General features: G+C 40.6%; 2 protein-coding genes and 1 long non-coding RNA gene across 6 annotated transcripts; 2 read left to right on the top strand and 1 right to left on the bottom strand.

Moving 5' to 3' along the window:
• Positions 1-33,867: 33,867 nt before the first annotated feature.
• Positions 33,868-42,877, bottom strand: LOC311432450 (uncharacterized protein; the record flags this gene model as incomplete). Its single annotated transcript, XM_084510900.1, has 6 exons — positions 33,868-34,129; positions 38,009-38,151; positions 39,725-39,872; positions 39,970-39,992; positions 41,793-41,862; positions 42,754-42,877. The coding sequence occupies 4 exons, from the start codon at positions 42,875-42,877 to the stop codon at positions 39,730-39,732; spliced, it is 360 nt and encodes a 119-aa protein (XP_084367026.1). The 3' UTR covers positions 33,868-34,129; positions 38,009-38,151; positions 39,725-39,729.
• Positions 42,878-43,205: 328 nt separating this feature from the next.
• Positions 43,206-44,707, top strand: LOC311432923. 3 transcript variants are annotated; one of them, XR_014690428.1, is made up of 3 exons: positions 43,206-43,349; positions 43,496-43,705; positions 43,802-44,707. It is a non-coding gene; the product is annotated as an uncharacterized lncRNA (long non-coding RNA). The 3 variants fall into 3 exon arrangements; XR_014690429.1 differs by having other exon boundaries at positions 43,496-43,924; positions 44,066-44,707; XR_014690430.1 differs by having other exon boundaries at positions 43,496-44,707.
• Positions 44,708-52,761: 8,054 nt separating this feature from the next.
• ID4 (inhibitor of DNA binding 4) lies at positions 52,762-55,578 on the top strand. Of its 2 annotated transcripts, none has more exons than XM_084511480.1 (3): positions 52,762-53,273; positions 53,713-53,771; positions 54,162-55,578. In XM_084511480.1, the coding sequence occupies exons 1-2, from the start codon at positions 52,896-52,898 to the stop codon at positions 53,755-53,757; spliced, it is 423 nt and encodes a 140-aa protein (XP_084367606.1). In that variant the 5' UTR covers positions 52,762-52,895; the 3' UTR covers positions 53,758-53,771; positions 54,162-55,578. The 2 variants fall into 2 exon arrangements, with proteins under 2 accessions (XP_084367606.1, XP_084367607.1); XM_084511481.1 differs by having other exon boundaries at positions 52,762-53,280.
• Positions 55,579-72,089: the final 16,511 nt, after the last annotated feature.

Below are 72,089 nucleotides of genomic sequence, written 5' to 3'. Positions count from 1 at the left end.
CTAAGCTGAACAGAACAGCATATCCTGAGTTGGAAAGGATTCCACAAGGAATCAATTCAATTGCTCATCAATTGCTGGTTGCATGGCTTGATTTGATGCACATCTAAAATGAAAGCAGATCAGAAAACCTCATCCTGTCATTGGGTTCAATTCAGAAAGCACATCATCAAATTATGAATTATGTAAATCTTTTCTGATCTGTTCTACTGAGGACTTTGCAAGATGTATGGGAAGAAGTCTTTTTTCCCTTTGGGTACAACCTCCAACCCACATAGATCAGAGGACATGTGAAATTTCATGTCACCTGCTACCTGTGAACTTACTATGTGTGACTGACTCTTTGCTGGTCATAGTGCTCTATTGCTTACACACATGCTTGCTCCACCAAGCATCCTCCCACAGTTCAAGAAAGTGATTAAATGGAGGGGCAGAGGCCCAGGACACCTTGGCTCATCTCCTCTCCATCAAGACACCCCAAATTCCATAATGTTTGTAATGGATAAAGAAACTTGGTCAGTAATTCAACAATTACTCACTCTACAAGAGAATCCACTGATCCTCCCCCTTGCCACAACCCTCCCAAAATGCAGGTAATAAAATCTACTCATTTTGCTCCCAACAAAGATTATAATCACAGTTTGCAACAAAGACAGCTGAAATCATTAGCTCCCCCATAGTAAATTGAAGTAATTCTGCCTGTCGTGTCACAGCCAAATTTATTCAGTATAGATAAAGCATATTTTAGAGACCTATGAATTGAAAATATCCCTTACAATTGTACACACCCATGGTGCTGATCTAGCAGTACAAGTATAACTATACTGTATAACACTGGAGCAGAGGTTTAGTAGGGGAAACCCATTGGGCATGTGTCCATGGAGCCTGCATTCCTCAGCATTCAAGGATAGATTTGTAGGTTTTGGAATTTTTTCCAGTTCAGTATGCACCTACATGGACAGCTTTCCAAAATTATCACATATGTAGGAGCTCTCCTTAAAGTCACAACAACACATACTGAATTTCAGGCCACTGTTAAGGCAGGAAGTTCTCATACTAACTCAAATTTGACCATTTATGAGTCTTTTTTCTTTGATTTTAGGAGTTCAAAAAAGTACATCTTGGATCTCTTAAAAAATAAATATTTGATATATATATTAATAATCTCCAAAAAGTTTAAATGACTTTCCTTTATGGAGAGTTCCTGTTCTTTATTTATGTGTAGGTTCTTTTAATTAGCACATCTGTAATAGCACTTTTCCATTACATGGGAACATACCTAACACACAATTAGAAATATGGATTACTTTCAGCCAAGGAAAGTGAATCAGTTTGAATCTGAAAGCAGAGAACCTCTTTGTGTAAATGAGGAGACACTTCAGCAAGCTCCAGGGTGTCTGAGCACTTGATTCAGGAGACAAACCACCATTCCATTGCCAAGAGCTAAACTCTGATTAGGGCACAACACTATGCCACAGGACCAAGAAATGGCACACAGCCACTTCACAATATAACTGCTCACAGTTCAACTTCTTTTAGAAGTTCTGGACACTACCTGACACAACAGACAAAATGCAAAATAAGTTTTGCTGCAAACACACCAGCCCCAATCTACTCTTTGATTCAAGTAACTGACCTCAGATTACACACAGGTCCTTCCAAAAGAACACTTCATTATTGCTTCCAACATTAACTTTAAATAGAAAATAAATGGGAGAATGATATTATGCTTCAAGTTCACATTACCTGGGGTTAGGTTGTGTTTTTTGTTGTTGGTGGTGGTTGTTTATTTTTTTCTAATATAGCTTGCAAGATCAGATAGTCTAACCAGAACATATCAAAATACACTGTTCGGCTTGAACATATAAATCAAGCCATAAAAGCATTCAGCACCAAAATCCTTGGCAACAGAATGATCTGTTGCCTGCATACCACTCACATTAAGTACTTGTAAGCTCTCTAAGTTTTGGTGCATTTTTAACAGCATGTAAATGTCTCGTCTAGAAACACTAGCGATATCCAGCTCTCAGCAGTTCTTTTCAATTGAAACCAGTCTGTAGAAGAGGAGGAGGGAGAGAAATACTAAGTAACAGCAAAAATCAAATTCCTAAACCTCTAAACATAATGTAGGTGTTTGCAGTTTAACCTTTTCTCCAGAATCAGCTGAAAGACACAGATCATAAACTGTAGGAAAGATGGAACTAAAACCTTGGACATCCGGTGTTCAGGAATATTTTCACAGGTATTCTAGATATATCCATTTCAGAGTTAAGGACTGAACTGCTGACCCAGAATTCTTGCATAATTTTCTCTCTCACAAATATGGATGTGAAACTGGAAAAACAGTTCTTCATATCAGGCTACACTGCTAAGATTCAGTTAGGAAAACCTTAGTAAATTGTCCCTGTTTACCTGTTGACTAAAAAGCATGACCAATACTAAAAGGGCCTACAGGCAAGCTCTGAAAACTTAAGCACTGGCTTACTGTTCAAGAGGCGTAAAAAGTATAGAACAGGAATACATGCAAAGTGTAAAAAACTACAAATAATGAGGTTCTCCAAAACTCACCAGCAAATGCCAAACCATGCATATCAACATGAGAATAAGGGATAGGACTTTTGGGAGAAAGGAAGGCTTGGAGTTTTTGTTTTGTTTTGTTTTAATTCTAAAAGTATGCTTGCTCAGGCTACTGAAAAACCTGATACTTTAAAATTAGCTCCTGTTACCAGTGTCATATACTGTGTCACAGCTCTCAGAGAGCATCCCTGCAAAGCAGCTGGGGTTTTTGCACACCACTTGAACAAGTCCTTCAGCAAAGAAATAACTCCACTCCCAGGTAGACAGAGAGAAAAGGAAACCAAAAGCCAAATCAGAGCATGCTGCAACCTGCCACCACTTCAGTAGAGCAGCAGTAAGAACTCCAAGGTATTGTTTCCACCTCTCCAAGTCTGTCCTTACCAGATAGAAAACAACAAATTTTGTCTTACCTTCCCCAAAGAAGCAGCATCCCACAAGCAGCACATCTGAATGTGCTATCTGCTAAGCTACTTTCTTTCAAGGGAACTAAAGATGTAAATTTTGTTTTTATCTTGTGTCACTGTGCATATACACCATGGGGCTCTTACTTTCCAGTATCTTTGATATTGTCTCTCTGTGCATTTATTTTTGAAATTACCAATTCTTTAAAAAATAAATAAGGTTGAAACCTGCCCTCTTTAGTAAAATTTAAAATATATAAGCATCTTTCTCAAAGCAACTGCTTCAGGTAGGTGTAAGAGCCCTGTTAGAGCCAATGACTTGACTCAGAGTATAAATGATCAAAATGTAGTTGAAGTCTAAGCTGACTTCAGGAACTAGGGAAAAAAAGAAAATATACCACAGAAAGCATACACGTGCAAACCTTTCTACTCTAGAATTGCCATTGCTGGTACTGAAACATGTTAGAAACACAGAGAGCTGCAAAAATAGCTGTGCTACACTGGCAAAGTGCCCTGTGAGCTCAGTGCCTAAGTTTCTTTAAGGCATTATCTTTCATCCCCTCCAAGACAATACAAGTTTAGATTTAGTTAGTAATGTCTTCCATTGACTTGCATGAAATGGTGCCAAACAACTACTTATGACAGAAGGTATACTCTTACAGATTCATAGAGAATGTTTATATAGAGTCATAAAGTTTAAACCAAGGCTCTCATTGCATGAGCCTCTTGCAACTTTTGTCTGCTAAGTCTTGGAGAAATCATAGCCTCATTTAAATCAACAAATGGTTTAAGAGTAACTTCAGAGTCCAAAATTTCACACTAAAGTTATAGCTAGATTTTTAAAGAAAGCTGCAAAATCCAGTTCCCTAAGACTGAAGGGCATTTAAATTAGAGTTGCAGATGTATAACTAACAAGTCCTTGGAACAGAATCTGCCCATTGTCACACTAATTTTATGCCTCAAGCCCAATACAGGTGCAGTACAAAAGGTATAAACCATATTATTATGTGAGGATTAACCTAATAGCTTTGATATTAATAGGAGGTTGACCCTGCTGGAAAACAATGGGTTTGATGAAAATAGAATTCATCAGAGCTCTTCGGTAAAGTGTTGGTCATCTGCCAACAATACTTCAGAAGGAAGCAAGTCTCATCCAATTCTACTTCAAAGGTATGAACAGTTAAAATAAAGAAGGAAGAACTTGGCTGACTTCTTCCAATTGTCAGCACTTGTGCACCTTGTTTTCTATTTTAACAAGGACAGAATAATAATAATAATAATAACAACAACAACAACAACAGCAACAAAACCTGCAGGAAGGCATCTCCTTGCAAATGCCTGTTTCACACCGTCAGATCTTCAACCCAGTCTGTGTTGCACCTGCTTGCCAAGAACCCCATCAGAAGCTTTTCATGTGAACAAGGTTCAAAGTAAAGAAGCAAGAAATTTAGGTGTAAAACCCAGCAAAACACTTCTCAACAGAATTAGGAGGTACATGAAACTGAACTGCTGAAGCAACAGTCTGGTTCTCTCTAGGGTAAAATTTTCACAGCACAGATGATGATTCAAGAACCTGCAGTCTTTTGTTTTCTCTGTGGGGTACCCTTGAATTTTTAAGCACCTACTCTCTGTGTAGGAATATTAGGAGTCCTTCTGATTTCTAAATTCTGTGCAGCCTGCAGAAAAGACATGCCACATGCTTCGTCAGGTACACAAAATCCTCTACCTCTGCAATAAATTTTTCCAACTGAAAGTGTCAGATAGAAAAGGATTCTTTTATCTTCATTGGCCATATGAGTACCTTTTGCGCATCTGAATTCATCTAGTGTCAGCTGTTAGCTACTTGCTTATGTTTCACATCATACTTCCATAATCCATTTAATCTGTCATTGCTCAGTGCTGCTTATTAAAGAGCCAGTCCCATCTTCCTTCTCCATATTGTGTCCATTTATTCCCACTGCCTCCCTTGCATCAGTACTATAATTTGTGTGAAGAATCAAACCAGAAACCTGAGTAAGCTGAAAACCAAATTATTCTGGTTTCTGCAGGTTAGGAAATTCATTTGGCACCAAGCTACCTCAGTTTCACACAGAAAGCACAAATAATAGAGCTAGCACATGGGAGAGGCAAGAATAAGCAAAGCAACTAGATGACAGGGGGAATGTCCTTTTCAGCAGCCACATTAAATTATGCCATATAATACAGATCAAGGAGCTATGGCACTAATCTGCTAAATTAATCAGTGCAACACCTCACTCAGGGATATAGACAATTCTCTGTTAACAGAAGACTAAGTCTCCAAAACCATATGCCTAGCTTCTCTCAAAGATACTGACTCATTGAGGAAATATTGGAGTGAAACTCTATAGTTTCCTTTATACAGCAGCAATAGGATTCTATTGGTCTCTTCTGGCTTTAAATTATATACAAGTTGTGTGATAACAACCTTCCCCTTCTTTCAATACACTAGCATATTAGAAATTTATCAACCCCCTAACAAATGATTTACATTTCTTAGGAAAGAATTTGCACCTTTCATCCATTGTTCTAACCCCTGCCATGAATACCTTAAGGACAGTTAGCTCCAGTTAGTTCTTTGCATTTACTGACAGGCCATCAGCCTCTTCCTTTCACAGATCGAAAAGAAAAAATAAAAATAAAAAAAAGAGTATCTACAATCATAACGTCATTCTTACTGTTTCTTGGGCATACCATATCCTAACTGAAGACACCAGACCAGGCTTTTCCACCTCAGAACATGATGAACATTTAACAAAATCAAACGACTCCCTCAATACACAATGTATGGGGTCTACAGAAACATTGATAGGCCTTGCATACTTGTGCACCCAGTCTGATGGTGAAAATGGGTGTGTGGGCTACTTTATTCCAGAACCATAGAATATTTTCCGTCAAAAAAACATGCTGAAAAGGGTCGTTGGAAATGTAAGGGTTTTTGTAGTGAACTTCACCTTTCTTCCCATACCGAGTCTGACTAAAATTCCATAGCATGCTATTATGAAGAGATGATTAAAAAGACAAGATTTATTGACATCTTGCCCTTGAAAAGGTAGAAAAATAACCTAGAACAATGAATAGATCTACAGGTTTTCACTGCCTCCTGCTGGCCTCGAAGTTAATGTTTTTGCAGGCATATGGTGTCAGGGGATCTGCCATTGTTTTGCTCAGTTTGTCACCAAGAGAGATTCTCACAGATAAACCCATACAGAACAAGTCATACTGTGGGCTTCCAGCTCATTCTCTCAGAAGCAAGAAATATGCAACAACTTGCGTTGCTGTTGATCTCACCTCCCAGACATACAGCTGGATGATAAAACTGATCTTTGATCTAGCTTTTTTTGGCACACCAGGTTTGATAACAAGATAAAGGCAGCAGAGCCACTCCACAGCTCAACACCCATTATCCAGTAGTGTTTCAGGCTTCAAGAGCTTCTGTGAATTCTGATCTGGTACAGCCTTCCAGCTTGGCATCCCTTTGCAGCCATGGTCCTTCACTCAACAGGTGACTTGAAGTGTCACTGACTAAGGAACTGGAACAACGGTGATATTATGAAAAGCCAGTTCCTAGATGGGCTAATTAGCCTGAGCAGAACACGTCAGTAATGCCACTCTATTGCTTGCAATGCTCAAGCTCTCTTTTCTGAAGTTAGACCAGACCTCTCTGCACAACACTGCATTATCCTGGTGTGACACATAACAAAAATACAGGCAAAACAGATTTTCAGTTATCTCTTATACACAACTCTGTCATACACACACACACACACACACACACACACATACACACACACTCATTTCAGTGTGTGGCCTGTGGACACTGTTGCTGCACAAGAAGGTTCAGACTCCTTAATTCCAAAGAATTCACAGCTAGTGTTTTGCACAGGTCACCATAATGTTGGTCCTCATTCTTTCTTTGCAAAGTTCTTACATGTTAAATTCTGCTCAGAACCATCCCCTCTGGCAAACCCCAAATGTCAGTTGACTCCCCCAAAACATCTTGTTAGGTTGTGGGCAGAGCAGAAAGTTTTCTTCAAACCACAGAGTCTATATGAAAATTAAAATAAAAATCAATACAATAACATTAAATAAAATAACAATTAAAAAAAATGTTGATTGGCTTTGCCCCCTGTGCATAAATCATAAGGAGTTCAGCAGGAATCTCTTATAGTTCCCCATAAAACACATTCAGGATTGCACTTCCAGTTTAGACATTCATGACACCAGTGCCATTTGGAGGCTGCTTTTAAGTTACTCGCCTCTCTTAGATTTAGACCCTGCAACCATTACTTTGACTTTCAAGACACCTCTAAGAACCCCCAAGGAATCTGACAGGGAGAAGATATCTGTTGCTATATTAAGCATTCTAAGAAATGTGGTGTGGTCCCATGAGACATGAGCAAACCTGTAAAAACAACATAGAGATTCTTCTCCACTGTTCAACTTAACACCAGCACTCAGTCCTCCAGTCAACTATTTTCTCTTTTGTGCATACAAACACCTTCAATATGATCCAAGGAACAGAAGTTCAAACTGTGTGTTTCTGAAAAAGTCAGCAAGAGCAGAGAAGGCCTGGTACTTCTGTCTGGGATTCTGTAAGATAAAATAACTCAGAGCATTTCGATGTTTCTGATAAGTGGGACTCCTACCTTCCACAACCTCAGAGTTCCACCAGCCCTCTCCCTATGATGGCAAACCAGGATGTCAGTGAACACATCCCAGCTGTTTTCTGTAATGAAAATTATAACACAAGCCAATCTACTATGCCATTTTTCTTGTCTTAAACATCCTCTTGTTTTCCAAATCATGTTTTCTCACACTGCAATATCAAGCAAGCAATATCAAAAAAAAATAATAATTAAAAAAAAAATCCCTTAAAATGGAGAAACAAGCCCTAGAGAAATTCCAACAGGTATGGAAAATTGGAAAAATAAGTTTTTCTAAAGCAAAGCTGTTGCCATAACTGCATTTTGGAGTATATAGGCTTCATTCTTATTGCCACTCATGAATTAGCAGCCTACAAAACAAAACATTACATTCTCATTTCTCAGATTTCCTCATCTGAGGCTGGTGGGGGGAAAAAAAGCAAGGTATGCAAATATTTCATACATAAGCACACATATGCATGTATTTTGATATGTAAGTCTGTTCATTACATGTTTAGTTCTAGCGGTAAAAGTTGACTCCAGTTATTAAAGTGTAAAATGGATTAACAGGTCTCCCTATATATAGTACCCTCAATATGTCACAGTTGTGTATTACTACAAAACACTGAATGCAACACATTGCTTTGATTCAGAATGACTGAGTGGAGATACACAAACAGCAAACATACCAAAACATACTCAAGTCTTGGAGTGCTTGCACACTATTATGTATACAAAGAGAAGATGGTAGACTGGAATTTTTGTAGAGAACAAGGAGCTTCAAAAGCTGTGCTTGGCAAAAGCAACTGTGACTGTGTTTGCAGGGCTGCTCGTAGTTGTTGGTGTTTGATTCTTGAGCATTTAATTTTTAAGCTCTGATATTGTGATAGCTTGGATAATATGGATAATTTGTTCTCAAACCACTGAGCTGGGTTAAATTCTGCTCTAATTAAGGGTCTCCCCTCCCTCCCCCCCACTGAAGGAATCAATGCAGTCCTTTACATCTTTACATCTGGTCTTTTATCACATGAGATTTCTCATAAGGTAAATCCTACCATTTATAAAAGTTTAAGCAGAACTCAAACATACTTTTAAGTTCTGTAACAAGTGCTTGTTCTTTCCAAGAGTATCTTGGCCAACAGGGCTGATAGATAACAAGAACTCTTGCACTTCAGACAGGGCATGTATCCTCCCAATGCAAGCTACTTAAACTCAGTAAAGTTGATTTTAGAATTAGAAATTACGTACATTGTACCTATTTGTAGATTACAGTGCAGCTCTGCTTATACAAGGCAGGTCTCAGAGGTGTGTCTCTGCTGGTTCCAAGTGTATAGAGCCTTCTTGAAAATCGTAATACCTTGCACAATTTTAAAAAAATATGTAGAAAAAAAAAAAAAAAAAAAAAACACAACTCTCAGAACATTAGAAAAAATGTTGAGACTTTGCCACAAAAGACTAATTCAATCAAGCATGTTACACAGAAGACATCATTCAATTTTTTTGCAGCACCTCTATAACAATCTAGCTGCAAGCGTATGATCCTCTCTCAACATGAAGGCAAAGGTTTGGAATTAAAAATGGAAGCATGTTCTAGAAGAAAGTGTTATATACAGGATCTTTTCCACCTTGATTCAGGATCTTACCCAAAAGGGAAAGATCTTCCCTCACCTCTTATTTATCACAATCCTGTAGGAACAAGATCCCCTGTGGCATGTGGGCATACTCTCTCTAAAGACAATGAGGAAATAGCCCAGAGAATTTCATTCATCTTGATATCTTTTGCTGTCTAAAAGTCAGGCATCTAATCTAAACTAGACATCTAGGCTGCCTCAAAAGAGAGAGAAGCATCTCCAGACAGTGATTCATCTCACCCTAAAATTCATATTTTAAATAGGGGGAGGGGGACCTGCACAGGTACCTGGAGAGTATGATCACTTTCTGCTGACCAGGAAGAGGGCCATCCTGTTGAGTATTTACAGACTTTTAAACAACTGAAGACAGAAGAACTGCCACATCTACAGTGCTCTACATCACAGCTCAAGACACTTCCATCTAAGCGAGCTTAACATTAAGTAGCTGAGGGGCTGCCAACAACAGTCCTGCTGTAACAGAACACCACATACTGGCACTATAAAACCAGCCTTAAGAGCTCATATCAGTGGTCCACATTATGCTCTGGCAATATCAAGACTGCCTTTTTTTTTTCTTTTCTTTTCTTTTTTTTTTTTTTGATATAGTTTAGGATTGTCATCTTGGCCACCATTGTCACTGCCACATCTAACAGGCTTACCACAGACTAAAATTACAAACCTTGTTCACAGAGCTTTGTAAAGCAGCCGAGTTCTGTGGTTGTTCAGTCGTTTGGCCTTCCCTTTGCAGAAGAACATGAATACAATGGACCGCTTCTGTTTGATAAACAAGCCTCTCATCTGCAGGCTAGTCTTCAGAGGCATTGAGAATCTGTACCAACCATAGGAGTCCTCAGGTATCTTCTGACCATCCAGTTGCAAAGGGCCCTCCTGTTTAAGGTGCACTCTTCTTGTTTGTTCATTTTTCCACACCACATTCAATAGCATGGAGCCTGAGCTGATGGTTTTTCCTCCATTGAACTGATCTCATAGAAAATACAATTCTTGTTCTTTATATCATAGACAGTAGTTGTAGAACATTTTTGTCTCATACAAAGAAGTATTTGATATACCTACCCATTTAGCAAAAAAGAGATTATCTCCAAATAATCTTTCTTCCCATCCAGGAACTCTATTACTAAAACTTCTACCAAGGTCTGTGATTAGCAAATCCCTGTAATCTGCTGAGGGACTCGTTACACAAACTCACAAAAACAGATAGCAAACAAAGAGAGTGTTCTTAAGGACGTTTAAATAAATCCATCCGCATCATGTAAATTTGACCTCTCAGAAGAAGAGCAATAGAATATGAAGCTTTTCACTACAGGTCATGGTTCAAAACTGGCAGAGCTCAATAGCAATTGGTGTTGCCAAATTGAAGCTTTTAATTTCACCCATAGAAGCATACTGATTATACAGTCCTGAATTACTCTTTGACAAATATTATAGCTGCTTGATAGTCTGCCTCTTAAAAACAACATAAACACCAAGAATTTCCATCATCTAAGAAAACTTGATGTAACAAAGACTCTGACATTCCTCAATGAGGAGAACATTGAGTCTGAGACACGTCAGAAGTGATCAGCTTGTGCAGGTGATATTGTTGGAAAATTTGTCTTCCAGAACTATGAAGGTGACATTTTATGAGCACAACAGTCAGATTAAACAAAACACAGAAAAAGATGTAGGGGAAAAAAAAAAAAAAAAAAAAAAAAAAAAGAGGGAGAGAGAGAGAAGAAGGATTTTAAAACATGTAGATAATGTTTCTTAGGCATCCTTGAAGATTAAAGGCAGAAGTCAGCTGGACCAGTTGTACAGCACACTCAGTACAGGCTTCAAAGATCAGAAAGCCAGAAGTTGCACAACTGGAAGTTAAATTTGATTTATTCAGCAGCATAGGGCTGGGAGGGGCACAGCAGCTTCTCAGTATTTCACAATGGGGACTCTTCTTTATTCATCCTGCCTAATTATATTCTGGCACTGGGAAATTGCATTATGAGGGCAGTAACTTCTCTAAATAATTGTCACCCAAAGACATTCTGCAATGTTTTGTGATGTTTTCCAAAACAGGGTATTTGAAGATGGGAAGCAGAATTTCATGTCAGAACAATTGTTTCATATACAATTGGTTTTTTCAGCTTTGAATTATAAAAGCAACTGCAACACCTGTTGGCCTAACACATCTCAGGGATGTTTCAATTACGTTTTGGATCAGCCACTGGAAGCCTGGTCCTGACACTAACATGGAGATTACGAAAATTGGACAGTTAACAGTGTTTGTCTTTGATTTGGTTGGAATTAAGAGAATGTTTTCTTTGTGTAAGAAACTAGATAAAAGTTGCATTTTAGGTCTCAAACATTTGTGCCTTGTCTTGCAGCTTAAGCCTGGAGCAGAACTAACCAAGACTCATTACGTTCCTGAGAACATTAGGAATGAGCTTCAAGAGGTGATTACGTGATGTTCCTGATTCGCTGGTCAAATTGGAAAAGAGCAGGATGGTTTTTTTTAGGTGGGTTTGAGCATCTAGCAAAACACAGGATTGGGGAATGGCCACACGTAGCCACTGAGGTCCCAATGTCTATTAGCAATACAGCAATTAAATGAATTAACTAAGAAGTTTCAAGCTTTACAATATATAGACTCTAACTGAGTCAAATCTCTTAAGGTTTACCCATCAAGAGATATTCTGATCTTTAGTATAAATGGAGGAATGAACACGGAGCAAGGAGATTGAAATCCCAGCTGTATGACTGAAGACTCTTTTTTCAAGATCAGCCCTTAATATTGGCTCAGAGAGTCACAGTGAATATGGCTATGTCTGGCTGGCAGCCAGTCACTAGCAGTGTTCCCCAGGGCTCAATTCTAGGGCCAGTCCTGTTCAACATTTTTATCAATGATCTGGATGCATGACTGGAATGCATCCTCAGCAAGTTTGCCAATGACACTAAACGGGGAGTTGTTGTTGACTCCCTGGAGGAATGAGAAGTCTTCCAGAGGGATCTAGATAGATTGAAGTACTGGACAATCAGCAGCAACATGAAATTCAACAAAGGAAAATGCTGGGTTCTGTGCCTGGGGTAGAGTAATTCTGGACACAACTACAGACTGGGAGATGGGTGGCTAAAGAGCAGCTCTGCAGAGAGGGACTTGGGGGTGCTGGCTCAACACAAGCCAGCAGCATGCCCTGGCAGCCAAGAAGCAAATTGCATTTTGGGGTGCATTAAACACAGCATAATCAGATGGTTAAAAGAGGTGATTCTCCCACTGTATTTTAGCATTGGTGCAGCCTCACCTTGAATACTGTGTGGAGTTCTGGACTCCACAGTATAAAAAGGATGTTAAGGTCCTTGAAAGCACAACAAGGTGCAATATGGTAAAAATGAAGTTGCAAAGGGCATAAGCTAAAAAGGAAGAAAATTCTATCCACCTTTATCTGTTAACATTTTTTGTTTCTCAAAAGATAAAAGTGGTTCCACTGATAAGAGAGAGAATTATCACACCTGCAGAATAAAATTTCATATACATACACCTTTTTGAAGAAAACTTACTGATAGTTATTTTAGCCATCACCTTCTCCTTGATTTATTCCCTGGTTTAATTACTGAAAATAGAAAACTTCTGAGTACCCTGCACTAGGGGAATCACACCAAAATGCAGCTGCTTTGTGGTCAGTTTTCCATTTCTATCATCTCTCCAAGCATCTGTGCACAATGTTAGTGTTTACGAGTTGTACCATTCATTCCCCAGCAGGAAAAACAGTGCCAGAAATTCTGCTGTATGCTTTGCTTGACAGAAAATAGAAATCCCCTTGGAAAAACAAAAGGGAAAGAAAGTGGAAAGAAAAGTAGGTATTTGATCGTGTGACATTATTTGTCCTTGTCCAGAAAAATTTCCAAGAGCAAGCAGGTGAAAACAAGTCCTGTATAGTCCTAATTTTAAAACAGAAAAGGAAGGTTTAACTTTGGCCATACACTGCGCTTTGGCATAACTAAAACAAGCTGACAGACAACATTTCTGGTGTTTTTTGTTGTTCTTGTTGTTGTTTTTCTCAGTCTTTAAAATACTTGAACATTAGATTAGAAAACAAACAAAACATGCTTTTATATCAGACAAAGTTTTGGATTTATTTTTTTTTTTAATTTTGCTCAAAATTTCAATAAAATAAAACATATTTGGACCATATTGTCTAGTAATGAAACTACCTAGCAACCAACAATGAAAAAATATATATTTTTAATCAAAGTAAAGCAGTAATCATGTAATTTATCTATTTTACTTTTCACATAAGTTTTAAAGAGCTTACTTTAAAAAATATATATATATATTTTATTTCTTGTATTTTGTTAGAGTCCACATTTTCAGAAGTTTCTGTGAAAGGAAAAAAATCAGAGAATACATGTATATTGCCATTTGTGAGCTTGCAAGTGCCCTCTACTGCCTTCCTAAAGCCAATCAATCACTTTCCTTCGATTTAAAAATGCAGTAGGATCCCTACAGTGACAGGCATAGCATACTGAGCTGACTTTTCTGTTATTTCATGCAAAAGAACTTCTAATAGAAACTAAAGCTCCATGTACATGTTTATAGATCACTATGAATGGACATCTTCCAGCTCGCAACAATTTTATATACCTAAGTATATAATTTTAATATAAAACCTTATAGTGTATTACCTGTAAGTTTTGTGGGTTTTTGTTGTTGTTGTTTGACTGTTTTCTTGCTTTTGTTTGTTTTGTATGCTTCCTTTCAAACACATGGCATCAATGGAACAAGAGATTTCAGACCTGTACTACACTTTGCATAATCTGTTCTGTCCTCATAGCATCTCATAGTAAAAACTTAACCTATGAGAAACCGTTCACTGGAGTCCATCTCTGTTGCTTCACAGGAGAGTAAAGCCACTAGAGAGCGTAAAGCTAACCTGGCCAGGCAACAAATCCCATGCAGGTACATAGAGAGCCATGGCAGCCCCAAGGTGCTCTGACTTGTACTTGGATTCAAAGGAGCTTTGAAGGTTCAAAACAGAAACTGAAATGACAGAATAAAGACACAACTGACTTCTGGCCTCCCTACAGGAAAAACCTGCCCAGCCTAAGGAATCAGAGGGCTCCATGGTTAGTCTTTTTAATTATCTGTTTTTCTTCCATACCCTTTTAATTATTTTTACATGGCACCCACTAGGGAGGCTGCACTGGAATTCATCTTTCTTCAGGGAAGAGAGATCTTGGGGCTCTGGCAGCATCCCTCTTGTTTGCTTTCTCTGAAACTGGGCTCTGTACTGGTAGAATCAGACGGGACCATGGGAGTTAATAAGCAGCTGGCCAGATGGTGCCTGTCCAAAGGTGTTGGCTTTGTAGACAACTGGAACTTCTCTTTGGGAATAAATCAGTGATACAGAAGAGCCTGCCTGCATTTCAATCAAGCACAAGCAGACAGACTATTAACAGAGATAATTACCTTTTTTTTTATTTTTTTTTAATCCCTCCCTCCCTCCCTCTAAAACTGTAGATGAAGATCCAGAGAGAGAGAAAGGAACGATCCCCAGGGCTAAAAAGAACATTTTTTCAAACACTACAAGCAGAAAACAGAAATCTAGGTGTTAGTTACCCAGATGCTATCTGTATATACACCCCCACCATTGATTTAATACCTATGCAATTAAGAAATCATGTGCAACAATAAAAGTAGTTGATAGTATGACTTAAAGGCAGCTTAAAGACATACCCTGTTGGTCCTGCATTTATGAGGCCAATCTGATACCACTGCCATAAGGCACTGCAAGAGCTGATTGTACAGTCACGGACCACAGCAGCAACTATGTTACTACTATCTCAACTAATCTCCTGTTCTTGTTCACCTTCCAGTATGGAAAACATTTCAGTAGAGCTCACACCTGAAGAAGGGCTATACTGAACAAATCCAAACACACAATGCCACTAGATTTAATTTAACATCAGAAAAATATCCATGTGGCTACAAAAGAGCATTTATTTCTGCCAACAGAGTATTAATAAGATGAGATTAAAGATTTTTTCCATGGGAAAATAAATAAATAAATAAATAGGCAGTTAGGGTAGTAACTAAGAGACTGTTTTCCTTTTCCACAATAGACCTCACACTACCACAAGCTAGTCATTTCTACAGCCCTTGCTCTAGCTCTCTAAAAGGCATAATGCAGGTTATCTTAGTGTGGTGTCTTCATGTGACAGAGCTTAAGGATCCTCAGAAACAGCAGTAATTGGAGCTTCCAAGAAACTCAACATTGTGTGTCAATACAGAACCAAAATCAGAACTTGCATTAATTTTCTTTAACTACACCTTGAAGAAATCTGGATCCCCACCCCTTTTTTTTTCCCCCAGAAATTTCCCTCTGCCTGCAAACACATGCCTTCTATCAAATATTCCATTTTTTAGCAACAGTAGGACCTCTTCCAGCTATCCCACCAACACCACTCCACAAAAGGTGTTTGCACTTGGAGAGATGATCAGTCAGTTTCCTCAGAGCTGCAGCCACCAAATTACACAATATGCAAGCCCCTTCCCTCTGTCCTGTGGCACAATTTTGTAAGCCTACTATACTTTTATTGTGGTTCAGAAGATAGATCAATGAAATAGTCCAAGCATACTTCTTCTCTCAAGTAGAGGGAAGTGATTAACTATCTGAAAGGATTACTGGAGTGACAGGCTTCTGGGTAAGAGGTAGTTCTTTTTAAAATAACTACTCTGAGAACAGGGAGTAAACAGACAAATGTAACGAGTGTGATATATTCCAAGTTTACATTGTTACCCACTGCATAGGGTATTTAAGTTCCTACGTGCAGAGCCTAACTGCAGCACACACATCTTTCCAGGAGAGGGAAAAAAAAAAAAAAAAAAAAAAAAGGCACTCTTTCCCCAAGTAACTTGGCAAACAACTTCATTCCACAGAGTCACTGCAAGGACTGAACTCCAGATTATTTATAAATCCTAATTTAAAAGGAATCCTTTTTTGCTCAGCACTGGGCTAATATGAATAGCCTTTTCAGAATCTTCACTGAGGAGTGCAAACTGAAAGCTGCTTTGTAGTCCCATCTATACTTCTCAAAAAGCAACTCTCTCATCTAAGAAACTAGCGACACTATTTTCCGTTCAAGCTGTCTTCACTTGAGTTTCACATATAAGACTCATACTAGGTAAACAATTAAATTATCAACATTGCATTATGGACAAAACTGCTATCACCTAGCAGTTAGACAACATTCTTACACTGAATGCAGAAAACATTTTCTGCAGTCTGCAATCCTCCATGCAGATGACCCATGAATAGCACCATTTGTGAAAAGCACAAAAAAGAGAAAACCCACTAGCACACTTTTTAATGCTTTCATGCCCTGACACTTCTCTCATCATATTATCCCCTTTTCCCATCTGTGTAATGCCAATCACAGTATAAAAATTCAAATGTAGATAGATCCTTAGAGTCCACATAAGAGAAGTTTTGTATGACTGCATTAATTTATAAGTTACAAATCTGTGATTTGTCTTCCTCCTTCCCAACTCTAACAAATGGACATGTCATATGTTCATTAATGTCACTTTCTCCATTTAAAAATCCCACATAGATTTATCTGTTGTCTGTCTGCCTGCATTTATATTTCTACTATGACCCATGGTATATTCTTTAAATAAAAAATTCCAAGTACCAGAAAAATTACATATCACACAGATAAAAGTCTTAGATGAGACACCCTGCAACAAGACTTGTGTTCCTCAGCATCACCTGCAGTTTACTTTTCCTAGCAGGACTTGAATAACTGCCCAACTCAAAGAGCAGTTGAATGCAGACCATCAGGCTTACTTCTTTATGCAATAAAGGTAATGCCTCCACTATGCTTATTTAGTCTGCCAACCCATATATATAAATAACATAGAAATGGGATTAATCTGCCCATCTGTGACACCTTGTAAATTATAGTATCATGGAATTGTATAATCATTCAGATGGGAAGGGACCTCAGGAAGCCTCTAGTCCAACTACCTGTTCAAAGAAGGGTCAGCTAGGATCAGACCAGTTTACTCAAGGCTTTTTCCAGTTGAGTCTTGAAAACTTTCAAGGATAGAGACTGCACATTCTTTCAGACAACCTGTCCCACTTCCTGGTTGTTCTATCCAGGAAATTACTTTCTTTATAGCCAGTCCATGTTGACTGTTCCTAATGGCCTTCTCCATCTGTGCTGAGAAGTGTTTCAAGAGGACTCCCTCCATGCTTCTCCCATAGAGCAAAGTGAGTCTGATGAGTCTGCAATTCCCTGTATTGCCCTTTCCTGAAGACTGGTGCAACACTTGCCTTTCTCCAGCTTCTGAGCTCTTCCCCAGTCTCCATGACAAAAGAAGGTAGGTAGCGTTCTTGTATAAACATAAGTCAACTCTTCCAACAGCCTCAGATGCAGCCCACTTTGTCCCACCACCTTCCATGGGTCATGTCCTCTCAAGTAATCCCTGACCCAGTCCTTGTCCCCTGCTGGGACTTCTCTTCCTTGAGCACTTTCACTAAGTACAGAGGCCTGTGAGGCCTTACTGGTGAAGACCAAGGCACAGAAGGCATGATCACCTCAGCCTTATCTGTGCCCACTGCCACTAAATCACACACCTCACTCATCAACAAGCCCACAATTTCCTTGTTCAGCCTCCTCCTGCCAGTGCAGTGGTAGAAGCATTCCCTCTTATCCTTAACATCTCTTGCACATATCAATTCTGTTTGAGCTTTGGCTTTCATAGCCTCAGTCCTGCATACTTGGACAACTTTTTTAAATTCCTCCTTTGTAGTCTGTCCCTGCTTTACACTGTTTTTGCATTGGAGCTCCACCACGTGCTTCCTGCTTAGCCAGCCTGGTCTCCTGATGCTGTTGCTTGCTTTCCTGATTATGGACTGCTTCTGCATTTGGGAGGAATTATCCTTTCAAAACCTGCCAGCTTTCACAAGTTCTTACCCATTAGAGCTGCAGTGTGATCCTACATACCAGTTGCCTGAATAAGTCAAAGTCTGCTTGCTTAAAGTCCAGGGCCTGTTAGGCTGTTAGTTGCCTCTCTCACTCCCTAAAGACCTTGAATTCCCCTATTTCATAGTCACTCTGAAGGTCACTACAGCCAAGGCAGCTGTTAATTATTACACTTTCAACCACTCTTGCCTTCTTTGTGAACAGCAGATACAATTCTGTGTCACATGTAACTGACCCCTCCAATGCTTGTATCAAGAAATTAATCCTGATAATAATTTTTCAAGCAGATTTCAGATAGGTTCAATTCACCCATAAGAACTGCAGCCTATGAGTCAGACATTTCCTCAGGTTGTCTACAGGCTTTGTTTTTTCATCATCATCAGATGATCTATAACAAAATCCCACCATGATGTCTGCATTCCCTTACTGGCCTCTCCCCTTATCATGACACACAAACTCTTAGCTTTCCCGTCATCTGTCCTTCAGAAGAGCTCCATATATTTAAAATGCTCCTTCACTTGAAGAACTCCCTCAGTCCTTACTTTCCTTTCCTATCTGTCCTGAAGAGCCTACACCTGTTGACTCCTGCACCCCAGTAACACAAGCTCTCCCACCATGTCTAAGTTATTCCAAGCATTGTAGCTGCCACACCACATGCCCTCCATTTACCCTGTATCCTGAGCTCCTAATTCCTGAGATCTCTATTGTACCCATTACCTTACACCATTTGCTTCTCAGCCCTGTTCACTGTTTCTTCCATTAACTGAGGGTTGTAGTCTCCTTCCCCTATCATTCCTAGTTTACAATTCTCTTCAGTAGGTTGCCCAGCCTATTGGCAGAGGTGCTTTTTCTGCATAGTTGAGTGGATCACATATTTTCCCAGCAGTCACCAATCCTCAGAGGTTTCCATGAATGCAAAAGCTAAATCCCTCTCAAAAACACAAACTTCACAACCAGGCAGGTGTTGACTTACAGGATCCATTTACTCTTTCTCAAGCCTTTGATCTTCACAGACTACACCATCTGGTGCTCCACAAACTCCACCTGAGCCCCAGAGCCCTGTGGTCACTCCTGGTAGGCTCAGCATCTCCCTGGCAGTATCATAGGTGCCCACAAGGAAGAGCAACAGGAGGTGATGGTCCAAAGTCCAGACAACCCTCAACAGTCTTCCCACAACATCCTGGGACTAAGCACCTAGTTAGCGGCGAAACCCATGGAACTTCAGGTCAGTTTGTTAGATGGATGCCAGTGCCCCACACAGGAGATGTTCTCCAACAATTGTCACCTTTCTTATTCCCTTTGTGCAGAAACATGTTTGAGGCTCAAACATCTCTGACACCTCCCCTGAAGGAAGGTGACATCCCTCCCCTATTTCCAAGGGCACTGTACCTGCTCTGTAACTACAGCATTAGGCTATGTGGGTACTGAATTGCAGAGCTTTGGGAGAGGATTCCAGAACACTGAAAATGACAAAATAAGCAAACAATTAATGCAAAAAAACCCTTATTGCAAGTTTTTGTTGTTGTTGTTGTTGTGTATTTTTTTTAAAAAAAAGGACTTGATATGTGCATGAGGAGCTCAAAGGATGAAACAATTTACTCACTTAGAAGACAAAATATTTACAGCTTCCAAAGGCATGCACAAATGTCACCTGACAAGTGACACTGTAAGATCGGTAATATTAGACTCCCTGATATGAATAAGTTTTTAGCATTTGCTGTTCGAGTCCCAAGCCTTGTACATCTATCTTGGAAAAAAAAAAAAAAATAGACAAAATCATGTTTGTCACACCTCAACAGCCCCATTATTTTCAAAATATTTTTGAGATAAAACCAATATAATCATTTTGTCTAATGCATTTCCACGTGTAAAACAGACTGGAACAGAATAAACACTCTGCTGATGGAAACAGGGAGTGAATCCCATAGTTAACTCCACCATGGTCACATTTAGCACTGAAGCTATAGCCAGAACATTAATGGATACCTCACATTGCCGCTGCCACCACTAACCATGACGAGTTGAGTCTAAAATTGTCATTTTATACCAGAAGATGGATCTTGTAATTTTATACCAAATCTGGTCACAGATTTTATATCAAATCTGGTCATGACCAGAACTAATTTCTGAAAACCTCAGTATGAAACTTAACAGAACTATATTTTTACTGCCTTTACTTCAGACAATATTCACTATATTACCTCCCAATGATATTAAAATGTTCTTTATATTCTTTCTGACTAGTCATAGTGATCTATGATAGTCATAGCAATAGTGATCTGTGAAGACCAGATTTCATTACAAGTTCCTCCATCAGACTGTGGAACTGTTAACAAGCTTACCTAGATAAGCAATGCAATTTTAGTGCACTTCTTTGCTGCATGTTGTCCAAGATATAGATGACACTTTTAGTGCAAAACGATTACATGCAATTGAACCCTTAGTTACACATTTATCCTTATGATCATTTAGTAGACAACATTAACTTAGCATTGCTTCAATAGTTTTATATTCTACTTATGTGACTGGAAGTTACATATGTCTAAGGTGTTTAAAATGGCCTGGGTAAATCAGTAAAATGGTCCAAGAGGTCAAAGATCTGGCCATATAAAGAGGCCATATAAAATAATCGTTGTCATGTTTGTTTGTTTTTTCAGCTAGAACATAGACTAGAAGCATTCTGCTTATCAGTTTCAACCTGTACAGGAATATCAATTACTTTCCAAGGATAGTCCTCACTTTGTTTCTTCAAAAGTGAGGAGTGATAACAGTATATGTTGATTTTCTTATCTTTCTCAGAAAAACAGTCTTAACTTAAAATAAACACTAACCTTGCATCTCACAGAGAAAAGGGCATTTACTTACCAGAATATTTTGAAGGTATGAAACTCAATTTAATAAAAGGCATATTAAATAATAAATGTTTAGAAAACATGGTCAATTAGATGAAAAAGTAGTCGTTTAAGTGTGACTGCTTTTTTTTTTTTGGAATCTTTGCTAGACTCTATGCTTGTCACCAAATTAGATGTTTTCCCATGGTACGCATTATAAATTAGGTGGTTCATACCATGAGGTTTATAACCAGTGACCAGAATTATAACCAACAATATTTATTAGTGTCTTCAAATATTTCCAACATTTTGGACCCTGTTTTGATCTCATCCTACATTCATACATCTCATTCATACAACAGTAACTGCTCATCTTCCACAAGTTCATGACTGATTCTGGGATAGGTTAGAACAGCGTGTGATTTTATATGAAACATTACAGGTCTCAAACATGTTTTTAAGGCACAAACTAATATCTATTTGCATTCTATAAGGCACACCTCAAAACCAGAATAGTAACTTTTTGTACTCACTACTGTTACTACCAACATTCCTAACTATATACAGCACATCACAGCTACCTTAATGCACAGGTACCTATGGAAATTTTCTACCATATAGATCAGGTGCATTCTCTGTTTACATCTCAAGATGAAGGAATATTACATCTAGAATTCTGTAAATGTAATGAGAAATAACTTCTACAAAATCTGTATCCCTACAGAAATTTAGGGGGAAACAAATTGTCTCACATGCAGCACATTCACAGGAAATGCCAGATTTCATCAAGAGGGAGATTAAAATCTGGAAGTATTAACCTTTTCACAAACCAGAAACAAACAAACAAAAAAAGGCAGTCACACTGCCCAATGAAGACGGACTGCACTCTGCAGTCTCAGTGAAATTAAGCTTTGTTATTTTTACCTTCTCCTACTTAAATATCTTCTATTATATTAATATCTTAAATATTCTTGTCAGCTTTCATGATCAGCTACTAACACTCCCAAGGCCTGCTGTTTTAAATCAGCCCCACTGGGCATAGTGTCCCAGTATCACTGAACTTGGGAACACTTCTCAGGTTTGCCATTCCTCAAATCCTGACGCTGAGAGCCCTGGACATCCAAGAATATTTTAAAAGAGACAAGGTCAAGCCTATGTGATAGACAATCTCATTTGGTTTCTGGCATGGAAGCATAAAGCACAGAATTGCTACTGTAGCTATCTAATTCCACAGCTCTGCAAAGGTTTACCTTTCCTAAGGCAGCCTGTTTACTACACTGCAACAAGATCTGGAGTCCTAGCAAGCAGAGTGCAACAGGACTGAAGATACAAGGCTCTAGCTCAAAAGTAGAACTAGGACATGGACAATTTTGACCCTAACACCAGAGGAGTTCATGTTGACCCTATCTCAGGTCCAGCAGAACTGAAATCTTGCTGAACTGAAATTATTCCAGGCTTAATGAGGTGACATTCTTATCACATCCAGTTCTGTCTCCCTAAATATTAGGCCACACTCAGCAGCATCTAGTCTCAGTGTGTGTTTTTCTGTACACTGATCCTCCATCCTGAACAGATGAGAGAAGGAAATAAATCTTTGCAAACAAGAAAGAAGTCTTCATACAAAATACACTCAGTAAGCTGAGCTACATACACCCTGTTTAACTCAGTTCTGAACAAAGCTGTCAAGTATAAAACTGATTATTACATACAGCTGGGAGAAAAGGAACACCACCGTTCAAAGTTATTTGAGGATTATAATAAAGCCAATGTATGTCACCCATTAAACTAATTGACAGTGAATCAGATTCTTGTTAAGACTGCCAATGCAACACACTATTATGGAAACCAGCAGTGGAGGGAAGCATTCTAACCTCCACAGAAGAGTCCTTTGACTCAATGGAATAATAAAGAGATTCACAAGTATGAAAAGTATAGCAGAACCATATATTCCAAACTCGAAATATGTTTATTCTACTACTAGTGGTGATATTGTCTAGGCTACTGAAATATCATATTGAAATATTTAGCAAGAGAAAGTCATATTGGCTCTGTTTCTCTTGTTACTATAAGCAGTGAAAATACTCTACATTTATAGAATCAGATCTTCTGCATAGCAGTGCCAAGAGAGCACAGGGAAAGATTATCATGATCTTATGAAAATTCTTTACTTTTTTTCTGAGTTGAAAACTACAGTTGAAAAAAAAAAAAAAAAAAACAAGATTGAAATCCTTGATGATGTCAAGGTTTTATGGTCAGAACATGAGAACATGAAGAGTAAGAATGACTCAGTGTGGGGACACAATAGCAGAAAAAACATAGTTACAATTACTGTCAAGGAAGAGATCAACAAGATAGAAGTAGAGGATGATAAGCCATAAGGCAACCCAGAAAATCCATTTCACACTCAGGGGACAAGTTGAAGAACAAGTAAATATTTCTGCTTTTAAAGAAGACTTTTCAGCAAAGCCCTGGCCAGTCTGCAACAGGATGAATATAAAAATGCTGAAAAAAATTATTAAAATAAACATAGAAGGTCACTCAATCAGAAAAATACAGAAGCTGTTAAGCCATAAGCCAAGTGAAATACCCTCTTCTTTAAGTAAAAGATTTAGTGGGAAAAGGGAAAAAATCTAACTTGGTAGCTAGCCATTTTAAAAGTGAATGGCAATACAAAACATCAAGATGCCTTGTCCTTAAAAAGAAGACTTTATAACACAATCATTGGCATTCAGCAGAAGGAAAAAAAGCATTTGACACTGTACGGTCATAAATAAATTGCCGAGACATCAGCTAAGGTGAAGGCCTTTTGAAGGATAAGGCTGAAGGCTATAGTCTAGGTACAACAAAATAGGGATTAAAAAAAAAAATAAAAATTCCTAGAATACAGACCAATGAATGATTAGTGAAGCAAAGGCCATGGAGGCATAAACTGGAACCTTTCACATGACTTGCAAACTTGGAGAGAGATGCCAAAGGATATATAAGAATGAAGAAGGATTGAATTCTTTGCAGACCAATATGCTTTGACAACTTTGATGTCTCTTTTGCGTTCTCCTTGAAACCTCCCATCTCCAATTTGTGTCCTTACCTTAACCCACGCTGACATCTGTCAGCCGGGTTGTCAGAGCAATTTAAGCTAACCAGTATAACCTCACTTGGTAGTCATGCTCAGTTTTCAGGATGCTACAGTTTTCCATGTTCATCAGGTATTCCCTACGCACAAGCATAGCTCTTCACATACAACATTCATATGTCACTCTTACTGCCCTGTATTTGATACTTCAAAACATATTTCCAGGAAGCAGAGCCACAAGTGAACAATCCAGACTCCCAGTGGAATAAAGTGCCACACTCTGCTCCTTTCAACAGATAGTGACTTCTCTCTAGAATCTAGAAAACGAATTAAAATGCTTTTAATATGAAATATCTATAAAGATGGCTGGATCATCAAGGCATACCCTAAAACCTGTATTTCTGAAGCTTAATTAAAGGTAAGCAAGGTAAGCACCTGAAGCACACACAGACACAAGGGAAAAAAAAAAAAAAAAAAAAAAAAGCAGATTTTCTAATTTATGTGGAAGTCACAGAAAGGCAGATATTTTGCCTTACACAGTATGTAGGTTTGCACAAAAAGAACTACAGGACAAAATTAGTCTCAAAATGTATGTCTAAAGCAAGTTTGCTGGTTTCAGTAACTGGCAGACCCTATAAATGGTATTCTACTGCTGGTACCTGGAATTTAAGATACAAGCCACTGTGAGACTTACAGACATAAGAACATAGTGTAGAAGAGGGGGCTAGTGTTCTAGCAGAATAAAAGTATCTAATATGCAACCTGAAATATTAGTAGTGGAGCCCAAGTAATGCCATATAGCAAATCAGCATTCAGAAGCCTCCCTTAATCAAAACTGTAGACAGTGAACTATTTTTGATTGTGTAAGTGAGCTTCTTGTTTTTTTCTTTAAAAGCAGTATAAATATTGTTCATCTGAAATTTCTTTGGACTCTTGGGCTGGTTAAGAATCCTTAAGAAAGTCCTAGATGCTTTCTTTTCAACCACTATAATGCAACATGGTAATGTTGCCTGGGTAACATTTTTGAGCTTTCCATGGAATATGAGTAACTGTCAGTCTACCTATTTCAGTGGGACGATTCTGCAAATGAGCCTGTGAATTGCCTACCTTCACTCAAATAAATAGTCTCAGTGAAGACCTGTAACACAGGAACATATGTTTTTATTTCTTTTTTGAACCATACACAGTAAGTACACTTCCTACAATCACCATATTTACTTGCCTCAAGTCTTTTGAAAAAATGGCAAAGCTGTGCTCAAACATAGCTTTTACAACTACATTCAAAGAACTGCTGCTGTAATCCAAGCCTCTCCCATATTCTTCTTCACTGTTTCTTGCATATCCAAGTTCCTCATGTGTTCTTGTGATGCACAGAAACAGGGCAGTCCCTTAACACGTCAGTCTCAGATGAACTTGTCAAGGTAGCAGATCACAGTAGCATTCTTCCCCACTCGCTCTCCTCTGCAAAGAAACCAAACCAGGTCTTGCTCTTGTTTCCTACAGTAGCAGGAAAGGGTTTAACATAAGCAGCATTTCTTAAGATGGAGTGTCCCATTCGCTTCTTGGTTCAAACATTCAGATCACTCATCTCTCAGGTATGTGTCTATCTCCAGAATGAGAGGGTGTCTAATTTTATGAGCCCATGCTCTGGACCCAGAGTTAATCAGTGGGCATAAGGCAAAATCACATTTAAAAAAATAAATAAATAAAGTCCTAAACACTAATTATCCTCTCACTTGAATCAAGAATAAAAATCATCATTGATTTCACTGCGTTGATGCCAGATTACACCCTTTCAGTCAGCTGTCTGCCTCCAATACCCGGAACTCTGCCAATCACAATTGATAGCATCTCTACAAAGTTGTAAGGATGCAGAGACTTTCTTGCTGATTTTCAGATAGACCTTCGCAATGTACACAGACAATCTGTTATTCTTGGATTCAGCCAATTGAACTCTCCGATATTGCTGAGGTATTGTATTGTTACCACCAGGAGCAGGGCTAGGGCCTGGGAAAGAGATTTTTGCATTCTACCAAATTTATGAGTTTTGCAAAAACACCTTCAGAAATATTCTTATAGCTTCATATTTGACTTCCATAATCTAAATTTGGAATAAACTGGAATAACAGAATATCTACAAAGTTACTATATGCTAAATATTATGCTGACAACTACAATGTCTCCCTAGCTAACTTTCTCGAAATATCTAGTATAACACAGAACGATACACATTTCAAAACTTAAGTAAGCCTCAAATCAGTTACAAGAGACATGTATTCCTAATGTTTATCAGCTAAAATGAAACAAAGATCTTCTATATATGGCTTTTTAAGTATATGGATTACAGAATGAGGCAGCGTTTCATACACCAAATACTGCCAAAATTAAAGGAACAATTTTTAGAAACACTGTAAAACAAAATCTAACAGCTTTAATGCTGAAAGAGCCAGGGGCCCTTCAGTTAAAAATTTTTCCATGTAGCAACAGATTAAGCTGTGCTACAGTATTAAGAAAAATATGTTTTGCAAAACAGTATTTTATTAAGTTTATTCCTTATCTCCCTTTTATTTAATTAAATGCTGGAATATCTAAAATGCTGTATCTTTCTCTTTAAAATGCCCATTATTCTGCTATTATAGTACTGAGGACTCCCATCTGACCATAAAGGTCAAAACTACAGTTTTTGCACAACTTCTGCTCCGATAAACCTTTGACGGAATAAAACTTCAGCTGGGGTGAGAAAAGCAAAATCCATCCCAGGAAGTAATATAAATTAAAATAGAACTCATTTAAAGAGACAAACAGAGAGGGGAATCACAAAGGTGCTTAAAACATCGGTTTGCCCTTCACTGTGTTTGGTGAACTGAGTTGCAGAGGTTTTTAATGAGGATTAATGACCAGCTGGGGTTAATGGCCCTCGGCTGCACCTCAGGTCATTAACTCCTCCCTACCAGTTATTAATCCCCAGGAAATACCCTGCACCTCTCTCTTTATTGCTTAATCATAAGTAGCAAGAGATGATCAACCAGTCAAGATCCTGGCATGGTGTGAATACTCCTGGTCCTGCCTCTTCACACAGCATGTCTTATGGCTTAGAACAAACTATTCAGAAATTATATACTGAGGTCACAAAAGGATGAGAAATGCATGTAAACAGAAATCATAAATGTTTTGTCTGGTGACTGCATTTCATATTTCTTCTTACAATACACACATAATATTTATAGCTTGTATACTTTATGAAATTATACAAATCTGTTTGCAATTCCACTGCTGTTAAACTCATGGGGACTCTTTTCTTTGCAGTTCTAGAGCATACAATGGGGCTTATATTCTTATTACTGCTGCTTTTAAAGTGGGAAAGTACCAAGGAGATGTTACAACACGTAGCCCGAGAAGGAAAAGCACCAGGGTCAACTTAGTACACTGCAACCAAGTTTCAGAGGCATACAAGAATCATAGGATCATGTGGCTAGAACAACATGCTTGCCATTAGTAGGAGCAGAGATCAAGGGAGAGTGTCAACCCCTAGTCTTGTATTTTCCCCCACCCAGTGAAACAGCTGGTGCAGTCCCAACCTCAAGCCCATATTAGCAGAGGATGATCAAAGTTTGTGCACGGAGTTCACAAAAGAATAAAAACACAACTTTTATGTTTAATTTTGTTACAGCAAAAAGATAGTTTGGAAACCTGTTTTGCTGAAGATAGGAAGTGACATTTGTATGATATAGCATCTTATGGACAAAAATAAATTAATCTTTCTTGAGTATCTCCACCCTAGAACCAGAATTTCTAAGAACATGACCATCAATCAGGATATACCTAACTACAGCTAACACTAACTCATATCTACTGTGCTCACCCACTCTGCAAGATGACATAAAAATATACTAATAAACAATCTGAAGATCATCTATCTCAACTGCATCTTCAGTGAATAACTCTGTCCTCTTGCAGTGTCATTTTATATCAGTCTCACAGAAGCAGCAAAAAGGGATTACTTTTCTATTTCATTATTTCCCTTTCCAGTGTATTTGGACTGCCCATGTCATATTTGTGGGGCATTGATATTTTTAATGGATCAATAAATAATGTCTACATGTCTTTGCAAAAAAACTCTTACAGGTAAGAGAAATATTAACTTCCAGCCCCAGAACAACCCAATTTATTTCAATTGGAATATCAGTATGAATATATGCTTGAAAAAATGTAGTCTTGAGGGGACAGTTCCTCACTCTCCAAAGGCTACCAGAGGTTGATTACTATTATTCCCTTCAAAAGGAATAAAATCACATTGAACTTCAGATCAAAATATAGATCCTTTCAGGTCACATTTCCCAATGATCCATGGTGATATAAATTAAATCAATTACATCTTTTATTTGTACACAAATTACAAGTTAAATGGATGTTCTGCTGCCCTACTTAAATGTAATTATCTATGAACACACACAACACCTTTTGTGCTCCTTCCTCTGACAATGTCATATTTTTTCTTAGTTACAGGCTGGGTTTTGAACATTCAGTAGAATAACCCCTATTTAGATGTAAAACCAGCAAGAGCTGGGTGCCGTCAAAATTAGAAGAATCAAGAAAAGGGCTGTAAAAAGAGGTAGTATATTTGATTTCAGAACAGCTTGTTTAAGTCCTTAAACCACCTCAGCTGCAACATTTTCATTAACTTCAATAGGTTTTGGATCAGGATCGGAGTTGGAATGGAAGTTGACGATAATAATAGGAGTATACTGACTGATGCCAGTAGGCTTTAAATTGGCCCATTATTATGAAAGCTCTTTACAAGAATAAGGAATCCGCAGTGTGCTATATACACTACCTCTGTACTCAGAATAATGCGGCTAGTGTGGATTATTGACTCACTGTTTTTACCATTTGCACAGCCACTAGGTGTCAAGGTGATTTTTCTATTTCTTTGTTTGTTTTTTTTTTTTTTTTCTTTTTTTTAAACAAAGCTAAAATCTTTTTAAACTTGAAAATCTTTGGATTTCATGGGTCTTATTTTAAAAAAAATAATAAATAAAAGTGGGACCTCCTTCCTCCTACACTAGTTTCTGTTAACCTATGAGCCAAGCTTAACCTGATGAAACATCTTTACATCAACTACTCATATTTTACAGAAGTTTTTTCCCTAATTAATTTAATCATATACATCAATCATATTTATTAAATTTTGTTAACTATTAGGTACATTCTGGCACATAAGATTTTAAAGATTTGTTTAATGTCATATCTATATATTGTAGATAATTACATACAATCATAGAATCATTTAGGTTGGAAAAGACCTCTAAGATCATCCAGTCCAACCTTTAACCTGGCACTGCCAAGTCCACCATTAGACCATATTTATATTCATTAAAGTTATTCATTTAATTCCTTTGTCTGGCTGTAGGAGAGAGCTATGAATACATGTTTCAGTTCACTTTAATACTAAAAGCATATATTGCAAGCAGCAACAAGTGTACATTTATAAGGATCACTTGTGAAATGTTCTGGGTGTGTAATGCCTGATTGTGAATCCTTCTGTTCCTACATAATAGACTTACAGGATATAAAAGACTCCTACCCAGCTATCATATTTGCCTCTTTGGATGGAAACTAAATAAGCATTTATATGTACCTTAGCAGTTTTACTATGTTTTCTGTAACATATGTTTCTACTCAACAGATCATCAGAATGGGCTTCTTCAGAAATCAGTGACCATAAGTTCTTGGTTTATGTTATTTAATAGCTGCTCACAATGATCTCTCCTTCTGTCCTTAAAGGACATAAATACATTATCAAAGGAGTGCTACTTAGTAACAGCTATAAGATAAACAAGTTTATTTTCTTGTCATTATAATGATCATACACAGGTGTTTGTTCATGCAGATATCTATCAAATATGTAATAGATGTCGATCACGATGATATTGTGTATGGTCTTTCAGAAGCCTCTCAAGGCGGGTTGGTCACTAGCACTCCTGACAAACCAGCCAACCTAGGAGTTTGAGTTAGCACCTGAGAGAGAACAAGTTTTAGGTGATCAAGACTCTTTCTAGTTCATGGAAAAAGATGAACATGTGGATAACTCAGCCACGGAAGATCTTTGGACAAGAGTCTGTATATTTGGGAGTGCTTCCTAAGTCCAAGTTTCAGATGATGTCTTATCCCATGTTTCAACTCTGTATCAGCTCAAAATCAGGTATGCACAATATTTTCTTCCCCCTCTGCCCAGATCACTACCAAAAGGAAACCCATCTTTCTTGGCCAGAGAAGCACCACACTATGCTCCAACTAGATCCCTAATTTGGCTAAATCAATCTTATGACTTAATATTCACCATATATTCAGAGGTCAGACAGATGCAGCCATTCTCCTTAAAAGCACAGCCTATAGATAACACATTTCTAAATTAGATCTCGTAGGCAAATGCTTGCAATTGGTTGGATGAATCCAGTCTTGCTAGATATTTATTAATACATTTGCTTATTAACAGAAGAGATTGAGACATCTTCATCACTAGTTCTCTGAAATACACACCCTAACTTCAATATAGTCTCTTTTCAACCTTTCTAGAGATGATAGTGACAAAACAGAACAAAATACAACAATAATACAAAGCAGCACTATAAACAAGATGAATTTCCAACCACAAAACTTGCATACATTTTTAAGACTACAAATATGGATCCCTACTCAATTCTTTAGAACCCAGCTTGCATTTTGAACATAAATTTGCTTTGCCTTACTCATGGGGAGAAGGAAGAAATCTAATCAAATTCTACTGAGTGTTTTCTCTGCTATAATTTAGTGGTAAAACTGGCAGGCTGCCTAACCATGTCAAAAAGGGATACATTTGAAATGCTGTAACTATAAAATAACAAGGAAGCTTTTAGCCACATTCATGTAGTGGAGACTATGAAAATGTTTACTTGTAATGTGGTTAGCATATGAAAAGATTAATCTAACAGGAAAATACGTTTTAAAGTTGTGAAATTGTCTTGCTTGATGTATAAATATTTTATGTAAATAAAAGCGGATTTGAGATTCATATAACATTTATATATTTTTGAAACTAAAGGCGTAGCACTGACTCTGCAAAACATTTTTCAGTAATACTCTCACTCTGCTATCTACACTAACGCCTTTATTTGTTTATATTAGCTTCTACCCTAATGAAGATGGCGCCGGTGGTTCTGTCTGGATAAGCTGCTGACAGGACACCATCAGCTTCGATGGAAGGCATCGCTGAGAGAGAGACAGCATTTTTTCAGCTCAGTGGCTCTGATTGCAGGCTATGGAGGAAAAAAAAAAAATGATGCCAATGGCTGGAATAAGGAAAGGTGACTTTCTTCAGGACTGTGACCAGAGAAGTTTGAGGAAATTGGGGTGTCTCACACAGGGATGTTCTTCTACATACTCTGAATATCTGAGCTGATGTCCCCAAGTGGTTTTCCTTACTACCACTTTCTTCATTAAAACTGTCACTGAAACATAGAAGTCAGTTTACATTCTTGAAGATTTGGAGCCTGCTTCTAAATTACATATCAGAGAGGGGGGCCCCCCTTTTCATTTTCATGAAAGAAAAGTCAGACGTTCATTTTCAGTTCTGATCAAAGTTAAGTGGAGCTTGCCTTTATTATTTTTTATTATTTGGATCATTGGTCCCATTCAAGAAGCAAAATAGAATAGCCTTGCAAAGACTAATGGCCAGGTGACAATACCAAATCTTTTTCTTAAGATGCAGATAGCTGCTACCACAAACATTACTTCTGTAGTGTAAGGATGGGACTGCCTTTGTGGAAGAACTGACACTTTCTACCAAATTTCACATAATTACAGAATGGTCGAGGTTGGCAGGAATCTCTGAAGACCATCTAGTCCAACCCCTCTGCCAAGCAGGATCACCCAGCGCACATTGCGCAGGATGGCATCCAGGCGAGTTTTGAAAATCTACAGAGAAGAGACTCCACAGCCTCTCTGGGCAACCTGTTCCAGTGCTCTGTCACCCTCACAGGAAAGAAGCAGCACCTCAAATTCAGCCGGAACCTCCTGTGCTTCAGTTTGTGCCTGTTGCCTCTCATCCTGTCACTGGGCACAACTGAAAAGAGACTGGCTCCATCATTTCAAAGCATTTTCAAAAGTTGTGGCAGAAGACGAATGTCTGAGTCAAGACCCAAGGCAAAGATGGATGCATTTACTGCTTCAGTTGCACAAATTCACAAGTTCATAGAGAACAGAAGTGTATTCATTAAAGAATCTACAAAATGACACTTATCTTTGTATGCCAGGTAGCATTTAAAATTCAACTGAAGAACAAAATAGCCTATATCTGGGTATTAGGGACTGTGATGAGTTACTGCATCTCAAATTATAATTATGATAATGGAAATGATTATTAAAATAACAAAAACTGTAGTGATCCATACAGCTGCTTGATATGTTTGCATATTTCAGAGACTCACTAACTTTGCATCTCAATGTAAATTATTTCTTCGTTGTTAAATAAATATAAATAAAACTGAAAGAGATAAATACAATGAAGTGTATGGATTTGTGTCACCAAGTTAATTAAATCAAATGTGTTACGTTTAAGTCAAAATATATTCTTCTGAATGGCAGCATAGCCAAGTTCACACGGTGCAATTTTGTGGATCATTCTGCCGTTGTAAATGCTTGTAGATTTTTAGAGCAGGGAGAAGGCTGGGAGAGGTGTGATGGTAATACGTAAAGGGAACAGGATGATTCAAGCACATTTACAAACCTAAGCTTGAACAAAGTCTTGACCTCTCTCCAAATGCACAATCAGAAGTACTCTGTATCATTTTTATTATTATTATTTATATGTTTCTAAGCCAGTACTGAATTCCAGTGGGATACCTCTGAAAATCAGACAATGACCTGCCATGTGACTCTGATAGTCTCTCTTAAGCAATAAGAAAAGCAAAGGGACCAGCTCGGATACAGAAAATGTACTCTGAGAAAGAAGAAGATATACATCCAGCAAACAGCATGCAATAAAAAATAAAAATAAATAATAATAAAATCCTTTAAAGATTCCTACAGTAATTTCACCAAAATGCACAGTGTGTATAAAATACATGCTCATGGAGTGGAGCATAACACTTGAAGCAGCAAGAGATTAGCACCAATACTTTCACACGTTATACATCATCTGAGGCAAGGGGGAGGGGAAACAACGACCTAAACAAATAACCCAATTCCCATGTACAGATCTATATCAGTCAAACCAAAGATTGTTTCATTATTAATCATAGAGTAAAAGAATATAAAATGAAGTAGAGTTCTTTCTTTTAAATACCAAATGCATTGAAGCAGCAGTCATTTATTTTTATGTCATTATTTCTTTTGATACTATGCAAAATACCTCCATTTCTAAATGCTGGTTTTCTAAAAACATAACCATTAGGATAGTTGTTACATATTTAATTTCATGCTCCACTCAGCATAAAGCAGTTGAGAGACTGCCAGCCAGAGCAAATTAAGTAACCGGTTAGATAATTTCCTGCTTAATTGAAAGCAGGTAGTTTTTAAAAGTAATAATTGATTTTGTTTCTAATGAGTGTGTAGCTATTCCTTCCTTTTTCTACTCCTGTTATTAAACAAGATTGCACTAAACTGTTGTACACAGTAATGACAGACACAGGAGGAAAAGAATTAGAGAATAATGTTTATTTAATATTTTAGGTTCCAGTTGCAATAAAAGAACGGGGGAATGGCATCTTGATATTGGTCCTCCATTTAAAGATCATCACTTCAAGACCTCATCCAGGTTGAAAGTTCTTACCTTCATGCTCTTCGGAGACAATAAATGACCCAGAAATCTCAGCTTAGTTCAAAGCAAAGAAACATCAATCATCCTAGCAGACAGTAACTGACGTCAGCAGAAAAAGTGGTCTGGAATCACTTCTGTCCTCTTGCTTTTGGGAATGGTCACTCCAAGAGAAAGCTGGAATGTCTAAGGACAACAGATAAAGAAATCTTTGACTGACACATTTATGATTGGAAAAGAGGACTTAATTCTCCACAACTGTCAAAACAGCAACTGTCACAAGCAGTTAATTCACTTGAAAATTATATTTAAAAACAAAAGAATAATAGTTCTATTAAAATGCTTAAACAAAATATTACATTGTCTGATCTAAAGAAAAAATTAAAATGACTGTGTCCATCTTTTTTCTTCCACTTCTTTGAAAATTAACAAAAAGAAAAGTACATTCTACATGCGTAGAAAATATTCTTCCAAGCTTTGTATTACAATCCAATGTTTTGACAAGTTAATATAAATAACAGTCAAACTCCAGTGTGATTCATTTTATGCTCTATCCTCATAACTGTTGAGCACCTAGGACAACTTCCCTTCAATTTGTGCATATATATAAGCATCAATTCCCTAAAGTGAGTGATGCAAAAACAAGCCAGAGTCTAAAATCAGTAACACATCTGTATAAAAATCAGAAGCTATAGCACTGCACCACACCCACACAGTCAATTTATAACCACTACAGCATGCTGAACTAATTCTCCCAATGAAAAATCATTCCTGAGTTCAGGCTGGTAGGTATTTCCCATATTGCTGTTATTGATTAATGCCCTGAGACAATTAATATCTGCACTGGGTAAAGCAATCAAGAGTTCTGGAGCCTGTCAGTAGTTTGATCCATGCACTATCGAAAGCATTACATGCAATTATAAATATTTATATCTTATATTTAGTATACAAATCCTTTGTCTGAATTTACAGTTTTACATGCAAGGATTTAAAGAAAACTCTCTATCAACACAGAACAGAATAAAGAGGTATGCAAGGGAATCATAAGATTTGGGGATATCTTCTTGAGCTTGCTTTAAGAAAGTACAGTCACTGAGATTTACTAGTATGCCAAACAACAAGAGGTTTTTTTTGGTTTATGCACTCTGTCAAGCTTCTAAAGGGGTTAATAAACTCAACGGCAACACCACGTTTCGTTTTTCCTGAAAATCATGGTTGCTAACCATAATGAATTCTCCTTTTATTTAAAGGTCATCAATACAGTCCTTAGAGATTGACCATTCATACACAATGGCACTGAATGACACCCGTCTTCTTGATTAACACTCACCCACTTTTCACATGTGACTACTTATGTAGGAATACAGGTTAACCATATTTGTAGACATCTAGGTATGCATCTCAATTTGTAATAGTGTGGTGTGAAATGGCTGGGGAAATAGGTTAAATTTGAAACAGATATTTTATACAAAGAAGAAAACAAATGTGAACAAGCCATTCAGTTTTAGTCCAAGCAAGTACAAACAGCATATCATCAGGTACTACTCCTGTATTATAAACATTATAGGGGCAAAACAGATATAAAACTTCCAGAGCTTTTCAGCTCTGCATTCAGAGTGCTTCTCATACCTCACCACTTGCGAAGCTAGATGCTGTAGTTACTAGTAGTTAAAGTTTCCAGTTCTCATAATAAAAGAAATGGAACCCATCACATAGTCTGTAAATCCTGACATGAAGCAGTGTATCTAACGTAATGAAGTCACGCATTTCACATTTACTGATGTAGTTGCTGTTATAGTTACTGTTATAGTTGCTTTCAGTTCAGCAGCAGGATTAGAGCTGATTTACCATTTCCCCTTCCAATATTTATAGCATTTCATAGTCCATCTTCTTAGAGGTCAAAGAGAACAACAATTAAAACTGCAAATTGTCAGGCTGTCCATCACAGATCTTAGGCCAGGGTCACTTACAGACCAAATTAGTACAAACAGAAATTGTGGGAAAGGAACACAGTAAAAAGGAATAATTAGAAATATAGTGTGGCTATGGTTAAACTGGAGGTGGGAGAGGGGAAAATGTTTTACTGTTCAAATGAATACTTTATGAATGGTTACTCTAGTAAAAAGCTGTGATTCCTGAGGACACTGGAAAAGCTTCTGGGAGATATTTGCATGTGATTAACAAATAAACAAAGGAGTTCTTTCATTATAGTTATCCAAATAGCACTTAGCAGACATCCATCTGCTTAAAGTTATTAAGAATTTAGATCAAGTGATTTGGGCTTGTTGGACCTGTGCACAAAAGCTATATGATGATAAAAGGGTCAATCACATGAAAATAAATACTTTCAGTATGCTACTGTACCTTTACTATATACATGTGTATATATACATGTATATATGCATATACATGCGTATATGCACACATGTACAGTGCACATTCATGTGTATAACTCATACAAACACACTATTTATGTTTAAATTCTGAAGTCTGAAAGAGTGCAAATAGAGTACTAAATGCAGACTATCTCTGATATCTTCACCAGTCATTGATATTCTGTTATTAGGACAGACTTGATAGCACTGAATAGAACAGTGACCACAGATCACAACTGCATACTCTACTTTTAAAACAACCCCCAGGTGACCCCAGCTTGCAGATTCTCAGGAGTTTTCCACTGAACTTGTGCCAAAAGCACATAGATGATTAATCTGTAAATACCATCTTCTGAGTAAATCTAACTTCTGAATTACTTTCTGCTAGTACTTAAGTGAAGCTATTTTCCCACAAGCTTTAGAAAGAAGTCATTAAAGATTACCAATTTCTATCTTAGATTAAGATCTAATAAATCATAATCAAACAGAGTAGGAACTGGTATTCAAACCATTCATAATTACAGGAAAAGGTTAGCTGATCTAGAATACAAGGGTGAGCATGTCAAAATATGCTCTTTGGAACAGAGACCAATACAGTATAACCAAACAGGTTAAAAGTCTTGTCAGGAAATTAGTGAGAAAGATCGTAAATTGGCATTCAGAAAGATATTTATGTATGTATAGACACACTAATTCTGAGTTCTATCTTCTCTGCAACTTCAGATTGCAGTTAATTAGCTATTAAGAAGACAAGGCTATAGAAGGAAGAGTTTCTAAACAAAAACATAGTTCTAGGTTTGCCCTATCCCAAAGACGTTACCAAAATTTTACCATCAACCTAAGTAAGAATGTTGTCAAGTCCTTAGGAAATAAAAAGTCATTGCAGCAGAGAACAACTTCTCCTTTATCAAATAAGTATTTGAAGACAGCAGCCTGGCCAGATGGAAAGTCTTTAACAGACTGTGCCTCATTACAGCTCCTAGTAAAGGGATGAATCCTCTGCTCTTGCTGCAGTCTTGGGAGCAAACTAGCTTGGAGAAGTCTGCGCAAGAGCCAGAGTAAAGTCTGAAATGCCTCCTGGAACACCCCATGCTTAGCTAAAGTCTTGTCTTTTTCTGAGAGTTTATAGCTAGGATCAAGTGACCCACTATATTGTCTAGACTTGTGTCAGACTCTGAAATCACAGCTGCCACATGTGAAAGGAAGACAGAGAAAGACAGCACTGCTGATTTTCTACAGAAAGTTTGGGCAAGTCAAACAAGCTACTTTAAAATGTTAAATACAGTTTTTAGCCTAACAGCTAGAAAAATAAAATCAGCTTGGCTTCAGATTGTTGGAAACTTTCTGAAAATCAAAAGCAAGTTCCACATGAAGGATGCAGTCCTATAAGTTGACTTGTGCCCACATTTAAGGATAAATTAATTTAAAATTAAGCACTATGGGTATATCTACTTTCTCAACTGTTACTAATCTCAAACTATCTACCCTAACCACCCTTATGAAGGACTTACCCACAGGAAAGGAGAAACAACAAAAATATTCCAAATATATGCTTCTAGATCCCTGAGGGACTAAAGAAAAGTGCACATATTTTCTCTCCTGAAGGGAGAACAAAAATGTTTACAAAAACAAACAAACAAAATCCTACTGAATAAAATATAGTGCGCTAGCTCTATTCTGAAACATTTACCTGTTCTCCTTCCTCCCTCAAATAGCAACACTGTTAATGGTCTCAGCGTCATAAAGGCTGAATATGCTCCCTTCATTCTGTGTCCAAAATGGGTGCTCTGGTGTGGGAAAGTGAGTGATGTTGCTGCCCAGGCTGTCCATTTTCTATGGATAATTAAAATCTTTAAGAACTGCTACAATAAAACTTCTCAGAAACACAATATATCCCAATACAAACAGATACAAACAGGACGACACATCATTATTCTCTGAACAAGATTACCAATGACTTATCTTCCCAGTACCTGGAAAAATACACCTCGCACCTCCACACAGGGGACAAATAGCCACAAATCTGGCACATCACAAAGGAGCACTCAGGGCACCACACAGCTCTTAGTAGGGCAGTCAGGAGCTCCACCCCGTAAATCCATACAAAGCAAATACAAGATGAGTAAATGTGCCACAGTGAAGTCCCACCTCAGCACATTCTGTACTCAGATCTCCACATCTGCTTAGGTTTCAGAAGCACTGTAGAATTACAGATTAAAATCTGATTAGGTTTAAAATAACATTTCAGGTATCTGGTAGAATCACATTTAAAGCTCACACAAGGAAAAGCCATGAGGAGTTGCCTGCATATAAGAGCTTCAGTCAAGAGCAGTAGGTCTCCTTCACAATACCATGATCCTTTTTGTAAGTATACCCTGGTGGGAATAATAAACCCAAATTACATCAGAGAGTTAAGACACACTCTTACCTCATGGCCCGGATTCAGAGCCGCATAATTCTAGATATAACCTCTGCAGATTTCAACTGTCTAGCATGTCAGGCTGCATTACTGAACACTGAAATACTGCATTTTGAGTGGATGAATCTAACTCAAAGGCACTACATTTTAATTGCAGTACAAATAGCCTCTTTAACCTAGGCATAAAAGCCACCCTTACTCTTCCACAAGAAAAACATAGAGCACTGGCAGCATAAATGAACAGACTTTGCAGCACAAGCACAGAGCAGATGCCATGAGGCAGCCAGAAGTACAGTTGAATTTACCACAGCTAAGAGCCTGGCTGATCAAAAACATGAACCTTCCATTTGACAATATGAATAAGATGAATAGCGGTAATTAACAAAACATGTTACAATCCATGCAAATACTTTTTTTACTTTATTAATTATGAAAATATAAAGGGCAACTGTCAGGCCAAATTTGGTCAACAACTTACTTGTTCTTTTGCCCTAAACCAACAAAGCTTCTCCCCCCCTCCCCTTCTTTTTTAATTCACATGGAAATAGGTTTACATAAATAGAACAGTGCAGTCCAACTACTGTTAACACTGTTATGGTAGACTGGAATTTCAAGGCTTTCATGCTTAATTTTCTTTTTTTCTGTTCATTCCAAGAAAATGTACTTTATTATAGCAGGATTTTTCCATAAATTAGTTTGCTTTAATTACACTGTTAGAAACCAATTAAAAAATGTTATGCATACATGCATGCACACACCAAACACAAAACAATTTTTCATACAGTTACCATAGTTCATAAATTTAGTATGAACCCTCTCAGGACCAAGCCTGCTCATTGGACAGTTCTAGGGATGCAATGTCATAACAAAAATGTGCTATTTGCCACTTTTTATTCCAGTCTAAAGCCTGGAAAATAACCACCAGTCATAGGCCTCCTTTCATCTCCTTATTCCCAGTCAACAGTAGAGAGATATCCCAAATCCTACCTGTTTCACTGATTCTCTCCAGCACCCCCTTCTCTCTCTGGGAAGTACAGTGAAGTCCTCAACACACACACCCTGTAGAGTTGCATTTTCTCTGTGAATGCTCCACTAGACCTTCTTCCCCCATGTTCTAGCTCATAGCATAGGCTGCCTGAAAATGTATCCTTTAGCCCTCTGCCTTCTTGAATGGGCATAGTGGGCTCGTGATAATATAATTCCACATAAAAAGATAGAAAATTTTGACTTACTGGAACCCAGCATCCCTTGGCACCTAAGCAAAAATGAAAAAAGTTCAGAATAAGGCCATATGTTTGAATTTATTCAGTTTATCAGAAGCATAAGCTACAAAGCCCCAATAATGCAAACAAACTTCAAAGATGAAAAGAAATCTCTGAGTCTAACTTAGCTGAAATCTCTGAGCTGTCTAACTTAGACAGCTGTCATTGGTGTATCCAGGTATGTGTTTTGCACTACTGACAATGAAAGCATATTGAAGACTGTTTACAAATCAGTAAATAGTTTCTTGCACGTTATAAGCTTTTAATATAATGATTTACTTTAATTTTAGAATGAGAGGTTCTTTCCTTCTTGGACAAAGCACATCCCATAGGCAACTGAAGACTACGCTTCCCATATTTCCTTATCAAGTTGCCACCAACACCGTAATATACAGCTAGGCCTGATTTGGAAAATGGGAATTGTTTGTGTTTCAAATGGATAAGAAAATCATAAAAAGCTTTGAACATGTCTCATAGGCATGTTGGCCCATGCTATTTCACAAAGAGAAGTCCTCCAAGTTCAAAACTGACTGCCAAGGCTGCATACATGACATTTGCTATTTCAGTTCTTATGGGAGGGTCCAGATAAGATCCTTCTGGGTGAAGAATAAAGCTAGACAATCTCTAGCCAAAGATTTCAGAGAATGTTTTAGGCTTTAGTCTTTGGAAGTACTGACAGTGGCCCTGATCCAGTAAAGCTCTAAAGAACATAATTTAAACACTTTGCTACATCAAAACTGTAATGTGCTATGAAAGAACACAAATATCTGACTAGTACAAATACTGAAAAAGGGAACACATAAGCACAGTTGAAGTTTAGCACTATACTCATTTTTTACAATAGTCAATTCCACGTTCCCATGGATCTGCCCTGGTAATTTTTCTTACCCTTAAGAAAAATTAATGGCAAAGTGTCAGGGTACAGCCCTAGTCTTAAACAACATCTCCCTGTGCTACCAACTCTCTCTGTAAACTTTGCTCCTAGTGCTTTTAGCGATTTTCCGCCCAATCACCACATTTTAGCTTATGTGTCTACAAGGACAACACTAGATAAAGTCAACCTGCAGTTACACCATAGGTGATGAGCAGCAAATCAAGAAAGCTGACGGGACAGAGGCACCAGGGGAAGCTCCATGCAGAGCCAGTTTGGGTCTGATTGAGTTCATTAGGTCAGGCTGCATCCCATGGCACTGCAAATTCACATCCATGCAAGTACTTTGGTGTAGCATGGGCTATGAATACATCTTGTAGAGCTCGCCCAGTTATCCTGATGCTGTGCTCCCAGGACAGCAAAGTCCAGGCTGAATGGCTCTGGGACTGAGTTGATGCCACTAACCCTAAGCTGAACTCAGTCTAAGCCCTTGGTTGGGCACAGCACAAAACCAGCCTGGACCTAGGACTGCAACTGAGTTTACTTCACTATGGAGCACGGCACACAGGCTCCAAATGGTGCTGCAGAACTCAGGCTAGCTCAGTACCTCCAGCTGAGCACAATTCACGCTGATTCAGGGTTATGTTCCTGTGTGGTCACTGGCTGTGCTGGGCTCCTCAGCAGTTCTGATAAGAGGAACATGCAATAGGCACACCCAAGCAGGCACAGGTCTGGTTCAGCAAGACAGTGCTTCAGCTCTATAGGGCAAGGAAGCAGCTGGACTGCATCCAGGCTCATACTCAGTGCTAGATGTTCCAGACTCATGCTGGCTCCTGACGAACTAATCAGACATCATTGCAACACACTCTTTAGCTCTCATCGTCAGAGTTTCCACAGGGCTCCCCTCCCCAGCATCACTTACACTAGTTTGCTGTGCCTGCTTTGTACCCGATCCAGATCTTCTGGCTGTCCTGAGCCTAGGTGCAGCTCCCCTAGGAAACACATCACACAAAGCTAGTACGTGAACGCACAAAATACAGCCTGAGACACAGAAGTGTAACAATACCTATGCAGAAGGAATATTAGAATTAGCGTAAGTTACTCCGAGTAAATCAGAACAGATACTCTGTGATTGCATTATACAGAGACCGCCTTTATATCGAGATGCCAGCATACCAGCCTTGTTCTTTAACGTCTAAAGCATTTGGTTACAATGAGTTATAATTTATTATAACAATGTTAATAAATTAAAAGCACAAAGGGGCAATTACAATCACATTAAAACACTCCGTAATTTTGGAAAATTAATGTTTCACTAAGTCTTCATTTTTACAGCTAAATTGAGTCAGAACTGTGTTGTTCCTACACTATGCTAACTAGTATGTGTTAAGCTTTTCTGAACCATATGGAAAGCCATTATTTTTTTTTTTTTTTCCTTAAGCAGGATTCTCACCACTTTGTTTAATATCACTACAAATTATATAGGCTAATATTTACAGATGGTTTCACGTCTGAAGTGTGAATCAGCAAACTGCAAGACAACAGGTAGGAAGCGCTCGTTCCCAAAGGAAGCGGCGTGAGCTCCCTGCCCGAGGACCGCACCACAGGCCAGGAGGTCCCCTCACTTCTAACCCTACGTTTGGGTTGGGACTTTGGGGTGTTTTGTAGGACCAGGCTTCAGCAGGATCGAACAGGAGAGGTTTCTGAATCACAGTTAGTTGTGGGGGGAAATGGGAAAATAAAGAATCGCAGGCTGTGCTTGGAAAGCCATCAGGTTTTTTAACGTTAGGCTGTAGGTTGTTTGTTTTTTTTTTGTGTCCTGGTGTTTCTACTTCAAGTCTCAGCCAACTTTTCCACCTCAGCGCCCAAAGATGGCACCGCACCTGCGTGCCCAGCACGTTCAGTGTGCGGGGCCTTTACGCTTCCAGAAAGTTCTGCTGCAGGTTTCCAGGTGCTGGGTGGGGTTGGGGGGGACACAAGAAGCGCCCCGCACACACACATACACATACACACGGCCCCCTCACGCGGCGGGCCGTTGGGGCCGTTGGGGCCGTTGGGGCCGTTGGTTGGGGCGGTTGGGGCCGTTGGTTGGGGCGGTTGGCGGCGCGCGGGCAGCTGGAAGTCGTTGCCCGCCGATTGGCGTCCGCGTTGCCACGGCGACCGCCCCGGCGGCGCCAGCCGGGCCGCAGCGCGAGCGGGTGATGTCACGCGCCCGGCGCCGGCCGGTCTGGGCCGCCCGCGGCTGAGGCGCGGGGCGGGGGTGCGGGGCGGGGAGGGGAAAGGGGTGGGGGGGGAGCGGGAGGAGGTCCCCTCACGTTCAAGCTGCGCGCCCAAATCCGCTTTTTGGGGTGTTTTCGGCGGGTTTAGGGCAAAGTCCGCCCGGCACGAGCTGGCTGGGTGTTTTGTGACCCGGCAGGAGGTGCGGGTGAAGCAGCAAAGCCAGCTTATATCGCCGAAAGGCAGCCAAATTCTCGCCCTGGTGTCCCATTATTGTAACTCTCCTGCTAATAAAGGGGTTCGGGGCACAAGTTCTCGGGAAGAGAAGGAGTATTGACCACCACTCGCCCTCAAAGGCAGCAGAAAGCGTTGCTGAGGCAGAGATTTTTTCCGTTTTCTGTCTTTCAGATGGCTTCAGGCAGCGCTGATGCGGTCTGTGGGCAAGGTGAAGGCTGGATCCTACTAAAGTCTGTGCCCTAGAGCACCTTGTGCTCGGGGACACACAGCGGGACCCCTCGCAGGTGGACAGCGTGTGGAGGGCTCACCTGGCAAGCACTGCTTTGGCCAGAGAGCTGCAGGCTCAAACACCCGTCTTCCTCTCGTTTGGGAGGACGGCAAGTAAGCTAAGCGTATGTAAATATGATTGCAGTGCGAGGCTCAGGTTGTCCGATTTATTTATTTGTTTATTTATTTATTTATTTACTACCTGCACAGCATGGTGTTTAAGTGACCTGTAACCTCTAAGATCTTAGTGGGATTTTAACAGCGCGTGCTTTTGCTGACTGCTTAAGCGAAGTGAACCGGAGAACAATCCTTGACAGCAGCCGCCTCCATCAGGTAGCTTCGAAGGAAACGAAATAAATGCCTTCTGGTGGGGGAAGGGAGCGAGCGTCCTGAGAAACTCGCTCCTCCGCTCCCATTGATCATCACCTGCGCTGGACTTCACACAGCAGTTTAATCCTATTCTCTCCCTCAAAGGTTTCAAGCCTCTGCAAGATCCAGACTGCTAGGGAACAAAGGCTGGTATGTGGTTCCCTCAAAGGTCAGTCATTAACCTGCCCCGACAACAGTTTTAGGAAGATCAAGGCAATGAAGAAAAACTAAGAAAAAGCACTTTCACTTTGGAATGAATTGTTCAAAATGCCCTTATACATTGAGTTTTATTCCCTTTCAGCTCCGCACTTTTTAGTTCCTGCACGTATTTATTTCTCATCAGGAATAATGGCAAGATTTGCTCTCCCAGAGATTTGACCTTAAGTTTATTCTAGCCACAACACTATAGACCATTTCATCAATTATAAATGTACTCATGTGTATAGAGGAACTGGTAAGCCAGCTCGGTAATACTACCTTGTCCTGGAGGCTTACCCTTATAAATAAATTAGGGGCATATCTTTATGAAATACCAGTAGAGAGAGAGAAAGAAAAGAAAGTAAGAGAGAGAGAGAATGAAAGGAAGGAAGAAAAAGAAAGGGAGAAAGGATGTAAGAAAGGAAAGAAGAGAGAAAAAGAGAAGGAAAGAAGGAAAAGAAAAAAGGAAAAAATCCAGATTCACTTAAAAAAAAAAAAAAAAAAAAGATAAAAGGACAAGGGCTAACATCAAAAGTGCTTTTTTTTCCTGTGATTTGTATTTTGTGTGTCAGTGTGTCTATACATGAGACAAAATACTGGATATGCAGTGGCCAGACTATCAATGACAGTCATTTCCATAAGTTATTGATGACCCTTTAGCTCCCAAGTGACAGGCCAAAGTAGAGCCACGAGCAACTTATGAAAGGTCATCAATAACAACTGAAAATAAATGTGTCCAGTGCCTGCCCATTGTGTGTCCTGTTTATGCAATGCCAGCTTAAGTTTCATCTGGCATAGTTTTTAACAGGCTGTAACCATCTTAGTTCCTGTCTGGAGCAACAAGGTCTTCCAGCGTTGGAGGAAGATGTGCATCTCTCAGCACAGCAGGATGAAACAATACCCTAAGGAGTGAAAGGAGAGACTGTGCACCTCACTAAAACATTAAACACCACAGACAATCCCAGTGCAGCAAGTGTAAGACCATTCAGAAGAAAGAAGATACAGGGAAGTCAGGAGGAAAAAAAAGGAGTAGCTGAGATGCAAGGTTGTAAATTATACCTTGTGTTAAGGTTATAAGTATGTAATATTCTATTAATGTATTGCTGATCATAATCTATGTCATACTGCAAAGAAGATTGATGCATTGTGTGTGGAAAGGAGTTTCTGGAGGCAAAAGAAAGCTCTTTCTGTCTATGCTGAGTCTCGTATTCCCAGTGGAAAAAGACTGCAATGGACACTGGATGCAATCCAGTGGGGACCAAACATTTGGTTTTACCTGTTTCTTTACAGAATTTGCTTTGAATAATCTTTGCCACTAAACACAATCTCTTTTAATTAGAGTTCTGTATTTAATATATGTATATATATTAAATTATTTTGCATTTGCATTTTCACGTTTTAAAAAAATAGAGTTTTGAGAAACACTTTTCCAGAGATTGAATCAGAGTAGCTATTTCAAGAGGTCAATCTGAAATAAGCTAATGACTTTGCATCCAGTTGTGAAACTTCTGCTCACTTGAGCAGGCCTTATACCACATCCTTACTCAGGCAAATAAGCTCATTAACTTCAAGACAAACTTCCTATATGAGCAAGGATTTGTGCTGCTTTTCAAGTCAATTTCCCCACTGAGGTAAGTTAAGAGATTTGCTTGAATAACATATATCAGTTCTTTAAAGTGTTGAAAGAGCATGCTAGTGGAGTTAAAATTACCAAAATAAATGTCATTAACACTTCAAGGTAAGTATGTGGAAACATACTGGTATTGAAGACAACTTGAAATAGTTACTTAGCATAAGCTGTGTGATTACCAAAAATATTCTTACATTTAATTTAACTCGTTTAACTTTAAGAAAACAAAGTAAAAACTGTAAGAAAATGTGCACGTTGAAGCATTTTTAAAAGCAATTTTGAACCTGTCTTGACTTTCACACAGTTTGCCCTCTGCACAAGTAGGAAAAACATGAAGAATTGCTATACAATTACTCTCGAATGGAAAATAACATTCATTCCCATTTCTTATAAGAGAAAATTAGTAAGTCACAGAATATACTTAACTGTGAAGAATTGCAGTTCATGGATCATTGTCCAATATTCTCCTTACATCCATCTTTCATTTTATCTGCATCTCCAGCCATTTGCACTCTGCAATGTGTATCTTGATTTTAATTCACTGTGGTACACAGTGGTTTTCATTACACAGTCCTGTGGTCCTAATTAACACCTGAGGTCATTTTAGTACAAAGTATTATTGGAATTAAGACCTAAGTGTGTGACCCTAACTACCAAAAGGAGACAAGGTCACTCTCACTTTCTTTCTTCCACTCTAAATGTGACATCCAGCAAGAGCTGTATTCTGTCAACCGAAGTGACATTTTTTTTCAGAAGCAGTGTAGGCTATAAAGAATGATCACAAAGCATCCTATCAGAAATTAATACAAACCTCATTTTTTAGCAGAGCACTTTTTCAAACACTAGTACATAAGCAAAGAAAAACTCAGCTACAACCTTTGAAATAATCTCCTACTATTCTACAATTCCTTCTGATGGATAGAAGAGAAGAATGAGGAAGAGCTTTTCTCTTCTGTTACTATGCACTTGTTAGATCCTCACATGTTATGGCAACAGGAGCACCGCAGCAGGTAAATAGAAAATAAGGTTACACAGAGTTCTGCTTTTCTCTGAAGTGCATGGGGGTGGCCCATAAACAACTGTGGTAAGGGGATTTGAAGACAACTTGAAAAGCTTCCCCACCACCACCACCACCATACCTGAACTCTTAGTTCTTTTTAGCTTCTGTTCCCAATAATGCCACCAATGCAACTTGAATCCAAGCAGCAAATGTTTTCTGAAGTGCTTTAAATATTGGTCAGGCTGTCACAACAGCACAATGCAGAATTGTAAATTAATATTTGGCAAGCAGGTGATATCTGAAAGTGATGCTGACCCTTAAAAGTACTTTGACAACCAACTGACCACTCACAAGAAACATCAGAACATTTGCACCAGAGCAGAGAAATCAAAGGTCTCTCCGCCTACCTTGAATGTCCCTCTGCTGTGAGAAAGTTGGTCTCTTCTCACCCAAAGAAAGTGATTCTCATTTTAATCCTACAACAAAACCAAACCAAAGAAAAGCCACAAAGATTTTGAAGAATTCCTTAAAACACTCACAGAGATCAAGTAACAAACACGTTAGTGTTAGCTTTCAAAATGTAAAATGTTGTATCAGTGCAAAGTATTACTGTTGTTTCTGCAGGGTTTTTTTGTGGCCTGAACTTAGACTGTTTTTGCTGATGAAGCTGTTCAGGTCCCCTGCAAATAAATACCAGTATCATTGGTGTAATGATAACATATGCAGATGAGCATGTACACATCCAGATACTTATTTAATTTAGGTCGATTTGCTCGTTGTCCCTGTAGGCTGTATTATTTGTGTGATTATAGAGCTCTTAATGCAAACTCATAACAAACATGAAAATAATATGAGGCCATATCATACCATCAGTTTCAGGCAGATTAGCTGAGGATTTCTGTCTGTAAACAAAGGGCATGACACTGCACATAAATCTGATCTAAATCTACACAAAATAAAATTAAAGTTAAAGTTAAGACTCCAAATTCAATCTGTTACTATGTAACTCAGTTTAATATAGTGCTCTTCAGGAAGCTGCTCCAAATACTCCTAACTTATTTTCCCCTTCCCCAGAATAAGCATCCTGACTGCTTATATTTGGACCACACTGCAGAAGGCTGTCAACGTGAGTTATCTTTCTTGCCACAAGCTTGCTTCAGTCAACACAGAAATCTGACATTACCCAACAAACCCAGTGTTTTTGGTCACCTGAACAAAGCAACCTTCTTAAATGACATTAGCCTTCAGCCAACTTAACAACCAGCAGCAAAATGCCAGGGCATCTGTCAGTGACATACCAGTGTTGTCTGCTGCCGCAGCCTCTTGAAAGCAGTAGATGGGTTTGCACAAATTTCTATAACTTTAAATATCTATTTCCATGCTGGAGGCTGCACAGCAAGAATAGCTCTTCGTTACAAACCCCTGTTACAGACTTTTTCAGTTGTCCTCTCAACTAATGAAGATAAAATATATTTCTTTAGGTATTGATTTCCATGTTTGCATAAAAAAGAGTCTACATCAGCATAAGTTGTTTTGCTTGCTTGTTTGTTTTTTTGTTAATCCGTTTCTCATTCTCCAAATTTTTTGTTCTCATGATTTTTTCAAGCTGAAGGAAAGCATAGAGTTAAGTAGAAGTATGCTCCTGTCATGAGCTCTAATGCTCTAAACTGGACAACTACATGAACATGAAAAACAAACAAAGAAAGAAAGAAACAAAAACTCCTTTGTCTGTGAAGAGCTCTTGTGGCCTGTCAACAAACATTTTTCTCTTTATTTTCTAATAAACTTCATGCACAGGAGCAATGGGGAGGCAGCTGCAAAGAACACAGGTGAAGTTCTCGAGAATTTCCATCTTTCTCATTCACCTGAAAATTCTCAGAAAAAAAAATAGGGGAAAAAAAATTAAGGTTGTGGGTTGTATTTAGATTTTGGATTTCAGAAAATAGAATGGTTCACACTCTTTGGGGAAAAGTCTTGTGATAAAAAGAGTTTTAGGGAGTACTGCCAATGAACCATCCCTGGTGAGGAGAGGTAGCAGAAGACGGATGGATTTTGGTCCATTGGTAGTCTATAGAGTGAGATGACTTCTCCATGCTCTGGATCTTCCCTGATCCATTCTGAGTAGACTGCAAAGGAGCCCACAGTCTCACCTCCAGCACGGCCACAACCAGGCAGATACAGGCATGTAGGAATAATAAACCAATAAAGGATTTACATATTCTTTCCTCTACCTCCCTCCCCCACCCCATTTTTCATTTCATATTGCTGTCCCCTGTTGCCAAGAGGAGTTTATCTATGGTGTTTGGTAAGGGAGTACTAAACACATTATAGTGCTATTTTAAATGACATCACAACTAACTAGATATTTTAATTGAAGGTAAATAACCAACATTATTGCCATTTGAATGATAGCAATAGTGGAGAGTAATGGCACTACTGAGGAATCAATTGCTATTTCCCTCATAAACCATAAACCATTCAGAGATTTATAATGCTTTTTTAATGACCAGCCCTTCTAGGTGTTGAGCAGCTCCTGAGTCTTCTGGATGCCTGCTGAAGTCAATAGGAATGGGGGGTGTCTCGGTGTCACATTTTTGTGCCCGAGGATAAAACACCAGTTATCAGCTGCAAGCAAAGGAAAGCTTGGGATTTTACCATGCTGCTCTGCCGGTGTGCCCCAAACCCCAAAATGGGGATGCTTGACTCAACCACTGTTTCATAACCTGTTTAAGAATAAAAATGCATTGTGCATTTGTGTGCATTTCATGCCCTCTTAAGGTAGGTATGGCAAGTAACCTTGTGGAAGAAACCATGTCGACTGCTTATTTCCTTCTGCATACCTAAATGCGTTGCCTTTGTATTTCATCTGTCCTGAGACCATTTTAACTAATGCAGTGTTATCCAATGCACCAGTTGGTTCGGTGGCATTGTATCATGCACAAACACCCGTGGATCTGGAGTGCTGCCAGAGGAGATGTCCCCTGTGCTGAGCACTGGGGAGGGCTGTTCCCGCTCCCTGACTCTATCCGGTCCTAAGGTGCTGTGACCCAGGGGCAATGTGAATGTCTCAGGTTTATTTTTCCAGTTGGAGTCAATGACATATTCATCTACTCAGACCTGCGCTGACAAATCCAGCCTCCTTTACTCATGAGAGTACTCTCATCAAGTTAAGTGGGATTAACCCCATGATGAAGGAGATGTAAGGCCAGTAATTATGTTTTCATTTTCACTTGTTTTACTTTGATTTTGTATGAAAAGCAACTTTTTAAAGTTCCAGAGAGCATCTGTGATGCTGTCGCAGCCCATCAAGTCTCAGCTAAACTAGTCCACTATTGAGGATCTTGTTGATAATATTGTTGAATACTGTTGATGATATTGCAATAATCGGTTACAAAGGAAATGAATTTCTACTCTGGATGTGGAAAGAAAGCACAGAAGTACAGAGCCAAGACAGATGAGCTCCTCCAGCCAGCCAGCAAGGGACCACATGCCTAAAGATGCACAGAATTTATTTAGAAAATCCAGACTTGGCCTGGTGAAAAACAGGAGCATTAATCCCTATATGCTCACGTCATGAAAAATATTGCCATTAACAGGACAAAAGCACAAGCAGCAGCCACTGCCCCTCTCTTTTGTATACATCTTCAGGGATGAAGAGTTTCACTATGCCTACCTCCACTGCTAGCATACTGGGCTTTCCAACCCATTTCTAGAGCAATTTTCTTAGCATCTGGTGCACATCCAATCTAAATTTTGAAAAAGCAGCCGACCCAACCTGCTCCCACTTAAGTCAATGACAAAACTCCCATTGACTTCAAGGAGAGCACAAGCAGACGGGTTGTTAACAGGGAATTGGTGCCTATTGTTCACCGGAGCATGTCGGGCTAGCATGTATCAACTCCACGAGCATCAAAGGGAGTTACTAGAGGAAATCCCCTGAATATTTATGCGATAGTCAGAGGGGAGGGCTGTTTTTCCCTTTCCCACGTATCTCTACCGAGATACGCTAGCTATGGGAACACACACGATCTTCTTGCAACTGGAGCAATGCATACAGGGCCCCGGGTTTCCCTGCAGAGCCTCTTCTGTGGAAGTAGCCCGATGGAAAAAGAGCTTGGTGGCGTATCACGGTTCTTCACGCGTTTCCAGAAATACCGACTCATTTTCAAGAGCCAGTGTAGTGTCAGGGGATTCTCACTGTGCCACTCCAGCCTGCGTGTATCATCTGTCCAAACTGGCTTTGCGAGTGCTAAAGGGGAACCAGTTACAGACTGGGGTTTCCCAGAGATTTCCAGTGAGATCACACAAGCTTCTAGGAGGGTTTCTGCGCAAACAGCACAGTGCAATGTTACAGTGTGCCTACTTTCACAAAGATTTCCATTAAATAGGATCAGCAAGGTTTGAATCTGCGTGCTCACCACGACTTAAAGATGGTGGGAGTTTTTTTAGACAGCACGTTGAGTCTGTCCATATTATAAGGACTCTGGGAAAGAGATAAAGTGTAACCATACCGAATGCTTTAGGGCCCATTTATATTTCCACCTCATGAGAGCCAGCAACGGCAGAGAGTGGAGTTTCACAGAATAAAAGCAATGACGGCAGCATAATTGGGATCGTCCAGCCTGTAGCTAATGGAAATAAGTCTTCCCATCATATTGTCATCATGTAGCATGCAAATCTACGCCTCAGTCAGACAAAGATTTACACCATGCACCTAGTTTTCGCGCCTGGAGGATCCCAACTGCCATCAGTGGCACTGGTAATGTGGGACAAAATAAGCAAAACAAGAGTCTGAATATTTGTAAGCACAGCCTCAAAACATATGTTTTTGAGGGGTGAGAGAGAATGAAAGTGTGCTTCATTATACTCTTCAGACGATCCAGCCTCACTGCTCATTCACGTTCTGGGTTTGACAGCTTCCCACCGTACCCTTCCTATATCACCCGTTGTGACTAAGCATTGAGGGGATCATTAATCACCATTATGAATTTCTCCCCTTCTGCCGGGCTTGAGTTAAAAGCCCAGGGGCAGATCCTGCAGCCTTTACTCCTTCCTGCAGCCCTTTCCCCAGCGGGCAGACCTACTTCACTCACCACGAGCTGGGAGCATCGCAGCAGCTGTAGGGCCGGGCGCGGTGTGTCTCGTACCGGCGTCCCGTAGAAATATGCACTGGTTGCTCAGGAATTAACAGAAAGTTTGCGCACCGCGATATTGAATTAAAAGGTTGGGATCTGCCACGGGACGACTTAAGCCGGGCTCTGGAGGATGCGCCTGTTAATTTTAATGCTGCCTCAGAGCGCAGAACTCCGGACATTCGCAGCATCATATTTAAAACATGGTACATCGACTAATACGTGATCCCGCGCGTTAATGGAGCAAATTAAGTTACAGGTATGAATTTTACATAAAACGGATTAATATTATATGCCATGGAGGAATTTTAAATACCCCATCCCCATGCATTTTTAATCGTTATGCGCTCTAATTTAACGTTCCCAGGCGCTGCTTTGCTCGGCTCCCTAACCCCCCCTCAAGTTTTCCTTGGGATTTTCCCTGCTGGCATCCCCCAAAACCCGCGGTAGGACGATGCGGGGCAGCGCGGGAAGGGGCCACAAAAAACGCCCCCCGGGGAGGCAGGGCAGCGCTGCCCCCTGCTCCCCACGGCGGGGCACGGCTCCGGGGGCCGCTGCGAGGCGGGGGCCGCCCGCATTCCCCGGACCTTCCTCCCCCGGACCGCCCCCCCCCCCCCTTCGTCCTCCTCCTCCTCCTCCTCCTCTCCTCCTCCTCCTCGGGGCCCGGCCCCCTCCAGCAGCGCCCCCGCCCCCCTGGGCCCGCCGCCATTGGCCAGCGCCGCGTTCCACGGGGGGCCTGGGCGCTCTGATTGGCTGCGACGCGCCGCCGCGGAGCCCCCCCCGCCCGCCGGTCCCATATAGCGGGCGGCGCGGCCGGCGGCGGCGGCACAGGCGGCGGGGGCCGTGCTGAGAGCGGCCGGGCAGGGCAGCAGCGGGACGGGAGGAGCCCGGTGCGCGGAGAGGGGCGGGCGGTGGTCGCAGCAGGAGGGGGGCGTCCCGCTGTCCCCCCCTCCGTCGTTCCGTCCCCGCGGCAGCATGAAAGCCGTGAGTCCCGGCCGGCCCCCCAGCAGCCGCAAGGCGCAGCCCGGGGGGGCGGGCGGCGGCGGCCCCCCGGCCCTGCGGTGCCTGGCCGAGCACAGCGGCTGCAAGGGGGGCGAGGAGCCGGCGGCGCTGTGCCTGCAGTGCGATATGAACGACTGCTACAGCCGCCTCAGGAAGCTGGTGCCCACCATCCCGCCCAACAAGCGGGTCAGCAAAGTGGAGATCCTGCAGCATGTCATCGACTACATCCTCGACCTGCAGCTGGCTCTGGAGACGCACCCGGCGCTGCTCCGGCAGCAGCAGCAGCAGCACCCGGCCGGCTGCCCCGCGGCCACCCCCCGGACCCCGCTGACGGCCCTCAACACCGACCCGGTAAGAGGTGCGTGCCACGCCGGGCCGCGGTGGTCGCCGCCGTCTGGGCACCCCTCCGAGCCCGGCTGCAGCCCCCGGGGTGGGCGCGGAGCCCCCCGTCGGGGCGCGGTGGGCGCCTCCATCCCCCCGGCAGCCGCCCGGTGCTCCCGGTGTAATTGCAGCCTCTCGAGGGAGCCGCCGCAATCAGCGTGTTTGCACACACGGCTCCCGGCGCTGCTCCTAGCTCTTCCCGGCCCTCCGCCGAGCACGGCGGATTTGGGGGCTCCGGCACCCGAACCGCCCCGGTGCGGCATTTTTTGGGGGGCAGCGGGGGACAGGGAGCATCTCCTGCCGGTGGCACGGGGAGCGGCATGTCTCGGGGACTGGGTGGCGGTGCGTGTGGGGGTCTCCCCTTCCTGTTCCTCCCCCCGTAACTCGGCGCCGTCTCGTTGCTGTGCAGGCTGGCTCTGTTAACAAGCCGGGGGACAGCATCCTCTGCCGCTGACCGCCGCTCCCCAGGTGAGTGCCGGGTCGCCGGGAGCCCCCCCCCCCAGCCCGGTGGTCGCGAAGGGGGGGGGTTGAGCGCGGCCGCAAGCATTCGCAGCAGGCTCCGGGGGGTTAGCTTTAATTACCGGGCGGTTATTTTATTCCTTTTAATTACCGTTTTTCCAACACCCCCTCATCTCCCCCCTCCCTTTTTCACCCCCCCCACCTCCCTGCCCGGAGCGCTTCTGGCTGCGGCGTGCAGCTGCGCATCCCTCCGCCTGGCCCAGCCTGGGAGCCGCGCTTGTTGTTTGACCTGGTTTGTTTTGGGTTGTTGATCAAGCATGTCTTGTGTTTTGTCGGTGGCGCCAGTCGGTCTGGAGCGGAGCGGTTCACACACCCCCTCTATTCATTCCTCTCCCACAGGTGTGCGGCGGCGCCGCGCAGAGGCACCGCGGGGGGCGGGCGGCGGGGAAGGGGGGGGCCCGGCGGAAAAAAAAGAAAAAGAGCGAGCCGACCCCCCCGTGCTCCGCCCGGCAGAGCCAGCCGCCCCCCGGAGCGTTTTTTTCCCCCCCTAGCCCCCCACCCGCCGCCTCTTCTCTCCGCCTGGCAGCAGGATGCGAGCGGCGGGGGCAGCGGGGTGCCGGACCCCCCAGCGGCAAAAGTTGCGCCCCTGCCCCGGGACAGAGGAGCGAGCTCCAGCCGAGCCCCTAGGAGCGTAACTGAGGGAGCCAGCAGCCGATCCTTGAAGCTTTACTAATCTACCAGAGCATTTGTAGATATATTTGACATCTATTGTTTCAAATAGATGGTTTTATTGGGGCCCAGGGAACTTTCTTCTCCCTGCAGGAGTGTTACATATTGTATAGATAAAAAACGCGTGGCATTTCATACTGTGTATATATAGAGATGTTCTATGAGTGTGAGAAAAGTATATGCTTTAATAGACTACTGTAATTATAAAATATTTTTAATTAAATATTTTTTGTAAATATTATAAAGGTGTGTATGTTTTTTTTAAATCTGTGGGAATCTCTTTAGGCAACTGCAGCTCAAGTACGGAGCTGCTTATATGGAAATACCTTGAATGTGTAGGGCTTTTTTGTCCCCAATTGTCCCCAAATATCCTTTAGACTCGGAACCTACAGCTATACCTAGTGGTCCTGCATGATTGCATGAGATGTCTAATTGCAAATGAACTTGTTTGGAGTCCATACAAACGTGTTTTTCCTCAATCTAGACTAAAAATGTTTGTAAGTGTATTATACATTTTGAGACTACACTTTTGTCATTTAGGCACAGGGGTTTTTAGTGCGTTCTATAAAAGTAGCGGTAAGATGTAGTGCTTTTTTTACTGAAAATAGACAAACTCTATCTACTTTTTGCATTATGGGGTGATGCTTTAGATCTTTAATCAGCTTTTTAAAAATCTGCTGTTGCATCAGATCAAGAAATTTGTTCTGGAACTTCATTTAGTACCAAAAGGTTTAACTGCAAACCTGCATTCCTACGGTCTTATTAATTGCTTAAAAAGCGAAAACAGTTCTCTGCTTGCAACCAAAGGGCAAACCATTAACAAAAACAGTTACTGTTTCCTTCGTCCAAAGAGTATTAATAGGGGACTGCGGAAAGGCATATGGGCAAAGTCATTATGATCAGTGGTGTAAACTCATCTTAAAATGAACTTAAGTAGACCAAAAATCAGATAACTGCGTCAAGATTATTTTTCTAGTACAAGATGACTTTCATTTCACTGCAGCTATGTTACAGTTAAAATCCTGTTTAATCTCTGTGATGTGTAACTACTACATGTGAACATTAAACTAGATTTACCTGTCTTTAACTGTGATTCTTCAGCTTATTTCTTCAATTCTCTGAATTTGCATGTTCGTTCTCCTTGCCTCTTTTTTTTTTTTGTTCTTACTATTTGATGGGCAAGTACATTTTATGGCAGGCTTTTGTAAGCTCCGAGTTCTACAGCCTGTAAACTAATGCCCGGGCTTGGTGCAAGATGCTCATTTTGTGTGATCAGTAGCCTGCGCGCTTGTGAGATGGGATTTTCAGAGTGGGAGAATTAAGTAGGATTTAATTGGGTGCTTTGTAAATAGCTAGCCAACTGTGTGTAACATGGTCTGTTTGACTAAAAAAGAGAGGATTTGTTTCAGATTATACGAATGTCAAAAGTACCATAACCCAAGGGACTTCTTCTATTAAGTTAAATATTTATAAGGTAATGAACTGCTGGGGTCATTAGCTATTGACTACAGTGATAATGTCAACAAGATGAACATTTTCTTAATCAAAATAATTGCATAAAGATCAAATCAAAAACTGGCTTGCATGTCTGCAAACATGAGGCCTCCTGTCACTTCAAATGCTTTGAAAGCAGTGGCATTTCACAGGCTTGTCCCTGGCTCAAGGGACAGGGAGTGGGTCCCCAATTTTTCTCCCCCCAACTCACATGTTATAGTAGTTTAATGAGTGAAATACACGTTCTTGTAGAATTAAGTCATGAACCTATTGTTCTGTGTCTCCAGCTAATTCAATGACAGTAAGAATGCTATTAATGGGATTTTTTTCTCTACTGCAGTCTGGGAATTTTTGCATTGTTTATTTAAACAACTTTTTTTTTCCTCAGGAATGGCTTACATTTCCACTCATTTTCCTTGTTTATCCTGTTAATATTTGTAGTCCTCAGCTTAGCTGAGCTCTATAGCTCAGCTTATTTTGTATACAGGTTTTTCAGTAACATTAGTTCTCAATGCCCTCATTTGTTTCTCTCCGCTGTTGCCAAATTACAGTATTCTGTTACACAGAAGAGGAAGCAAGTAAAATGTGCTGTCCTAAAATATGAACTTACCTTGTCGAGATTCCAGATATCAAAGCTGGTGTATCCTGGGAGACCTGATAAATCGCTGGACTGCCCTTCCACGGAGAACAGACCAATTTGTGGATTGTTTCAAATCGGGGCAATTTCCCATAGAGTTTAGCGGTTTGAGGATTTCATTGTTGTTTTGTTTGTTTGCTTAAAAAAGCAACTGTGGTGCAACAAGTTACAGCCTTTAGAAAACTGAAATCTTACTAAAAGAGCTGTGAAAATTTTCACATTATATAGGATTCCTGACAAGCATGCAAAAAGAAAAAGCTCTATTAAAGCATAGGAGAGGCTGGTCTTGATTTATTCCTTATGCTATGTGTGAAACTGTAAGCAAGGAGTGTCTAATCGCTCACTAATGGCTGCAGTCAGTACAGCCCTAAATACAGCCATATTTATTTTTGTTTTTCAAAGGTTCTAGAATCTTTCAAAATACTTTAATCCCATATTTTGTTTAAATCATGTTTTCCATACAGCAGAAGACGTAAATGTTTGAACAAAGGCGAATTAAAAGGACTCTTTCTTCTAGCGCCTTGGATTTTCTCTTAGTCACAAAAGCATTCCTTAAAAGGAGCTATTTGATTGCGTGATGAGAGTTGTGGTGAGGCTGCCAGATTAGGAATTAGGATACCAAATTCTGTTCCCAGCTCTGCTACTGAGACTCTGTTGTGACCTTGAGCAAGTCACCAGCTGTCAAACTAACATCCCGCTTTCCATTCGCAATGATGACATGTGCTCTGGTTTGTAGAAGCAGAGATGAAACAGACAAAATGTAGTCATGTTTTTTACTTCATTTTTGCTAGGGGGATTATGTTTTGGATAATAAAGATAGTGTAAGAAGAGCTGAGGTTATTAGGAAACCTTCGTAAGGGAAGCTTATTCAGGAGCACATTCCTAGCAGCGGCAGTGAGAACTCTGTTGCTTGGGACGCTGGAATTGTAAAGGACTAGAAAATGTTCTCAAAAAGGAGTAGAAGAGGGAGGGACTGAGGTCTTTTCTATCCCAAACTTGTATGCTTTCAACAGAGAGCAGCAATTAATACTGCATTTCAGTGAGCTGCAGTGCTGAGCTTCCAGTCCTTACTGATGCTGAGACCCCTCTTAAATTTCCAAATGATTGGAGGTGTTGATTCCATACGAAAGCCAAATTTGAGCTCTTACAGTGGGAGATGCGTTTTCCCCGCTGTTTCACATGGGGATGGTATTTATTTTCACTTTCTCAACCATGTCGTATTGCTTTTAAGCAGTTGCCGCGTTTTCAGCTCCATGAGAAATGGTCATGAGGAATGCCATAGCTGTCCTGCAGGTTGTTCTGAGTTAATAAATAAGCCATGTATAGGATAAACAGGTTTATGCAGATGCAGAGCAGCACTTTAGTATTATTTGTATTTTTAACACTTTCTAGCTGTACAAGTCACATTCCTTTAAAACCTTTGCAGTCAGAAAGAAGAAACCACAGTACGAGCAATTCAAGTAATTGTCTTAGATGCAACACAATTTGCTGGCTTCTCCAATAGTGAGGCTTGCAGTGCTAAATAGCGTGCTTCCCAAACACTATTGAAAGCGTTGTGCTCTCTAGTCCCAGAACATGTGATCTGAAAACACAGGCTAAATATATTCCCCCCCTTTGCAACCGCTTGCATTAGAAAATCCATCCATCCTTTACTCTTGCTCCCATGTCAGAGAAAACTCGCACGCTGTGCCTACCAGGGGAGGCTGCTTTCCCAAATGCGGCAAGCAGGCGTGCAGGGACCAGCCCTCAGAGGAGCAGTCTGCAGAGCTGGGCACCAGGCACCCTGGGGATGCAGCCTGTGGGGCAGGGCGGGCACCTTGTGCTGGCCATGCCTCCTCAAGTGCCCTTCTCCATCAGAAAAGTGTTGGGTGAGTGCTGGGCCTGAGTGCCAACCTCGTGGGGTGTCACACAGCAGTGTTTCCCCTGTTTTGCCCCTCGAGGTCTCGCAAGCACTGCAGGCAGCATCTCCCCTGCAGCCAGCGGTACCCTGCCTGTCCCGTGCCATGGGGAGAGTGGAGCCTTCTGCGGGCAGCTCGTTTCCCCACAGAGGATGCGGTGGTGGCTGGAATGAGTTAGTCCCCATTTGTCACTGCTTGGCCTGTAGGGAAAAGAGCTGGTGCCCAGGACTCGCACACAGACACTTGCAGTCCCTCTGCAAGAGCCGCGGGGTAGAGCAGCTCTAACTTTTCTTCCTTTGATGGACATGGAGCACACTTTGACATGGTATGAGGGTTGATTTTTATTCCCCCCTCCCTCCTCTTTTTTTTTTTTTCTTTTTTTTTTTTTTTTTTTTTCCCTGCTTTAACCTTCTTTTAGCCTTGGGTTTGCTTGCCTTTTTCTTTTTTTTTTTTTTTTTTTTTTTTTTCCCCCAAAGATAATGTTTATCAACTGACAGGATACACTTGTCTCTGGTAAAAGAAACACTTTGACAATTTTCACAACATGTATAATTTACTTAAGGACCCTAATGGCTTCTTCTGAGCTGTGTCATGTAAATAAATATTCCAACCATTTTAACACACACATTATGTACTCCATAGATCAATGGCTCCTTTGAAGCTGTTACTGTTTATCCTGTAAGTTCCTATTCAGACATTTTTAAATATGTATTATTATTTATTCATCTCTTCATTTAGAGATGCTGGCGTCTCTATTTGTAGCAGTCTAGCATCTATGCATGCAGTTCAGAACAGTTCAAAATTAATATTGCTCAGCCTTTTCAGCAGGTTGGAAAGGTCCCCATGAAAATGTGGAAACAGAAAAAGAATTGTTCAGACAAATGGGACTAGCTTACACACATTTAGGACCGGATATTTAAACCTCCTTCCACTGCTTCCTTGTCTTTTCTAACAGCCTGGGAACAGGCAGGAAGACTTGGGAGGGCAGCAGTACCTGGTCCTAGAGGGACAGGAGGAGAGGGTGCCACATGGAAAGAAGCTCCTTTTGACTGCCCAGAAATTGGGGAACCCCTATAGGAGCTGTGCTGTGCTGGGAAAATAATGGTGCAGAAAGGCATTGCCTTCTCTAGCATGAGTGAGGAAGCGGTGCGTCGCTCCATGTGTAGGACAGGCTCACCATGTAAGCAGGAGCTGATGTACCAGCACTCGCTTTGCCTCCCTCGTTTGTGAGATGCCCCGGGACTTCAAGTGCCAGCAAGATGTTTTGTTGGGGTTGGGCTTTTTTGGGGGTGCAATTCAGGGGGCTCCTTGCCAGGCAGTGAGCATAGCCAGGGGTAGGTGTGAAGGTGCAGGGCAAATGGGCATGGAGGCATGCACACAGATGACTTTATGCCTCTGAAACTATTAGCTGGGGCAAATCCTTTCCTGTTCATGGACAGTGGGGAAGAAGGCAGGAGGCTCCTGGCAGGAGGTTCCACCTCAATAGACAGCTACACGGGGAACCCAGCAGAGCTCCCTGGCCCTAGTAGAAATAGCCCAAGAGATAAGAGGGCCTGTGAAATTATGCAGGCTAATGAAGGAAGAGAACCTGGGAGGAGAAAGTTAAAGTTCCTATTTAAATGCAGACATCTGCAACAATAGAGGTGGAAATATTAAAAAAAAAAAAAAAAAAAAAAAAAAAAGCTATCAAAGTCATTTGCTTGTAGTACGAAGGCTTTTGTCTCACCTTGTTTAAACAGTCCCACTCCTGTGTTTAGTTTACTCGTGTTAATATCCCCCAGAGGCTTCATCATTTGCTATTGATGAGCATACAACAACAACAACAACAAAAAGGAAAATGTTGCTGTCCATGCAATTAATTCTCTTTCCAAGTACTTAAAATTCAGCATATCCCTTCAGTTCCAAAGGTGCTAGATCTTCAAAACCAGCAAGCTGCTCACAGTCAGCAGGGAAACCCCAAGTTGTCTTGGAGCACATAAAAACATTCAGTGCTGATAAATACCCACACTGTGTTTTGCATCTTCATAATTTGGGATTCCATTTACTTGACGTATGCAATAAATAAAACAATAAATAAAATATGCTTCCTGCCTCAAGGACATTTCTCTACACAGGTTGCAGCCCAGTATATAAACCCTTTTCAAACCAGCTGGTTCTATGCATCCACCATACTTCCTCTTCTAAAGGCAGAAACACCTTACAGCTGAGTGCAAACATCACCCTTTAAACCAGAACAGGAGCAGTTTAATAAGGATGTAAAGCAACGCAGAGCATTACTCTAAGTGGAAAATGGGCAAATTGTTGCTGTTAGCATTCTTTTTTTGGGGGGTGGGGGTGCTTCTACTGAAAACATTGGGAACTCCAGTGACTCAGCTCTTGATCATATACCTACTGAAGTCTTTCCATCACCTTCAGCAGTGTCTCAATGCCAACAGAAAATGGCAAATGGCAAGCCCACCCCTGCTCCTGCCCCAGCACTTGCTGTCCACAGCTCCCACTGCAACACGTGGCTGGCAGAAAAGCTTGGGAAGTTACAAAACCCCCTTTGACACTGTAAGATGGGTTTGGAGCTGAGCTTTGCACTTGGCCTCGAGCTTCACAGGAGCAGTGGAGCTGATGCTCACTGCCATCGATTGCTGGGAGCGCTTTCATTGCGTTCGGCTTGAACGCTAAATATAAACAGAGATATCCGCCCGTGTTTGTTCGGATTCACTGAAATATTAAAACAAATGCTTGTGCCTGTGTTGCAGGGCAAGGTCTTCTTTCTTTTGCTAGGGCAATAGCCGTAATGAAACAAACTGTATTTTGTTTTCTTTCAGACAGGTGTGATGGCACACCTGCGGAGCTCAGGCTTGAATAGCAACTAGTAACCTTTTGTGGGTGAGGTGGGGGGCAAATCCTGCTTAACAAGGATGTCAAACTGATCTTTGTTCACTTCTGCCTACCAAGTATCTGTGGCAACAAACTGGAGACAGGTAAACAATCGGCTTCTGCTACCACAAGCTTTCCATTTACAGTTCACCAGGAGCTCTTATTATATGAAAGGAAAGGGTGGATGTGGTGTCAACACAAGGTAATAGTAATATTATTTGAACAGGTGTGTGGGGTGTTGCTAAAGTGAGAGAACGGGCGAACGGTAGGGAGCAGTTAGTACAGGGCTGTGCATGTAATAACCAGAGCTCACCCGCGTTTATTATCATAACAATCATGCACAGCAATAGATTTCACAATGAGCTGGTCTGATTTACCCTGTGCATTACACCAGTTCTGTTGTTTCTTGCTTTCCTACTCCCTGCTGGAAAAGAGCCCGAGAAAATAGGCACACTGAAAACTCAGTGAGCAGCCCCACTGTGCATGCAGCTAGAAAGAGACAGCCCATCAGGCCAGAGTCATCCCCCAGCCCCTGCTCCTCTGTGGACAACTTCACTGCTGATTTACATTGGGTAAGAGAGCAAGCAGATTGAGTGTCTCAGGACTGCATTACAAAGAGATGTCAGGTCTGTGGCTAGTGGTAGGGCATCTTGAAGGGCGATTCAAGTGTCTTGGAGATTTGGTCTATATATGTGTTCTCTCTCCTACGGTTAGTTTTAATAGCATATTTGCATTCTGTGACAAGTGTTGTGTCGATATGCATCCCTGATGCAAATGTATATTCATACATGTGCATATAGGGTTAGATACCCTTTCTGCAAGAAAACTATATGCCACAGTGGAGAATGGAAATAGTAAAAATAATCTTTTGGATTCCACTTCTAAAGGGCTGACTGGAATCACTTGTGAAAGGATTGATACAGTAGGAACAAACCTGGTGGAAATGTGCATGCTTCCGTACTGGGGGAAGTGGGAAACAAAGGGAAAATCATACCCTGGTATGCTCTCAGAGTAGGAAGAGATGCTATGATTCACTGCAGATGGCTCTGGAGGTTACAAAAGAGAAATCAGGAGACACTATAAATTACGTGAGGCTGTTCTAGACAATTAGACAACTCGTCGGTCCATTTACAATGCCGCTTGTAGTTTTATATCAAATCTGATGAAAGAGTGGGAAACTGTAAGCAAGAAAATTTTGCACTCGTTCTCTCTCCCTCCTCTCTCCTTAAGACCTATTTTGTTGAGTGAGATCTTAATGCATATCCTGAGTATTTTAATAAGAAACTCTTGCATGCCACTGGTTTGTGCAAACAGTGGTTGTATTATTATAGGGATGAATTAATCTTCCAGGCGTCCGTTTGTATTACTCAGATCAGGCAGGGCTTATTTGCAAAGGGCTGACCCTGCTTCCTGGCAGGTTTGCTTGGAGATGCTGTGCCAGATTCCCCAGGGCTGATGCAAAGGCATTCAGCTGGTATGTTTCGGGGACCGGAGGGACAGCCCCACGGGGAAAGCAGGGCAAGTGGCTGTGGGACAGCAGCACACAAACCTGGGCTCAGCAGGCTCCATCAGGGATTCTTCAGTGAGTATTTAAGGTGGGTGGGAAACAACTATCCCCAGGCATGGGTCTGTATCCTTCTGGTAATGCAGGTTTAGCCTGAAGTCACAGAATAAAGTTTCAAGTACCTTGCTGCCTCTGATAAACTGAACTGCCACAACTTCAGCACCTCCCCATTTACAGATTCCATGAAATAAATGCTTAGTAGCAGGGTGGCTGTCATCTTGGGACAAATATTTTAGAAATCTCTTGTTAGGCACATCAGGTGTGCTTCTTCAGTACTGCAACAGCTGTTGTTTGCTGTATGCAAACAGGAAAGGAAGGTGGGCATTTGCTCTGGCTGGGGATCTTCCACGATTCACACAGCCTGGCGGAGCACATCAAATAACACGAACAGTATATTTTTTTTTCAGAAGAGCAACATTTCACTAAATGTGGAATAGGGAGGGGGAACCAAAAAGCGTTGTCTTACATTTGGGTACTCTCTAATATTCCAAGGATCCAGGATATACTTTAAATATATGTTGTTCCTTAGAATTTCCTTGTACAAGTTAATAATATGCTGATGTGTAGGCAGAACAAACACGGGACAGGCTCTTCGCAAAGAGGAGGCAAGCTGTGGGCAGCTGGAGGGAGCACACGTGATCAGAAAGGTCCAAATTTATAGTTTAAAGTGAGTAGTGGCATTTTGATCTTTCTTTGCAGGCTTGATTATTTCACACTAGAAGACACGTCCTTTAGGGTCAAATCATAAAGCTCTTACTCTTCATTTTGGATGGGATTTGCCAGCAGGTACTTAAGTAATTGAAAAGAATGGCCTAGTAACATTTTAGGCACATTTTGAAGAAATTCATTGAATCAGGACTTTGATGAGGGAGAAGTGAATTCTTTAATTGCCTCAGGCACAGTTTATCCCTTTGTTCATGTAAGGTATTTATCCATGATGCATCCGTCTATTATTAGTTGGCTATTGCAGTGCAAAAGTTGGAGGCAAAGTCACTGCAATGTGCTGCAGAAATGGAGCCTTATAGGTGCACGACAGACCATACAAATAATTCCTTGAATATACATAGGGTGTGCTCATTAATAACATCGATCAATTAATATAACTTCTTTTTTTTTTTTTTTTTTTTTTTTTTTTCATCAATACGAAGTCGTAGGAACACTGCATTTCGTCCATTAAGTTTAATCTCTCAGAACACGACGACGTGTACGTTTTGTAACTGGTGATTTTCCTTCGCTGACATTCTTCTACATCCTTGGAGCCGTCCCCGTCCTTTCAGGCAGCCTCAGTAAAATGCTGCCCTCTTTTGAGTGTAAGGACGCAGTGCACCTCCTGGCACAGGCCGCCCGAAAGATGCTACTGACTCCTGCGGGGCTGATGAACGAGGAGAAAGGCAGCACCGTATTTTATACTCTTAAATAGAGTTAGGAGAGTTGCTAGAAAGAATGCATATTCTCAAAACTATCAATTCTCCTCTTTATGTTGATAAATTGGAAAACAGGCGAAGATGCCCTACTCTGTTTTGGAAATAGCTTACCTAGGGAAATTTCATTGTCTTCAGTGACTGAATGGGGGGGGAATCAAGTCCTGAAATTCTGTGCTTTAATTTACATGGGTCTTCACTCAAGTTGCAATCATTTCTTTGACTATTTGAGTGATGAGTTTTGCTGAATGCCTATCTAGGTCTTGCAGCTGGAGGGAAACTTTTTTTTTTTTTTTTTTTTTTTTTTTTTTTTTACTTAGGGTTACTCTAGTGCATAATAACCCAAAGTGTTCACCCATTGGTCTGAGGCCACTGTCATGGTGGCTGTAGAAACCACTGCATGTCTGCCTTGAACAGCTTGTTTGGGAGATGTGTCTCCAGCTGGAGAGAGATTGTTTCTCCAGCTGTTTCTCCTCTCCAGTGTCAAGCAGCTGTAAGGACACACTGTTGTGCATCTTTCTTCAAGGAGGGAATATAAAGGAGATCTTGTGGGAAAAGCTATCCCAGAGTAGACACCGCTTTTCCTTTTTTTCCTTTTCTTCAATAGTGGCATTGACAAAAGCTCCTCTCTTCCTCCCATACACACCCCTGTTGAACATGTCTGTCTTCTGGAGGCATCGGGTGAAAGGGGCCATCTGGTCATGTGTCAGGGGCTGTGCCTAGATGGAGCAGTATGGAAACCCAGCACCCGCAGCAGGAGGTAGCATGGCTTTTGGTCCGTAGCGCTCCCAACGATGCCATGGCACACGTGGGAACCAGGTCTCCTGGACATCAGACACTGCATGAGAGGAGTGCGAAGAGGGAAGAAAGAAAGGAAAACACGCTTACACATATAAACCCGCTGTCTTTTCCTTCCCTTGTATTTTTTAACAGGATTTTTCTGGGTGCTGTAAGAACATGTATCTCTCTGCCTAGCTTCGCTAAAGCTGAAAGACAAAGGTAGGCAGCAAGGAGCAATATGCAGGCAAAATGATCAGACTAACAATAGCTGTACATCCTGTTAGTTACATGATCTGTGCAAAAGGGCATGTTTCTTAAAATGTCTCTCTTTTTTTTTCTTTTCTTTTTTTTTTTTTTTTTTTCTGAACCTACAGATATTTTGACACAATAGTGAGGGTGATTAGTCCCAAATATCATCTGAAATAGGATAAACAGAAAGGGACTGGGCATGCTTATATCACTGGTAGTGTACACTATTTTGAATATATTAAATATGAGACAATGTAATAAAAATAAATAGTACAGTATTGTGTCAGTTGCAACTCAGACTAGCAAAATATTGCCACATTTTTTCTTACAAAGCTGGCTGTGCAGTGGTAGCTGGAAAGACCCCTAAAGCACATAAAGCTCTTATCTTCGTACATTTCCCTAAAGAATAATAGATCAGTCAGTGCTCTGATGCTGTTTTAATAATGTACAATTTACAATTCATTTGGTTACCAAGCACTCACAGTATAATTAATTTCACAGACCCTTTCTTGCGCATTCACACAGTTTATGACAATAAGGAGGGGAGGCGGGAAGACCTTGTCCCCCAGTGCCATACAGCAGAGCCTGGATGTCACGTCACCTGGTAGCTCGGGGGACAGCTGTGCCACTAGATGGGTGGTGGGCTCCCCTTCTGCCCCTGCTCCTGCCTGCCTGTCCCCTTCCCATATACAAACAGCCTATGGGGGATGCTGCCCCCTGCTCAGCCCATAGCACCCCAGTGCCCCATCCCTCCATCACACACCATGCTGTGTCACGGGACCAAGGTACCAAAACCGGAGGGAAAGCCTCCACAAAGTCAGCATCACACATGCTGTTGGGGGGTTCTTTTCCACAGTCCCGATATTTTTCCTTTTATGGGGAATCTGTACAGTTGCCTGAGAGACTTAAATAATGGACTCTCTCTGCAATGAATGGAGCTGCTGCTCTATGATGTCTTGCACATCAAAGCGATTTTTCAAATCTACGTTTACCTCTTTGATAAAGACAACACTGCAAGGAATTCAGCAGCTACAGAGGACCTGCTGGTCTGTGCATCCACCCAGAGCTGTTTTGACAGTGGTGTATGAATAGCAAGTCCTACAAGTGCTGGGTTTGTTTCCATTATCAAATAAACAAGTTTTTCCTTTTCTGAATTTCTGAAACATTCTTTTTCTCTTCAAAGTTCACAATTCATTTACACGCACAGTGTCTTACACATATAGTAATGCTCATGTACATACATACACACACACATATATATATTTACAACTTATATGCATGTCTGAGGGTTAAGGTTCCAGTTCATGAAGGTTCAGTACATAATCCTGGATACAAACACACAGGTACTTAGATCGAAGTGCAGCTCAAAGCTGCATGGTTTACTAACTTTCTGTAACTGGAGAAGCAGTCCCTTTCTTTTTCTAGATGTTAAAAAGCTGTGAAAGGTAGCGTTTTCTTCAGGCAGAAGAAAGACCATTGTAACTCAGAGCAATACATGTTTGATTAACCCCTCCCAGGCCCTGTGTGATTTGTACAAGGCATTAACTGTAAGACTTACATCCTCCGTAGCGCTGCCTCTCCAGCTGGCTATTCAATCTTCTGGCATGTAGCCTATTGATTAGGTTTCCTGATCTCTTACTTGAACAAAGGCATGGTGATGCAGAGGCCGTGAAATACCACTTTCATGTCTTGTTTTCATATAGGATTTGGCGGTCAATTTGCCAACATATTGAAGACCTGCTGCTCGTATTTTTTACATTAGAAACTTGAGAAAACATAATTAAGGACATCATGCATGTTTCTATTAAAACAATATCAGCAAATGTTATTATCAGTTATTTTTATTTGTGACATAATCATAATTAAAAGATTGAGTGGTTCATGTACGACAAGGTTCACCTCCCAGCAGGGCTCCAAATCACCATTCATGAGATTCAAAGTGAGGCATGGAAAGCTGATGGAGTTCCAGCCCTCTAGGAGAGTGCTGGCCTTTCTTCTTCCCAGAGAAGACACCCAGGAAAACATGATGTAAACCCTTCCTAAGATGTAGAAAACAGCAAATCTGAGAGGTTTTGCTTTTAACCTTTGAATAGCCAAGGGTCAAAATTTAGCCTTTGATCCAGGTGGCTTTTGAGTGTGGTTGAGGAATAGATTAATGTCTAATTCTTTATTTTCCACTGTGTTACCTTGTCTCATACCTCTCCCACGTAGTGCTCCTCTTGGCATCATTTTTGTTTTTGGTTCAACTATATTTTGTTTTGAGTTAACGTTGCTCAAGAAATTAATACAACTGTGCTCATAAAATTTCCTCCCACACCAACCTGATTGCAAGGCAAAACTCTCTACTTCAAATTTCTGGGTCTGTACCTATCAAAGAAAACAAAGCACAACATTTCTAGGAAGCATTCTTTGCTTTATTTCAGTATTTTTTTTAACACTGAAATCAAACACATTTTTTTCATATGTGAAAATAAAGTTGACAATGCTTAAATGCACAATAACTAAACAGCACTGTGAGAGTATTTACCAGAAATATATAGAAAGATATTTTAAAATTTGATCACCTATTATTCTCTTTTCAGAAAATAAATAAAAAATAATAATAAAAAAAATCTGACAAACAAATCCAAACAACAGCTAAACCAAATCTCTTTCTTTTTTGATCACTGAGGGGAAAAAAAAAAAAAAAAAAAAAAAAAAAAAAAAAAAAAAAAAAAAGAGTATTCCCATGCTTTTTAGTCTATGCTGAATAGGAGGTGGAAATAAGATGAGCATTTCAGAGGAGAACAAGTCAGGGATCTGGGCCGGTATCCACGTCATTCTGAGTTAGTTGTGTTAGATATCTTTCCTCAAATGAATTCCTTGTGAACCCACGGGGACTATCAATATTAGAAGGTTAAATGTACTTTGACGTGGAGGCCAGCTGGCACAAAATGACCCACTCCATTCTCCTAATCCTCCTCCCCTCCAAAAACGCCTGTTGGGAACAGTCTCTGGCCAGAGTTAACACCTGAGCTGTGTCCAGGGATGGCTTGGGAGAGCTGTGCTTGACCCAAGCCAAAACCATGCCAAGGACCTCTCCAACAATTTAACAATCCACGTAATTGAGCTCCAGCACCTGGGGACATTCCCTGGCACCGTTCCCTTTATTATCTGCACGTAGCCACACAGAGGAAACGGATTTGATAAAATACCGATATGATGACATTTTCAATGCAGGGTTATATGTTAAAATGCATTACAACAGGCACTTTAAATGCGCTGGCCAAAATGGTTCATTGAAGTTTTGTAAAACAACCAATGCATATAGGGATTGTTTTTAAAAGAGAGCCTAAAATTTGCCAAAAGGAAGTCAGATCCCCAGGATGAAGGCAAGTCAGGATAATGATTAACTGGCTTGTTCACGGGAAGCTACCACTTTACCTTGCACAATGAACTTGCCAACATAAGGCTTCTTGAAAGGAATGCAAAACAACAAGGCAAAGCCCAAAGAGAAAGCGTGTCTTCAGTCAAGGACAAAATTATCATGTCATCTTGAGATGTGACAGGCCAGCTTACATAGCTTGGGTTTTACCAGCGTAACTACCTGGCACCTTCTGTGATCAAGACGCCCACAGCTGTAATCTAATGTGATCTGGAGCTTATTCACTGATCACAGCTGTGTAATTTCAGGTAACATGCTTCCCTTGTTTAGTTTTGTTTAACATTGTTAAATATATAGTCAGACCATCTGCACAGTATTTTTTTAAATTGGAAATTACAACCATAACTTCCTTTTTATATATCAATAAACTAAATAGCAAAATTTCAAAGGGATCCTTCTCTACCAAACACTGAAGCAGAATGTTTGTCCCACGCCACACCATTGCCTAATTGCACACTAATTGGACAAACGTGATTAAATATTTCAAGATCTTTACTAATTGCCTCTATTTTAGCTTTAAAATTTGCTTGCCACCAACAAATTTAATGACACTGGTGTCTAGTCATCAGCAAAAAGCCCAAGAGTTGCTCTTTAAAATGTACCTAGTCAGAATATTTACTGATTGTGCATTGTTGTTTCCAATGTAGCTTAATTAGAAATCCAATCAGTTCTCTAAGTCTAATTATACTTGATTTGTAGATTCAGACTATGATACATAATGAAGCTAAGCAGCTAACAGTAAACGTGCTTGAAATGTAACAATAAGAGAAATATTTTTAATGCATGCCTTGTTATCATTTTAGAAACTCGAAGTAATATATGAGATCAAACACAAAGGGAAATACAGAGATTTATGACTCAATAGATTAAAAAAAAAAAAAAAAAAAAAAAAAAAAAAAGCATGTTTTATCCTGCAGCGTATAACTGATGTATGTTTAAAAATATTTCCTTTGTTTGTTTACTTATTTGTTTGGACAAAATAGTAGAATATATTTTGTGGATACTTTGATGTCTGTACTTCATTGCCTGTGTCTTACAGGAGTTATTTCTGACCTATATTTTAAGTGGCATTATGCTTCAGAAGATAGAAGCTGGGGTAGAGATGGTTACTGAGGCAGCAGTTCCTTTTAGCCGAGTCCCTGCATCCTCAATGCACCCTTAATTTACTCTTCGCTGTGAGAAATATCCTTTAGGGGCCAAGGGCCAGATGTTTCTTTTTATTCCACGCTGTGCAGGGAAACATCTGCTCTGCTATTGTTTTTCACCTCAGTCCTACAGTCTGAGCTGCAGCTGCATCCTTACCCCCATGTTGTAAGATCAGACTAGTAGCTTGCCACTTTGTGTAGGCAAGCCATTGTCTACCATCCCTAACATTTTGGTACACCAGCAAACATTTTGATCCTGCTTAAGTAACAAGCAGCAGAAACATTTTCTAAGGGACATGCAACCTTGAGGTAAAGCTTTGAGCAAGCAGAGAAGCAGGAAGGCAGTCCATCAGGCAGTGAGCCCAAGTCCCATGGTTGCATCCTTGTGTTTCTGAGAGAGGGATCAACAAGCACCCACACTTTGCCATGCAGTAAGCCAGTTACTCAGGGGGTTCTCAGATATCAGTCTTTTTCATTGCTACCTCCCTAACTTGACAGTATTTAGTATCGTCTTCTGCAGACCTCTTGGGGTCCACATGTTGCTACCAAAGGGTCCACCAAAAGAAGACAAAGCCTGCTGTTTGGGAACCTGTTTACTACAGGATAGACCAGATCTCCACTAGATTATTTTTATAGGAATCTAGAGGTTAAAAACTGTTAAAAACTACCTAGGCTATCTCATATGGGAATAAACACCTCTCAGCCTGTGATGGGAAGGATTTTGATCCAGGACTCCATGCCAGGAGAAGAGGTGAAAAGTAGGTAGCAGCAACCTTCAACAGTTGGGACAGAAACCTCCTGAAACAAATTTGGGCACTCTGACTCTTTCCTGTTAAGAGGAGACTTCTGTGGAGTTTCTGAACCTCAGATATTTCTCTCCCTGACTTTTTTATTCTAAATATCTTCTGAAATCTAAATCCTGTCTTTTGCTGTAATGAAAAAGCGTAACTATCTGGTGAGTCTTTGTGAGGAGCCTGCAGAAGATAAACCTGGGGAGCTCACCTTGCTAATTGCTGTGGCTCCATAGAAACTTAATAAAGCAACCCACGAATGAAACCTGTTACCACTGAGAATACTGGGATGGAGAGGGGGAGGAAGCAAAGTCAAAAGGGCAAAACCGAGGAAGTACCTGCTGGGTACCAAGCAGAACAAGCAGGCAGGCAATGTCAGCTCTTCCATGGGCTTCCTCTCTGCCTGGGTGGTGGTGGCAGGGCAAGTCCTCAGTGTGTCCTGCCCACAAGGCAATACTTGCCAGCTTCCCTGAGCACTTGAGCTCCCTGGATGGAGAGCACTAAACAGCAGCTGGCTATTATTTTCAGGCTTCCAGCATGATATTTTGTACCACATACAATGAGATAAATTTTAAATTATTTTTTGTTAAGTAACTGCTGTGACAGTGTTCTTTGAAGAACAAAAACTGTGAAGTGGACTTATTATTAAGAACTTGGCTCTGCTTTAATGGCGATGTTTGAAATATTTTTCTATGTTGTTCTACTTAATTTATTGAGTCCAGGGGTTGGGTTCCCCCTCCCCTCTCTTTTCTTCTCTGCCCTGAAAATAGGCTGTAGCAAGGACAAATTTTTTAAAACACAGTGAAATAAAATATTTCAGGCACATCCCCCACACTAACCAGTGTTCAATATTTTATCTTTCTTTCCTTTTTTTTTTTTTTCTTCATCTGTGTGCAATCAGCCTTGAAAATTTCCTTTGCCTTCAATTCTTTTACCTTTGATGGTATTCAGATTGCAGGCTTTGCCTTGGCCCCTCATGCCACCCTGTCTTCTATTTATATTATTAAAATGCAGCACTTGCTTTTTCATTTTACTCTGTTTACAGGGTATTGCTTTTATTGATTAATGTCTCAGACTCAAGTAAAATGCTAATCACACAGGGAAAAAAATGTAAGAAATTCAATACGCTGATCTGTGGTGCCTGGCATGGGAAGTAGCTCACTAACTCACCCCCGATTTATATTTCAAATTGGGAGCAGCTCCACTCCACTCATGTGGTGCCTGAAAACCTGGACCTCTTTGGCCAAAATGCACAACGTGTTCCCATTTGTGGTCACATCATGGGGTATGCAAATCCCAAGTGAGAAAGGCTAGATTTTTTTTA

Source organism: Aythya ferina (genome assembly GCF_964211825.1).
Source record: "Aythya ferina genome assembly, chromosome: 2".
Lineage (NCBI taxonomy): Eukaryota > Metazoa > Chordata > Aves > Anseriformes > Anatidae > Aythya > Aythya ferina.
This window is presented reverse-complemented; position numbering and strand designations above follow the sequence as displayed.

Coding starts and splice junctions, on each gene's coding strand:
- ID4 (XM_084511480.1), top strand. CDS start 52,896: ATGAAAGCCGTGAGTCCCGGCCGGCCCCCCAGCAGCCGCAAGGCGCAG. Junction 53,274..53,712: donor CGGCCCTCAACACCGACCCG/GTAAGAGGTGCG, acceptor GTTGCTGTGCAG/GCTGGCTCTGTTAACAAGCC.